At 44.2% G+C, this 72,089-nt stretch overlaps 3 protein-coding genes, 1 long non-coding RNA gene and 2 pseudogenes across 7 annotated transcripts in view; 1 reads left to right on the forward strand and 5 right to left on the reverse strand.

Annotated features, from left to right (window-relative positions):
- Positions 1-19,120: 19,120 nt before the first annotated feature.
- LOC136492387 (E3 ubiquitin-protein ligase RSL1-like) lies at positions 19,121-22,435 on the reverse strand (annotated as a pseudogene).
- Positions 22,436-22,797: 362 nt separating this feature from the next.
- LOC136492388 (protein FAR1-RELATED SEQUENCE 5-like) lies at positions 22,798-25,046 on the reverse strand (annotated as a pseudogene).
- Positions 25,047-36,814: 11,768 nt separating this feature from the next.
- On the reverse strand, positions 36,815-41,229 carry LOC136491513 (uncharacterized). 2 transcript variants are annotated; one of them, XR_010768066.1, is made up of 5 exons: positions 41,017-41,229; positions 39,305-39,599; positions 38,865-39,070; positions 37,526-37,798; positions 37,251-37,364 (listed from the first exon to the last, which is right to left on the reverse strand). It is a non-coding gene; the product is annotated as an uncharacterized lncRNA (long non-coding RNA). The 2 variants fall into 2 exon arrangements; XR_010768065.1 differs by lacking the exon at positions 37,251-37,364 and adding an exon at positions 36,815-37,091 and having other exon boundaries at positions 38,865-39,599.
- Positions 40,938-42,976, forward strand: LOC136491511 (anthocyanidin reductase ((2S)-flavan-3-ol-forming)-like). The gene is made up of 5 exons (XM_066487840.1): positions 40,938-41,216; positions 41,593-41,759; positions 41,959-42,165; positions 42,276-42,435; positions 42,549-42,976. The coding sequence occupies exons 1-5, from the start codon at positions 41,072-41,074 to the stop codon at positions 42,974-42,976; spliced, it is 1,107 nt and encodes a 368-aa protein (XP_066343937.1). The 5' UTR covers positions 40,938-41,071.
- A 13,835-nt stretch (positions 42,977-56,811) lies between these two features.
- On the reverse strand, positions 56,812-57,216 carry LOC136492389 (U-box domain-containing protein 26-like). Its single transcript, XM_066488424.1, has one exon. The coding sequence runs from the start codon at positions 57,214-57,216 to the stop codon at positions 56,812-56,814; it is 405 nt and encodes a 134-aa protein (XP_066344521.1).
- Positions 57,217-68,974: 11,758 nt separating this feature from the next.
- LOC136494811 (uncharacterized) overlaps positions 68,975-72,089 on the reverse strand; it is a 10,548-nt gene continuing 7,433 nt past the window's right edge. The window contains exons 3-7 of one of the 3 annotated variants that reach the window (XR_010768702.1): positions 69,886-69,945; positions 69,727-69,794; positions 69,537-69,647; positions 69,198-69,443; positions 68,985-69,112 (exon numbers count right to left, since the gene is read on the reverse strand). Coding sequence is in view for 2 of the 3 variants with exons in the window: in XM_066490986.1 (XP_066347083.1) it covers positions 69,092-69,112; positions 69,198-69,443; positions 69,537-69,647; positions 69,886-69,945 (438 nt within the window). In the remaining variant the exon portion in view is untranslated. Of the gene's footprint in view, positions 69,113-69,197; positions 69,444-69,536; positions 69,648-69,726; positions 69,795-69,885; positions 69,946-72,089 lie in introns of all 3 variants that reach the window. The other 2 variants (XM_066490987.1, XM_066490986.1) reach the window with 2 other exon arrangements.

The following is a 72,089-nucleotide window of genomic DNA, read 5'->3' on the forward strand; positions in this document are numbered from 1 at the left end:
GGGTCGAACTCCCGCAATTCTGCTACTGACCGGATGCTGAATCGTCCTAACCGGACGCGTCCGGTCATCCCGACCGTTAAGCCGGCAAAACACTGATCGAACACTGGCCAGCGTCCGGTCGCCTGCCACCGGACGCGTCCGGTCGCAGATATGCCGCTCTGGAACCTTTCTGTACTCGATCGGACGCTGCGTTCCTACGTCCGGTCGGTTGTCTACCGAGCCACCGGTCCAGCGTCCGGTCCAGCGTCCGATCGCCTCTGCGAGCTCGTTTCTTCGCGATCTTGCGTACGGCTTGGTTCCAATCTTCATGCTTGGACTTTGCTTGATATCTTGGGTCTTCTTTTGTGATTCTAAGGTCTTTCTTAAGGTGTTGATCATCGGATCACCACGTCATATTCATCCAAGTCACGTCTTGCACCCTATTGAACTACAAAATAAACACTTGCAAATTCATTAGTCCAATTTGGTTGAGTTAGTCATCAAACACCAAAATCCAAAGTAAATGGGCCAAGGGTCCATTTTCCTTACAGCCTCCACCATGTCAGTTCGCCGCGCCGCTCGCGCAATGTTGCGCTAAAAACGTGTGTTGTAAACTTACATTCCAGGTGTTTCAAGATGCTTTAGAGGTATATTGCAAGTGTTTCATATGGATGCCGCACATGTTGCAATGACTATACATGTATGTTTGAAGAGTTTGATCAAAATGTTTTATCTATTTCAAACATATGTTGCAAGTGTTTTATCTAGATGTTGTATATGTTATAAATGGTTATGTTGCAAGTGTATATTCCAGATGTTTCATTTATTTCCGACGTATGTTACAAAAGTAGATCTAGATATAGGTGTGGAGGAAGCCCAAGCCCTCAATGCTCCAGCTACTGCGACTCCCTGGTGTGGCGAAGATGGAGGCTGTGGACATGGGAGCGACGAGAATAGGATATTGTGGCGGATCGGGAGGGGTAGGGAGCAGGATGGGCGTGGGTATGGCGCTCTGGCAGGATGGGCATGGGCGAGGGAGTTGCGTGCGTCGGGCACGGAAGCTCCGTTCGGACGAACACAACCTCTTGAGCGGGATGGGCACGGGGCGAGGGAGCTGCGTGCGTCGGGCACGAAGTTACGTCCGAACGTCCGCGCATTAGCAGTCCTGTTTTTAGTTTCCCCTTTCTTTCGTTCGGTTCTTGTTTCTTTCTTTGTCTCCCGTTTTTCATATAAGTGGAATAAAAACTAAAAAATAATATAGTATCATGAGTTTTGAACTCTTTATCCTTCTCTAATAAATAAAATATTTCCATCGCTACGTTGTTATAATATATTTGATTAGAGTCAAACTAAATACTATTAGAACCTGGTCAGCCGATGATCCAACTAATCAAATTGTGACAGGAAGTTTAAGCAATTTGTCATCCAATCTAATCTATAACTATATATCTATATATACCTCGTATTTGTCTCAAACTTTTTCTTAGGCTTACACGTTGCACGTGTGAAGGAAACACCAAGTTTGGAATTTTTCGGAGATGGTTTACTACTTTCTGAGGTTTAATTGAATTGCCGCGCGACGACACCGATTAGTTATAGGTTGAACTAAGTCTACCCATGAAAAGATCCGGAATAGTACCAAACTTTTACACAGGATCTAATGTGCCCTAGGGATAAGAATTTTGTGGAGGTGGATGAAAAAATCTATTGGGTCCAAGATGAAATTCACCCTCTTTTGTCTCATTCGACACACAGAAAAATATAATAAATAAAAAAACTAATCAGAAAAACCTCAGATCCTGTGTGGGGTCTTAATTTGGGTGTACATGCTTGTCAAAAATCTTCAAGCCATTTCGACATAGGAATACATATGCTTCTATTTATTCAGTATATAAAAGAAATCACTGTCGGTTTCAAAAAAACCGGCATTGATGAGAATAAACCGACAGTGATACTGTTTATCATTGTCGGTTTATTTTGAAAACCGGCAGTGATATATAAAAAATTTAAAAAAATTGTGCCAGCCCTCGGGTTCGAGCGCGGGTCTCGGGCTGCAGATTTCAGAGACTTAACCGTTGCGCTAGTATAGGATGTGTGCTAAGGGTTATTTACTTTTTTTTTACCTCTAAGCCGCTTAAAAAATTATAAAATAGAACAAAAAAAATTTGGGCCGTCTGGGACTCGAACACGGTTCTCGGGGGCTAAGTTGAGGGTCTTAACCGTTGCGTCAGTAGGAGTTTGAAAGAAAATGAAAACATATCCTACTTAACACCTAACTGCTACACCACATCACTATCGGTTTGGGGAATGACCTGGCAGTGATGTACCCCATCACTCAGCCTGTTCGGTTGGCTGGTTCGTATCATTGCTGGTTCGTGAAGAAGTACTCAGCCTGTTCGCTTGTTAGTTTCAGTCAGCCCAAACCAGCCAGCCAACAGTGTTTTTCTCTCACAATAAACCAGCACCAGCCAGCCCAAACCAGCTCAGAAACCAACCAGCGAACAGGCCCACTGCTGGCTGGTTTGTGTGAGAGAAAATTACTGTTCTGGCTAAAAATTTACGATCGTTTACGACAAGCCACAGCCAAACGAACAGGCTGACTGTCGGTTTACAAGCAGAATCGGCAGCGATGCGCTATTTCCCGTAATAAATTAAAAATTTATGAAATAGAACAAAAAAATTTTGACCGCCTGGGACTCAAACACGGGTCTCGGGGGCTAAGTTGAGGGGTCTTAACCGTTGCGCCAGTAGGAGGAGTTCGAAAGAAAACGAAAACTTATCCTACTTAACACCTAACTGCTACACCACATCACTGCCGGTTTGGGGAATGGCCCGGCAGTGATGTACCCCATCACTGTCGGTTTACAAGCAGAACCAGCAGTGATGAGCTACTGGTATAAAAATGACGAGGGTTGAAATTATCCAAATTCATTTCAACCCCGCGCCAACCCCTCCCCCCGCGCCGCCGGAGCACCACCCCACACCGGAGCACCGCCCCACGCCGTCCACCGCCCCATGCCGGAGCACCGCCCCACGTCGGAGTACCACCCCATGCCGGAGCACCGCCCCACGCTGGATCCCACCCCATGCCGGAGCACCGCCCCACGCCATCCACCGCCCCAAGCCAGAGCACCGCGCCGTCCATGCCAAGCCAGAGCACCGCGCCGTCCGGAGCACCACGCCGTCCATCCCACCACCGAGGCCTTTAGGAGCGCGCGAACAGCTGCTTTGCCACCCCCATGATGAGTGCGTGGCTCACTGCCCGCTACGTGTCTGATGAAATGTCCCACAACTGCTTACTTGAATCAGTAGAGGCTTTTCATTTACCAAGTACTACAACTTATTGTTTGATATGATAATTTACTTACCATAATTTATGTTACTGCTACTTTATTGCAATGCTAGCATACAGTTTGATCATGAATGTCTAGTCTGTAGTGCCACCAATGCTCAATGTTTTTGGATGTGAGGATGGAGTATATATATTTTATACCTATAGAACTAATATATGCACATCTTAGCATGGACTAGATAGGTACAAGTACAACTACAACTAATTTCTAAAAGATTTGGGTCTTCTTACTCCTTTCACAAATCTTATTCCTAGAGCTTATTATGAGTCACTTCAAGTTTCAAGCTTGTGCAAAAGCCAAGATAAAGAAAAGTTAATTGGACTAAGGCTAACTACAAGCAAACGAGGGTTGTTCGATCAGTATCAGGCAGGAAGAAACAATCATTATCAAAGAAGATTGGAATTTGGAAAGATGCTTACCTGCACTGATACTTGTGAAAGAACCTCGAGCCGATGGTTGGGGGATTTATAGTGAGACTAAAGACTCTGAGACATCTCTAGGAGTATATCCAAAAGTCTTAAGCTGGCTCTCTAAATCATCATTTGGTTTTTAACGAATAAAAAATATTATTTATATCTTTCCTACATCTAACAACTTTTCTTTATCTTGTATGCATTGTAGAGGGTTCAATGATCTTAGACTAAGGTTATGATGACTTAATATATTAATTGGACTGAGGCTATGGTCATGTGCAATGATGATATAATCATAAGTTGTAGTAACTATTACTGAGGCACGTGAATAGCTGTTTTCCAAACACTCCTATCTATGCAATGGTTGTGTGTTATTCATAAATATATTAAATTTTATAAGAATACATCATGTTTGAATAACAACCTAATTTACTTAAATGTATAGGCAACCATAGCATAGTATGTAGTGCATGTTGGTCACGTGCTTGAAATTTATCGAACCTAGGAAGATTGCTATGCTCAAGTCAATCGCTACCCTAGTAATTTGCACAAAAAATACAACACAGAAGCTGAAGCTTTGAGGGACTACTATAGTCATTTGGCCTACCTTGCAAACCATGGACAACCGGCCTACTATGGTTCAATGAATACAAACCATGTGATGAGTACAGGCCCAATCTTCCGAGAGGTAGCCGGTAAGTTCGATTTGTGGAGATCTCGACGTTGGCGATCCGGCTTCAAATCAGACACGATTTGAACCCTGCAACCGTTACACCACTGCTCCGTTGATTATCAACCAAGCACAACTTGATTGACCTCGCTAAGAAGGCTTTTCCTGCAAGCGAATCGAAGAGCACAAGCAAGAAAGTAAAACACGCAATCTGAAATTGCAAATATGAATGACGCGAATATCAATAGAGGGTTCAAGAACTCGGTTCCAAAGGACTAATCAACACAGTGGAGGAGATCAAGAACGGGGGCCCTAGATCACTGTAAAAGGATTTGTCACCACAGTTACAATGAACGATTCAGTTTCTCGATGGAAAACTAAACTCTAAACAAAACCCAATTGTGTAGCAGCGGTGGTGGCTGTGTTTATAGTCTAAGACTCGACCTAGGGTTGGGGACGGCCAGGGGTTGGGCGCCCACAACTTGGGCTTAAGGCCCGACACGATACATGGCCAAGTTGGCCCAAATAGGTGATGCAACACCTTGCCGTGGTCACACAGAATGATCCACAGACCTTCTGGAGCTGGGACCAGATCCAAAACGACGGCGTCGTTGTCCCCTTTCCAACGCATCCAAGAACGGCCCATTTTGATGTCGTATGAGGAAGTTATGACCGAAACAGTGACGACGTGTCTGCTGAATCCGAGGGCGACGTGGCAGCTGAGTTGGGAACGAATTGGAACTTGGGGAAGACCATGGCGCCGGTGTGTCCAGCGTGGCGATGTCCTCATCATCCTCCCCTTCTCGAATTGGAGTCGTCCTCGACTCCATCTTGGCGATGTCCTCATTATCCCCTCCTTGTAGAATTGGAGTCGTCCTCGACTCCATCCCATCATCAGCGAACTCCTGCAAAAGGTTAGTGACAGCAGGCAATGCACCAGACATAAAAGGTTGACAAAACATAGTATATCATGGTGCATCAGGATTATCACATAACTCAGCAGTAGCAGGAGTTATAGCAAGAAAAGCACCTCCTTTTAACTTAATCCCATTATTTTTAGCAATGTCTGTTGGAGGTTTATTTTTTATCTCATTAGCATGTTTAATAATATCCGTAGGAGACAAAGGCAGCAATGTAATTTTCTTGTCCTTATGTATGATAGTGTATGTATTAGTTCTACCATGGTGTAAAGCATCATTATCAAATTCCCATGGGCGACCTAACAAAATGGAACAAGCTTGCATAGGGACAACATCAAAATCAGCAGTATCATGATAAGAGCCTGTGAAAAAGCTAATGCGTGCTGATTTAGTTACCTTAGTCTTACCACTATTATTGAACCATTGAAGTTTATATGGATACGAATGTTGTCGTGTGGTCAAGCCAAGCTTGTCAACCAAATCTGAACTCACCAAGTTGTTGCAACTCCCGCTATCAATGATAGTGAGAACACGACAACCCTGCACAATGAGATACATGTGGAACAAATTGTGGCGTTGGATCTTCATCTCTTCTTCATGACCCACACGTGTACTTAACACACGCTGCACAAGAAGGCTAGGGTAGTCCGCGGCAGCAGCCACGGAGTCAATGGTGATGGCCTCCTTGTCTTGATCGCCCTCGGTGGGATCTACATCAATGTTAGCAGCAAGGGCTAAATCATCTTCAACATCACTAGCACTTACATATCCATCCTCGGTAGCAATGAAAGCGTGACGACTGGGGCATTCCTTCATGACATGTCCCATGCCTTTGCATCGGTGGCAAATGATTTTAGAGCTGGACGAGGAGGAGCTAGTAGAAGCACCCGGAGTGCCACCTTTCTTCAGCTGTGGAAACTGCACATTAGACAATTTACTTACCCCGGAAGAAAATGGAGGTGTAGATGACTGTGGTGCAACAGGAAGCTTGGGCGTATCCGTCTCGGAACGCTGCTGAAAATTCCTCCCATTGTTAGACCTAAAAGGCGGGTGTTGTTTGCGTCCCTGTACTTCTCGTTCGGCCTTAATAGCAAGATGATACAATTGGGAAAAATTGCGCCATTCTTTGTAATCAAGTATGTTCTATATATCATGGTTTAAACCACCAAAAAATCTAGCACTAGCATCATCATCATCTTCATTTATACCACAACGTGCTAAACCAATAAGCAATTCTTGATAGTATGCTTCTACTCATTTATCACCTTGTTTTAAAGTTTGTAGTTTCAAACGTAAATCACGTTGGTAATAAGGAGGAACAAAACGAGATTTCATACGTTGCTTTAAAACATTCCAAGTTTGAGGCACAGCAGCAGCATTATTGGCATTGCAAAGATCACTCCACCAGAACAAAGCAAAATTAGTAAACTCACTTGTAGCAAGTCTAACTTTATGCTCAGCAGGAACATTATGAGAATCAAATTTTTGTTGAACAGCAAGCTCCCAATCTAAATATGCCTCTGGATCAACATTACCAGCAAAAGGTGGTAGACTAAATTTAATTTTAGCAAAAGGATCATTATTACCATGATTATTACCTGCCATACCGCGACGATTGAAGTTGAGGCGGCGACGGGCACCACCGTCAGCATACGCATCCTCATCACCAAAAGCATCCGCATCTTCATCATCAGCACGATAAGGTGGAGGGCGTTGCTCAAGCTGTTCAATGCGGGTGACCAGATTGTTCACGTTGCGCGTCAGCTCGGTCATAAGATTGTGTTGTTCAGTCATGAACGTTGCAAGCTCGCCCTTGGACACGCACTCATTGAAGTCCGTCGGAGTTCCTGCCATGGTTAGAAGATAGAAAAAGACAACACCAAAGTATTATACCTATCAACTAAAAGGAAACAAGTGGTGGTGATGGTGGTGAAAGTGGAATGCAAAATCACAAGCGGCTTACCACCGTCTTGCCTGTATTCTTACCAACGCCAAACAGGAGTAAAACTAAAGTGGCGAAGCAATCTGTTGTTGAGCGTGGGTAACAGTTGCAAGATGAACCTGTGCTGACAGAAGAATATATGGAGCTATGGGTAGGCACACAATATAACAGCAAGGATTAGCAATTAACGAGTGCAGAGTAGCGATTGTTCAATCTGGATCCAAAGTACAAATCACAGGTGCTGGCTAAGACGTGTCGAGACGTAGCGCAACAAGGTGAAAACAAAGGACGATCGAAAGAACTCACAGAACAAGCAAATAGTCCAGATATCTCCTTTTTCCTGAAGTTTTCCCGGATTTTTCCAAAAGGCACTAGTAGGAAACAAACTTTTTTTTACTATTTTTTTATACTTTTCTCTGAACAAGGATCACAAAAGATGCAACCACAAAAATTGGCACCTACAACTGAGGTAGGATGTGGTCTACAGAAATTCAGCACATTCTCTGAAAAGCGTGCAAAAACTTTGACAATTTTTTTCTATATTTTCCCGATTTTTTTGGCAATTCTGATGAAACCAAACAGGGCGAAGCCGAGTTTGGGTCGGGTCCAAATGGTGTCAAGAAGCTGCACAAAAAATTTTAGATTTTTCTAATAAACGAGCGAAAAATTATGCCTGTTTTACCGAAGGTATCTCAAGGTATGTTTTTCGGGAGGCACAACACGGCGGCGGCAGTTAGGGCAAAGCGTCCCTAAACTCTAACACCGATCACAGCAGTAGGTATTCGCCTGATGATGTAAGGAGGGCTGCGATGTAGGCAAAATAAGAGCGGCTGGCAACCTATCTAGGGTTTGTGCGGCGGCGAGAAGTTACACAAGGCGGCTAGCGGGGCAAGTCGAGTAATATGGTGGCTTCGATTTGTTGTTTGGGAACGGTGGATGGGATAGCGGCGGAAAACAAAATCACAGCAACGGGCGATTGAACTACGACCACGAACACAATCCTAAACCAGCAACAAGACTCGACCACGGACACAAACTCAACAACACGAATCTGAAACGAAATTGCAAAGGCACAAAGGGCGATAGGACAGCGGAAATTGAAATATTTTTGGGCTTTTTGTGGACTCTAGGTAATGAACAAATATGAATCTAAGGCAAACGAGATTATACCTCGCGGTAAACCTGAAATATCTGATACCAATTGATGAGTACAGGGCCGATCTTCCGAGAGGTAGCCGGTAAGTTTGATTTGTGGAGATCTCGACGTTGACGATCCGGCTTCAAATTAGATACGATTCGAACCCTACAACCGTTACACCACTGCTCCGTTGGTTATCAACCAAGCACAACTTGATTGACCTCGCCAAGAAGGCTTTTCCTGCAAGCGAATCGAAGAGCACAAGCAAGAAAGTAAAACACGCAATCTGAAATTGCAAATATGAATAACGCGAATATCAATAGAGGGTTCAAGAACTTGGTTCCAAAGGACTAATCGACACAGTGGAGGAGATCAAGAACGGGGGCCCTGGATCACTGTAAAAGGATTTGTCACCACAGTTACAATGAACGATTCAGTTTCTCAATGGAAAACTAAACTCTAAACAAAACCCAATTGTGTAGCAGTGGCGGCGGCTGTGTTTATAGTCTAAGACTCGACCTAGGGTTGGGGACGGCCAGGGGTTGGGCGCCCACAACTTGGGCTTAAGGCCCGACACGATACATGGCCAAGTTGGCCCAAATAGGTGATGCAACACCTTGCCGTGGTCACACAGAATGATCCACGGACCTTCTGGAGCTAGGACCAGATCCAAAACGACGGCGTCGTCGTCCCCTTTCCAACGCATCCAAGAACGGCCCATTTCGATGTCGTATGTGGAAGTTATGACCGAAACAGTAACGACGTGTCTGCTGAATCCGAGGGCGACGTGGCAGCTGAGTTGGGAACGAATTGGAACTTGGGGAAGACCATGGCGCCGGTGTGTCCAGCGTGGCGATGTCCTCATCACCATGGCCATCCGCTGGCACTAGAGATTGAAGAGAAGCCACCCGCCAGAGATGTGAAGATTAGGAGAATTGCTCCTTGGTCTTGAAAAGATGTCATGCTTTTATTTATAGCTATGGTCATTGATTTTCTTATTTGAAAGTTGATGTAGGCTTAGTTTCGTAGAATAGTAGGTGGACTTTGTTGTATGTGGTCAATCAAACAATGAATTTGTTCTAGGTGAACATATGCTATTATTTGACTTTGTTATATATGGACTTATTATTAGACTTTGCTTTAAACATATTAATATATATATATATATATGAACATATGCTATTAGTAGTTGTCCGCAGCCAAAACTAACCACGATCGTGTCACAGCCATGACTCATCATCGCCGAAGAACAGATCGGCAACAAGAAGCGGCTGATATCGCTGGGACGGGAGAGCCGCATGATCTGACAAACGGTGATGGTGTCAATCAGGATGGTGAGAACGAGCAGCCATGGACCCTGTCCGGCCTACTCGATTTGGGTCAAAATGACCAAGATGGCCAGGTAACTTTGGTATCATATGACTATGTAGCCACACACACTAATCAATTGAGAGGGTCATAGCTTACTTGGTGTCTCTAGCAAGAGCCTCCGCCAGCCGAGGAGCCAGAGGGTTCGGGTAGCAGGAAGGCCAGATCCAAGCGAGGCGTGTCAAAGATTCCTGTTGGTAGGAATGCACACTAGCACATTACTGAGTTCGATGAATTCGGGGATCCACTCTCACCGCCTATAGCTTTGACCAAATACAAGACTATCATCGGGTTACTTGTTAGGGACTTCATCCCGATTAGGTACAGGAAGTGGATTGGGAAAGATGATGACCCATGGAGGGTTCTCGAAAGTGAGAAGGATTACATATGGGATGTCAAGATCCCAGAGTATTTCACTTTCCCAACCGAGTATAACAGGGAGTTAGTCAAGAAAAAAGCAAAAGAAATCATGGGGACATGCTTCAAGAATTTCAAGGGGACATTGTACAAGAATTTTGTCCTCCAAAATAAAGAGCCAGATTTCGATGGTGGACAGTTTAGCAAGCAGAAGGACTTCTGGCAGGATTTCAAGAAATATAGGTTATCCGAGGAGTACTTAGCACTGAGCAGGAAGAATAAGAAGAACTCACAGAAAGTGACGAATCATCATCATCTCGGCTCTCATGGCTACGCCAAAAAGATGCCAAAATTTAAAGCAGAACTTCAAAAGATAGATCGCCTTACTGAGGAAGGCGTTCAGGTTGAGACCATCGATTGGGAGGCCAGATCGGTATTATACTATATGGGGAGGAATGTACGGCACGCCGAGGATGGGAGCTTTAGCTCCACAAATCAACCCATGAGTGAATTCATACAGAGGATCTCCTAGGTAACTGAGGAGGTGAGGCAAGGGACTCACACTTCTAATAGAGAGAAAGACGTGCTCAACCAAGCACTCAGAACCAAGGAGCACCCTAGTCGCACTAGAGGAACCGATGTTGTTCCTTAGAAACTAGCATTCCCCCAAGAATCTAACACTTACCGTAGTCGCTCGAGGGGTAGAGCGGAACATAAGGCAGAGTATTTGAGGCGACTAAAAGAGATGGAAGACAGAATGGAAGCACGGATTAAGGCGACTGTTGAAGCGCGAGTCGAGCAAATTTTGTTGTCCAAGGGGTTAGGAGTACCATAAAACCCTACTCCTACTGCCTTTAGCCCACAGTTTAGGGGTCGTAGCAGCTACGGATCGACCCTGCTTGATGAAGAAGAGGCGAATGTGCCTCATCCAGTGGACGGCATCACTGAACCCATCAATGTCAAGTTGTACATCTGTTAGGAATGGACAAAGGACAAGGTGGCACTCGGCCAGGCTTGGCATGCGGGAGATGGGACAATTAATGGTCGTCCAATTCCATAGGGGTACGCTCGCGTCATCATTGACAGAATACTTGATAAGAAGTATAACAAGATACCCATTGAGTACCCCGTAGCGGAAGACATGCCGAAACTTGGTCAAAACAAGGGCTCTCAAGTGGCCGATGCAAGCGCTTCATTAAGCTTGACCATCAATTGTCCTCTGATGATGAGGACGACTGTGAGTCTTCGCCCACCTGCGATGATCACTCATCATCTCCCAACAGAGATCACTCCCCTCCTCATCTGAAGCCATCACCCCTAAGAAGACAGAGGTCTCCTTCTATTCCTCCTCGTCCGACTCTATCTTCATCAGCCCTGAGAAAAGAGACTCCTCCTCCTTCATCTTCATCAGCGTCAAGAAAATAGAATTCTCGTCGTCATCCTCCTCCTCCTCCTCCTCCACCTCAGCCCAAAATAAGATCAAGGACATCCTCACAGTTGTAGAAAAGGTCCTTAGATTCGGTCGCTAATGCTCCCAAAGTGGACCAATAGAAAAGAAAAAGGTCGTTCAGTGGCAGCGTTACCACCTTGATGAAAGAAAAATTTATAGCACACATCTCGAAGGAAGATTGTGTTAGTTTCTTCAATCTCTGTGCCTCACTGCCTTCATTTTTGTTGAAGTCCGAATTCGAAATGCAAACACAGAATAAATATGCTACAACAAGAGACGAAGAAATACACAATAAAGATTTAAGAAATATACAGAAGTACGTCGAAGACAACCCAGGATTAACTATGGAAGAGGTCGTGAACATCTATTATGATGTACAAGGGACGGGAACACCGGCAATGAAGTATAAAAGGGGCAATCTTTTGGTTCCCGATCATGAGTATAAAAATCTAACAACAAATATGCGTCAGTTATATGAATATTACATGGCTCAAGCAACAGAGACGGACGACTTTGGTTTTGAGGTTATTATCCGTTCGCCACATGTTTTTCATTATCCTGAAGAAGAGAAGTTTGATGTCAAGTGGGAGTGCTTGTTCCAGCTATATTAGAAACGCTCTCTCAAAGTTCAAATGTTGACGCTGTGGACTATATAAGTACCCTACACGCACGATATTACAATTAACTACTCTCTCGAGACACAAATTGTTAACTTTTGAGCACTTCCCATGATTTTATGTAGGTGTATAGCAAAATTTTGCATTCTAAAAAGCAAATAGGATTACATAGGCTTCTTGGACCCCTTGCGAGTCAATAAGAGGACATGTCTAGGCCTCCATGGATGTGACGTGGAAGACCTGAAACAGAGAATGATTGTTGTTTTCGACGAATTCACGATGAAGAAGAAAACCCACATACTTCTAGCCTATAACTGCGAGTATGTGTTCTTGGCTTTTAATTTTATGCTTCTTTTTTCATTAAGATTATTCAATAATTAGGATTATGTGATTGTAGCAACTATTTTGTCTTCATTTGTGTCAATCTTGCCAAAAATCTGATCGAGGTGTGGGACTCGAAGAAAAAACCATTTCATCATCTGGATGCACTGGTGGCAGTGCTGAATTAGTAAGCGATCCTAATAACATATTATTTTCTAATCACACATACCGCTTTCTAATGTTTCTCCCTTTAATGTTGCTCAGTGTTCGAAGAAGACATATCGGTGGGACGCCGGTCCCATTCAAGGTTATCGAAATGGAGGGAAAGTACCTATCACAGCCAGCGGAAAACAATGAATGCGGGTTTTATGTAATATGGGCAATGCTTCACTACCTCAGTGGGAAATCAGAAGAAGCCGATAAGTTGGTGTGTATAATCCCCATTTCATTTATGTCTATTAATAATTCAATAAAATGATTTACTGTTCCTCTTTGGATATCATGTTTTTTAAACGACAGCGCAAGAAATATAACCATCAAAGGCTGTTAGACATGGAGATCGTCACACTGCAATCGGAGCTTGCAAAATTCATCTTAGCCGAGGTATTGGAAAAAGATGGAGTATTTTCCATTGCACAATCCATGAAGTACAAGGACCGGTATGGCCCAGAGCGGCTCGTTAGATTATTGTAAGAAGTCCGAGAAGCATTGCACAATCTGTGAAGTCCGAGAACACTTTTTTTATTTTGAGGGATCGAGATTTTGATAAGAACATTTGAACTATAACCGTAATATTTGTAATGTTTAATATTGATAGACCTGTCGTCTACATAGCGTATATAAAGCGAAACCCGATTCCACGAAAAAATATAAATTAAAATCAATTATAAAATAATAAAATGTGAACGGGCCATCACTGCCAGTGAGCAACGAACCGGCAGTGTTGTCGTAACCATCACTGCCGGTTATCAACAAACCAACAGTGTTGTCTTGCTCAACACTGCCGGCTTGAGCCATGAACCGACAGTGTTGGCTTGCTCAACACTGCCGGCTTGAGCCATGAACCGACAGTGTAGGCTTGCTCAATACTGTTGGCTTGAGTCAAGAACTGACACTCTTGAAGCAACCATCACTATCGGTTGGGACTATAAACCGGCAGTGTTGTTCAACTAGACACTGTCGGGTGGAGGCGCCAAGAACCGACACTGTTGCCTGTAGATCAGTGTCGGTTTTTAAGAACCGACAGTGATGTCAACCCCCCATCACTGTCGGTATACCACTATCGGTTCAAAATCCGGCAGTGAAGGGGGTTTTTGAACCGACAATGATGTCCAAATCTGAGGTAGTGTTATCCTACGTGCCACCTGCATAGTCATCTAGGGTCAATGTTTTGCCATGTTTTGTCTGCTTCGTAACAACAAAAATCGAGCGTTGTAAATCAATGACACAAGTATGAACGTCGTAAAAATTACGACGATAATATTACTTTTGTCGCAGAACACCTTTAGCTACATGGAATAGGTGACGAATGCATTTTCGTCGTGCGTGCATCACAAATTGTGCAATACGACAAATTTTTCACTTTCTACGACATAAATGCAACGTCATAGAAGGTCATGTCTCTTGTAGATCTATCTAAAACTGTGGTAAGGCTTTGTGCTATTGATCTAAGCAGTTTGATTGATTACACTTTATTAGATTTTGTTTAATCTTGAAGTTAAGGTTTAATCAATTCTCGTCACCATCAGACGCAGCATGATTGTTATTTTTATATCTCTAGTTCTAGACCTCGATTGACATGATTCCAGTTGGGTCAGTTCAATAATTTCATCTACTTTGATCTGTAAAATGTTGAGGTCAATATGGTGTTTTGTCGAGATTATTTTTAGTAAGGGTGTAGTGTTCTGCACAGAACTTTAAAATAAGGTGTAATTTGGTTTTGTGTTTAGGGTGAAGTTTTAGAATTAGTTTTTGGTTTCCGCAATCATTCACCCCCTTTGATTAGTGTGAATTGATCCTACGCATATCGATGTTGAAACTAATGCGAGCCACCGGGCCTTAGCTTCCTTTCTGAAACATGGCAGCGAAGATGCTATGTGCTTGAAGTGCTGTCCTCAACTTCCCCAAGTGTAGGGTTGAAGATGTTGTGTCTTGTGTGCTTGGAGGATTCTTGAGTATATCGGTTGCATGCTGGAAGTCCAAAATGTAGCAGCTGAGTTTGGTAGCGGTGGTCAGTGGTGGATGTTCACTTCAGCCGAAGGTATTGGTAGGTTTGAAACCTTCGTAGACAGATTTGAGATTAGAGCCCATGGGATGAAATGAAAACCAGAAGCAAGGCCTTTGGAGTATCGGTAATGCTGTGTCTCGAGTGTCCGAACAGACACCTGAGACCAGACGCCTCTACGACGCCCCCCCCCTGCGCTCCCACGCCCTCCTCCCCGACACGGCTCCTCCCTCCCTCCCTCCCTTCATCCATCCATCCCTCCGCGAGCTCCCCGGCGACCCCGCGCCCGCTCCCGAAGACAATGACGACGGTGAAGACGAAGATGACAGCGGCGGCGGCGGCTCCAATGAGGTAGACTGGTTCCTCCTCCTGGATCTGAGCCCACTGGAGATGAAGACGACGACGGTGGTGGCTAGTGTTTCGGCAAGCCTCTACTCCTCTTTCTTCTCCAACTCCAACTACTGTAGAAGGGGTTGGTCGGGGGAAGGCAAGCAGGCCAAGCGGTGAGGATGGTGGCCGGGCGGTTTAGGGGCCCTGGCGGCGGTAGCGCGGCGGCCGAGCCTAGTCGGGGCGGGGGAGTTTCGCCGGAGTTAGAGAAGATGATGGCGGCCGAGCTCACCGGAGTTGGAGAAGAACATGTAATAGGGTTGCTGATGGTTTAGCCTCCCATGGAGCGTGTGTTTTAGCCCCTCTATGTTTTTTAGTCAAGCTCCTGATTTTGTAAGTAACTTGGTATCTGGCGATTTGCCTGGACATGTTTGTTAGTGGAATCGAGGATTCCCATCAAAAAATAAACTCTAAGTTTTATCCCTATGTTGTGGTTGGTGACAAGTTTATTTAGGTTTTCTCAGGTACTTTAGAATGAGCCCTTTTACGATGGTTGAAAATGCTTCCTAACGCTTGTTGACGCTTTCTGATGCCTAACAAAAATAGCTATTTTTATTGTTTTTATTCGTTCAAGGGCATTATGGTCATTTCGCAAAGACAACTCACCGCCCACGCCGGCCCACCTCCGAGCCCACCCACGCACCAACGCGAAGGGAAACGTCGTCGGCCTGCCCGACATCCGCCTCCCCACAGCACCGGCGCCCATCCCCGCCCCCGCCCCCGCCCTCGCCCCCAAGACCACACGCCGAACTCGCCGGTCTCCCCCAATCGCACGCACCTCGCTCGCGTGCTCGCCTTAGCCGCCGCCCTGCTCTCTCCCTCGCTATAGCCGCCGCCGCCGCCCTCGCACTGCGTCGTGCCGGCAGCCCTGCCCTCTCACTCGCTGGCCGTTGTGCCCTCGGCCCCGCTGCCAGACGCCGACGCCCTGCCCCTGTGACGCTGCCCTCCGTGCCGGCGCCCCTTAGCAGGAAGCACCACCGTCTGCCGTTGCTGCAGGCGCTGTCGGCGCCCACGTCGCCTAGATCTTGCAGCAGGAGGCATCGCTTCTCCCATTCAAGGTCTGCGCTGCTCTGCTATTCTGTTTCGTTGCATTTTTGTAGCATTGTAGCATTGGATGTTCCTTTACGTGGCACCTGGGTTGCTGAGACTGTGTTGGTCGAACTAGCTGTTCTTCTGTATCTGTATGAGATTAACTGAAAGCTGGTGTCCATCATTTGCAAATTTTGTAGATCAGAAGCATGCATATACATGAGAACATGTTGCCTTTTTCTCTATCTAGATGCCAACAAAGAAATTGACAAGAAATTCATGTATTCCAAACGTGGCCAGAGTGGGTAGAAACTACCAGAATCTTGTTTACACAATTGTATCTTGTGGTAGAATACCACAACGAAATGATCTACAACTCACTATTATCTAGCTCTATGTTCCAAAATTCCAAAATGATCTACAACTTCAGAATCAACTCCCATCGTTTTCAGCTGCCTAATAAAAGATTTTCACCGGACAAGTGCCCATCCAGCGTCCAATCGAATCCAATTGATTAATTAAATCTTGAAGCAATTACATTTGTGACTTCTTCAAAGTTTTGTTTGCTAGCATAAAAACACAGTGAGGAAAGTGGTGGAGACTTAGGGAAATGCAATTCCTGTAAAACAATTCACCTATGTGTTCAATTCCTTACAAACAATTCATTATGGCCTGTTCATTCCTGTAAAAGAATTCATTTATGATCTGTTGTGATGTCCAGATGCCACATCCATTTAATCCAAAAGGATATAAAGAGGCCACTACAGCTAATGTTATTGAAGGTTCTAACTTTGAATCTTGAATTTGGTGAGATTAAAATTGTGCATGGTTTTCTTATTTGGATCTTGTTCCAAGTGGGGGTTTTTTATGCTAGGTTGTAAGCTCTGTTGTTTCAAACCTGCCTTTTCCTTACCTTGCAAGGAATGGCAGATCAGACCACAGGAAAAAGAATATTCTTTGGAAAAATATCATCAGTCATTTTCTGTTACTTCTGATATGAACTTCTTAGCTACCTTGGGATCTCCATGATCTTTGAGAGGTTTTCTATGGAGTATGAGATATTTTACAATTTGTGCTACTTGAGTGTCAGTATGTTGAGCTATTTGCTAAAGCTGCTTCAATGGATTACCTCCATTTTCAGTAATGAGAAGCTTTACGAACATTGTACACAATCCATCGGCTTGTTGTAAATGTTGAGGATTGAAGAATTTCAGATTGAGCTAGAAACTCAATGTGATTATGTACTTAGTGGATGCTAAAGACTACACCATCAAGTTTTCAAGTGTGACCCATCAATGCTATAAATAAATGATTTTCCCAAATGCAATCACTATAAATAAATGCTTTGCCTAAATGCAATCGTCAACAATTCTAAATGTGATTTAGTCATTGTAGTTTATTTTTGATACATTTCACTGCAAAGCAGCATGTTAAATGTGTGATTGCCTTAACTTTTGTAGCTGGTGGCCATTTATCTTGAGCTAGGATTGTTTGCATGCAATTCAATGTGATTATACCATTAGCCGTAGGTGGATGAATGAATTATATATACAGGGACACTATTTACTTGCTGCTTGTATATCATTTAAGTGAAAATGAACTGATTATTGGCTGGTTGTATTTTGCAGATGTGGTTGCTATTGTTGAGAGGTTGGCTACTGTGAAGCACAAATTATTAGTTTTGTCTGGAAAGGGAGGTGTTGGAAAGAGCACATTCTCAGTCCAACTCTCTGCAAGAAGGTTGGTGTCCCTGTCCTAGGTGTTGTGGAGAACATGAGTGGGCTGAGGCAGCCGCTTTCAGATCTCAGATTCGTCAAGTCAGATGAGGCGGGCGAGACAGATGCGATAGAGTGGGCCCTGAACTACGTCAAGGAGAAAGGCATCTGTACATAGTGAACGGAGTTGGATTTTATGATGAGGACGGCCGTCCATGGCAGCCTGATGACGAAGGCCATCCATGGCAGCCTTATGAGGAGGACCATCTATCGGGCAGCGCTGATGAGGAAGCTGAACAAGACGACACATCTCGTGTGATGAAGAAACGACGCGCTGATGAGGAAGCTGAACAAGACGACATGTCTCATGCGATGAACAAACATGCTTCTTAGCTATTGGATAGTTGGAGTTTGGTCTTTTACTTGGTCACTTGTTTTATTTTTCTGAAAACTGAATGCACTTGGTCTATTAGTGTTGCAAGCTGCTACTTTTCTGAAAACTGAATGCATGTTACTGTGATTGTGCAAGCTGATATTTTTTTTCTGAAAACTAAATTGCAGTGGCTTGTCCTTTGTCTATTTTACTTCTAATTAGAATGTTGATAAAGGCAGCGCGCTCAGGGAATGCCCATTAGATGGCCTGGGCTCTACTAACTACAATGGTAGAAACAGGTGCTGCAATGTCCATTAGACAATTCATGAGAGTGCCTTCTTATCCTAGAACAAGCTTGCTGTGGTCACTCCTCCACATCAAGGGCATGGAGTCAATACAATGTGCAAAACTGTCTAGATTAATCAGCCTAAACAGTTCAGCTTATTCTAATTAATCCATGTAGTTCTTTTGCTTCAAGTACAATTTGACTGCAGTACTGTACTATTGACACGCCATGCAAGCTAACTGTAGTGAAAAATCACCTTTAAGTTTGAGTGGACAGGAGATCAATTTTGATCAATAACTGGTTGGATCCTAGAAAGTTTGTATGGATAATGGAGGCACCACAGCCTTTTCTTTATTTTGTCTTCTTATTTCTGAAGATTGCATGCATCTTTGCGAATAGACCAGTTGCTCGGAGCTATCTGACGTTGAAAACTGTGGCGCCCAGCAAACCAAAATATTGTATGTTATTCACGAACATAAAACCTTCGTCAACAGAACATAATGATGCCACTTATGTGAATGAACAACAGGTATCATATAGGCAGTTGCTCATGCTGCAGATCGATTCAAAACGAGTGATTTCAGAAAGCTCAAAGATATATATTACTCACTTGAAAGAAATAGACAGTCATATAACCGAGACTGTAAATGGAGAACTCTTTTGCTGATGCACTAACACCAAAGGTTACCATACAATGGGGAAACAACACCAGTGTATTTATGACGAAAGCATATCAGGCATGGAAACATATTATTATTTTGAACGGAGAACTCAGTATGTGCCATTTCTTTACTGCTATCTATAACTGTCTCTCTTCACTCATTGGATGTAGTCATCGTTGTAGGTGTCGCTGATCACCGACACGAACCGCTCGAGCCACGGGAGCTGGTGGAGGTCCTTCATGGTGTCGACGATGTACGAGTCGGCGCAGCGCGGCGGCGACTGGCAGGGGTTGGGGTTGTGGTTGTCGCCCAGGCTAAAACCCCCAGCGAGGAACCTCTGGATGAGCGCCAGCTGTGCCCTTTCCTGCTCCGAGTACCCTTCCACGGCGGTCGGCATGCAGTCAAATGTGTCCCATGCCCAGATCTCAGATGCTGCTTGGGTGGATCGCTCAGCGGAGGAGGCCTCCATGGCTTCATCGTCCCAGAACACGCATTGGCATGTTTGTACACCACTAGCGTAGTCAGCACCGCACGAGTAGCAGAACTCGTGCCCACACCTGCACAAGTGACGTTTAGCACCAAGATAAAGAGTAGCACATGTATTTATGAATGAACAATCTTTAGTACATGCGTTTTAATGGCAATGGCCATCTGTGTGACGGCAACACAAAACACGCTTTGCTACTTAAAAAGAAGTACCGTGGCTGAATCCCGATATGCCCAATACAAACAGAATATTAGTGTAGAGAAACATGAACATGGTCCTATACTCAATCAGCTACAAGATTTGTTGCTTCTTATATCATGCAACAAATTGCAGTGTAGTTTTTGGGAACCAGAATTATGGAGACCAACTGCACAATCTGAACTGAATATGAACATTTTCATGCAAGCAACCATACCTTTCACAGAGATGTGAGAATATGGCGGACTGACACAATATAACTACCTAACACATTTCCATTGATTTTGGACAACTATCAATATTGGATTAGTAGTCAAAGCAAATCATGAATGTTTACTGTACTTTTAAAAGATAATCATCTTTTCTGCTGGGTCACTAATCACTAGCATTTGGATTACCTCAGTTCAGGAATTGGATACTTTAGATTTAGACAACAGGACAGCTCACTTCTATGCATAAATTGACTAGTTTTCTTTAGACAGTACATGCATCAGAGGATGTAGATATACACACAGAGCATACCAGCAAGTCATATGGAGGCAGCCCTGTGTTAGTTCAATCATACGTCGGCATCTTTGGCAACGCCTCCACCTATTGTTTTGTGCAAGCTGATGCAAAGATAAGTCTCCAGCATCTCTTTCCTCAGCAGGCAAGCTCTGGTACTCATCACAGCCCATCATGATGTGCCATGGCACTCCACAGTTGATACATATATCTCTATGGCATTCCGGGCACTCGATACAACTGAGTTCTGACTGGCTTGATGAACTTGCCCTAGAGAAGTGCTGACTAAGGTCTAACAGCACTGAACAATTTGGAAAGGGACAATAAAATCTTTCCATTTCTGAGGTGCCAGCTTCTGCAAATGCTCTCTCCAGGGAATCATAGCTGCTAACTGGAAGGAATGATTTACACTCACTAGCGGAAATAAGATATTTACACCTTAATTGTGGGCACCTTATGGGAAGCTTTGAGGTCAGCAGCTTCTCTTCAACATACCCAGTCAGGCAATTATAGCAATATGTGTGCGAACAACCTGCCTTGATCATCTAAGAACCTAGTTTCTCCTCACGGCAAATCGGGCAGGTAGCAACCTCATAGGGAGATAGATATCTGATGCCTATAGCTTCTTTGGCCAACTGCAAGGGCCTCTCAAGTTCAAAGCTAGGAAGCAATATCAAATCAAAGTCTTCCAACTTATCCACTAGTTCAAGAATCCTATGTCCTAAAGCTACCAAAAGCTGCTATCTGTCAGCACCAAAGAAAAAAAGACAAGAAAAAGGACATGTTGAGTTATCAAAGGATGAACAGATTTCATTTTGATACATATACACAACAGGAAGAAAATGAGGCAGTTGAACCAAAATAGCATGATTGTCAGCGAGCAATCTATGCTTTATGACCAAAAGTTTTAATAGCATATAAAACTGCAGAAAACATATACAGCAATATATGGAGTGTGTACAGCTGCAAGTCCCTGCATATTCTCCGCTATTCGAGCATTTGACTGTCTCATTTCATTTCAGTTTGTTTTCCAGTGTAAAGACTCAACATACAATGTTGAACCAGCAACATGCAATATGTGTACATATAACCAATTAGATATTGAACATGCCAGCTGGGGGTAGTTATCTGCTATGCCTACTTGAATGGTTAATTGACCAATATGGATTCACTCAGAGGTGAAAAAATCAAAATACAACTACTATAGGCAAGAATTCAACCACCTTAAGAGTAATGTTTCTATTCGCTGCCAAAAAAAAGAGATTATAAAAATGGTATGCACAGTTGAAAGCTGAATGAGGCATTGAGGCCTTGGTTCACAGCCACTCTCCACTACAATATGGAATCAAGATTTTCTAAAGGGCATATTTTCAGTCATTTAGAGTTACAATTGAGCCTACGAAATCTGCAGATATGAAGTGCATGATTTTGTTGATATGCTTGAAGAACAACAAGGCGATATAAATTTTAATATGTATAAAAAAAAGTGTTGCTACAAACATTGTGCTGACTGAAACCAGATGCATTAGCTTCACCAATTTCTTACCTGAAAGTAGAGCTTCTCTGAATTGGTGAAGGCAAAGATCTTCCTGATCCCATTCTGTAGGGCGACTAGCAGCCCATCCATGAGCGCCAGGTGCTCAGCCACCAGCTCCTCGACATAGAAATCCAGTTTCTTCTGCACCTTGAGAACAGGCACACCAGGGGACCTCTCCATCACGACCCCGATCCCAGACAGCTTCTTCCCCTCCGCCTCGGGGCTCGACACGCCCTTGAAGAAGAGGCGCACCGAAGCCTCGTCGAGCTCCCCCTTTGCGATGCCGGCCGTGAACGACTCCTCGGTGTCCTCCCACTCTTCCTCGTCCCCGCAGCAGCTCCTGAAGTCGTCCTCACCCCTCGCGCCTGCCTCAGACAATACCCTCTCCTCCATCCTCAACCAATGGACACTGGAACCCCCCTCGAACAATTCTATCAGAACGTCCTTCCAACCCCAATTCCAGCAATCCCCATCACCGAGTGAGGACCACCGAAGCAGGCAGCGAGTAGGCTTTTCAGCTTGGTCTTTCTGGTTCACTGAATCGATTGCCCTTCAGTGCCTCCTAGCATTTGGGAAAAACAAAGTATAGGGAATGGTCACATCTACTGATTGTGTACAGATTGCTTATTTACCTACTAAGCAAAATCACACTACAAAATGATAATGCACTAATTACAGTAAGTAGTTTAGATAGATAATAATTTTAGGGTCAGATTGGCCTGGATCAGCAACACATCAACACGAACACAAAGCCAACGATATGAACAAACCAAGCAGCATGATTCCATGATGTATTTGCAATTTCTGACGAATACATTTATAGACAAATCGTACCTATTGTGCAACAGCAAGCGGATCCTTGGCAAATCATATATCCAGCACATCTTCAGGGAGCTTTGTTTCCTACAAATGAAGAGTAACATTAGCCATAACTACACAATCCTCACAGACAGGCAGTTGTTAGCTTTGATGAACATTACTCTTAACTACCTCTTCTCTCATGGAGCATGTTCGCCGATTGTGACCCTCACCCTTACACAGGGTACATTTCACCTTAGATCTCTTCTTATTTGAAACTGACTTCAACTTTTTCTTCGGGGCCCCTCTGCCAGGAACATGCAGGGGATCCAAGACATTTCTAGACTCTGCAGAATCAACATCCATGCATTGCGGCAGCACCGGAGCATACCTCTTGTCTCTGTTCTCTCCTCCGTTTGGCAGGATCATAGCAGCTTCCTCATGCAGAACATGTTTCAGCCGCTCATATGCTTCAGGTGAACGAGATGCTAAAAAGGATGCAGTGTGGCTGATATTGCGTAGCTCATGGTATCTCTGTAGGCTATCGGAATAGTCATACATGGTGCTCTTCCTTATAGGAGGAAATGCACTCTTGGCCCCCCTTGTCCACCTTTTCTAAACACAACAGCCTGGAAGCTCACGTTCTTTGCGATATCCCAATACAAAGAAGATGTGTGAGCAGGGGGTTCCAAGGGACTGCAACTTAAGACAAGAACAAGAAATTCCCTTCAGATTGCCTCCATCAACACATATCTCACATTCCACATGGTATTCTCTGTCTCCTTTATCCTCCCTACCAACAATATACTTAATCGCATCATAGTCATCTAGAATCTCTCTCGCAAAACACTTTTTGGCTGCTTTTATGCTGAACTGCACCTTGGCAAAAATTCTTGGTGTGAACGATTTCGCAGCCTCTTTCTCAATAATTGAAGCATCTGGTTCTAAGCATGGCAAAGAATTCGATGCTTCAAAGTCCAGATTCGCTTCATTACTACGCAGCCGCGAAAGGCAGTGGTCAAAGTGCTCAACCAGCTTGAACAATGTCATTTTACGATCTAGATTTACCTGAAGCCTAGAGTTTAGGCTCTCACTCCGCTGGTTGCTCCTCAGTCCTAAATAGCACTTATTAGCATGGTACGCAGCACACCAGATTTTCCTCCTCTCATACATCTGATACAGCCAGGACTCCTTATCTGTAACGTTATGCTTATCCAAGAATTCTAGCCATTTCCTCTCAATCTCTTCTATGGAGCAACAATCATAAAGGAAATACCTGAAATCATCCTTCACACCATCATCGTGAAGATTACGCACAATGTTCTGCTCAATATGCCATATGCATAGCCTATGCGATGAATTCGGCCACACCAGCCCGATTGCTCTCTGCATAGCAAGGTCTCCATCAGTGATCACGGAAACAGGATGCTTCTGAACCATGGCATCAGAGAATGTCCTAAGAATCCACACATATGACTCAATTGTCTCCTGGGAAAGAATTCCACATGCAAAAAGAACAGTGCTGCCATGGTGATTCACCCCAACAAAAGGAACAAGGGGCAGGTTGTACCGATTCGTTTTGACGTGCTATCAAATACGATGACATCACCAAATGCTGCATAATCAAGGCGACATTGACTATCACACCAGAGCAGTCCTTTCAGGTGCCCTTTCTCATTAGTCTTGTAGTCAAAGAAGAAATCAGGATCCCTATGTCTGCACTCTGTTAGGTAACTGATGACTGTTTGAGCATCACCAGCAGCAACTGTCTCCACCTTATTACGATGACAGAAATTATACAAGTCCCTTGTTGCAAATCCAACCTTATCATACCCACCATACTGCATTTCCATAATATTCATTATCTGGTGTTTGCGGATCCCAGAAATCTGCATCGCCACAATATCAGCTTTTTGCTCATCACTGATTCTTCTATGTGAACGCAGAAGACAAGCAAGGTCTCGTTCCGCCATTGGATGGTTGTGTTCATAGATGAAATCCTTCACATACCACTGCCCTGTGTTCTGATCCCAAGCAATCACAAATTTAGCCGGGCAACCAACACGAGTTATATTCCGTGGCTTCCGCTTCTTAATCTCCCTCTTCAGCTCCTTCTCTTCGCGGAAACCTTCACAACTGCAAACAAACTTCCGAAGGGTCCTCTCATTGTGGCCGTTGCCCCACTCACAATAACTTTTCCTAACACTAAATCCTTTCCCCTTAGCGTATTTGTTATAAAACAGATATCCTTCTGTTTCACTACCAAATTTCTTCCTAACAATTTCATTGTACTCCAGCAAAGAATCAAGATCCGGCATTTCCTCCTGCATCAATCAGCGACATTTGAGAAAAGTCTGAAGGAATAGTTCTGTAAAGGCACGATTTCATGCTACATTTTCACATACAAGTCACTCGGTTGCTCTACCTAGTAGCGCTGATGGTGAAGTGCCTGAACATAGGAAACAAAGTACAGGAAAAATAATTATAACTAGCAGCAGCAAACATCCGTACGGCAATGTCAACAAATATTCAGGAATACAGTATGACAACACTTGTTTTCCTTTCCCATTCCCACATATTACTATATTATTATGGCATCAACAGCGTTCATGTTCATAGATATCTTTTTTTTCCACAATGAAAGCGAACGGAGGAGCCTTCCAGTGCCAAGGCCAGGGATTGAACCCGGGATGCTGGTTTGAGGGCTGGCTCAAGGAACCACCCGGAATAACAGCCCTACTGTTCGTACATTATCCACTAGGCTAAAAAAGGGTTTAGCCGCTGTAAAGGATATGCGGACATTTTTAATCGTTCTCCAAGGACCAGAGTATCAGACTTTGTTGCAATAAGTGTGGCCATCTACCAATACAAGATAAAATTTGGAATTAAAGGGAACAAAAATCCCTTTGATATGACCACAAGTATTCATGGTAAAGGAAATCTCATAGTAACACTCAACATGTAGGTATTTGCTAATGCAGCTGCTGCTATAAAAAATTGGTCCGCACCCACACCTCAAGTAGCCAACAGTTGCAGCTCAACTGAAGAATCAATACATCTATGAGTATGATATGTATAGCATCATTATTGCTTTGGAGCCGAACTGAAGAAGCAACATAGCAGAGCAGGGTGGTACTTTATCTGTATGGTACAGCAACATAGCCTATTACTTTTTTTTGACAAAATTTAGATGTTATTATACAATGTTCTTTTCTCTGAAGTATGGTATGTGTTTATCTGAAATGAGTTTAGGTTTGCTCCTGCCTCTGCAGTGTATGGAATTCTGAATACTTAAATTGAAAGCAAAAGTGAAGAACATGTCAACTCACATGTTTCAAATTAGAGACATACTAGGCTAAGAACAAATGCATTTGCAACTGAAAACCTTGTCGATTTCCATCAACCAAACCAACAATTCGTACATAAGAGAGACACGAATGGCACCGACGGATTGCTCACCTCGCTACGAAGGTCGTTGAGGCTTCTAGACGCCGGTGACGCGGTGAAGGTGGAGATCAACGGCGGCGGCGGGTAGAGATCCGGGCGGCGGCTATGGCGGTGCGTGGGCTAGGGATAGGGCTCGGGGCGGCTCCTGTAGGGTTCAAAGGGGGCGGCGCGGTGCTCTGGGCCTAATCTTCATATGCACGAGCGCGGGGAACCTTGGGGGGCGCGTGCGCGGGAATCGGGCGGCGGTGGATTCCCGGTCGATGCGGCGCAGTGGGGAAGGGACCGGGTCGCTGACGCGTGCGCCCGGCCGCGGTTGCTGGGCCTATCGGCCTGCGCGCGCACGTGATGAATCAAGGAGGGGGAGCGGGCGGTGGCTGGGCCTGCCCATCACGTGGTCGTGGCCCAACTAAGCCACGTCAATACGGCCGTCGGCCATCTGCAACCGGTTTAGTCCCACCTCGCTCGCTGAGCAGCTAAGAGCGCAGCATAAAAGAACTGGAGAAGAACCAGGGATCGAACTCCTAAACTATACAATGCCTACTCTCACTACTCATTTGGGCGAAACGGGCTGCCGCGGCCTGGTTGGGCTCCCCCCGTGGTCGAGCCCTACCTAGCTGATGCTGGCCTGTGGCAACAAATTTTTTTTGCCACCATTTATTTTAATATTTTTTATATCTTCCGCTAGGGAGGCTGTCACCATTCACATCCAATTTTTATGTAGCTAATTTTTTGAGTTAAACTACTAATTGATAGTAAAAAGCTAGAACTTAAAATAAAGAAAAACTCGCGATCACACTTTTAAAAACACGTGGCTACAGTCATTGGTTCAAATTACTATCATGTTGGCCTATTGGTCCACTCGGACGACACATGACAGTGGCGGGTTAGTTCCTATCATGTTATGCCTAGTGCTTCATCACTCTAGCAAGAGATGAGAATGACCGGTTCACTTCCTATCATGTTAGGTCTATTAGTACACTTGGAGTACATGTAAGAGTGATCGGTTCGCTTCCTTTCAGGTTGGGCCTATGAGTCCACTTGGACTAGCCCCGGAGAGTGTAGGTTGAGTTGCTATCGTGCAAGATTAGGAGTCCACTCAGACAAAGGATGAGAGTGATCGCTTGTGTTTTCTTATCGTGCTAGCCTATTGGTCCACTCGGATGGCACATGAGAGTGGCGGGTTAGTTCCTATCATGTTATGCCTAGTGCTTCATCACTCTGGCAAGAGATGAGAATGACCGGTTCACTTCATATCATGTCAAGCTGCGAGCAACGCAGAATGCGGAGAATCGTTGTGAATCGCTCGCGCCGTCTACCAGCCATCCGATGCCATTGAGCTATTCTCCCTTGCCATTGATGCATTCAAGATCCGCTTCACCCAAGTTCCTAATGCTCGAGACCCATGAAAAGGTGACGGAAGCAGCAAAACGTTGTCCTCTAGACCAAGCATCGGGGATGTAGCTCTAACAACGACCAGCGGTGGCAACAAACTACTACTCCTTATTAGTGCTAAAGAAAAAAAAATGACACGTTGACGCGGCGGCGTGCTCGGTTCAGAAATGCCGGTGATCGATGAGGACTCGCTAGGCACCACGTTCACGCGGCGGCGGGCTCGGCCACCACCACATGCACGCCGCCCATGGGCCGCTCGGCTTGGGCCTCCTGACTCCCCTTACATGGGCCACGCGGCTTAGCGGTAGGGTGCTCTTGTTTGGAAACTCTCCACTGGAGAACGTGGCCTCCGTAATTGTAGGATCACAGTTGCTCTTTCCTGTAGGTTCGCAGTTGCTCATTCCTGATCGTATCAACCCTACAACATCCTTCACAAACCACATCCTCTCTCTACTTTCTCATCTCTTTTTTATTGTTTCATCTCGCCGGCAATGGGTACGGCAGAAGATAGAGGCCAGCCGAGTAATCCATCGTCTGGAATTGGCACTATGGATACAGCGGCAGATGGAGGACAGCCTCGTACTCCGACTGCAATCGCCAACTGGGTTCAAAATGAGGCAAAGATTACAAGTAAGTTTGCCCTGTTTTTTTCCAACCAATCACTATTGTGCTACATATGAAATCATTCCAGTGTAAATAGACATTTATTATCTGTTGATACAGCATACATGTACCATATACAACAAACTCGAAATATTAAGTCAACTCTAGAACAAAATTCAGTCGGCTAGATGACTGAGATACTTACTCCAAGACTAGAGCTAGGTGATGGGTGGAATCTATTTGGTCCCACGAGGAGACTATTCAACAGAAACATTTCATAGCCCCTTCTCTTTTCTGGTTCACTTAACGTATTCTTCTGGAAGTTAGAAATTAACATGCAGAACCTAGCTTCATTTTTCCACTAATCCTTGAGAATAGATTCAACCTGAACAAATTGAGTAATAAAATGCTTAGTGATCTGCTTCCAAATCTTGCATTTCCCTTTTGAACTCAAGAAGCCACAAAACATACCTCTGTACGCAATAGATGCTTCTTTCCTGATGATGCTACCATCCCTTTAATTGCATCATCAGAAAGGCGTCTACCTTCATTGATTGATCCTTTCGACACCAAACCAGGTCAAGTTGGCTCTTCGTCAAGACCAGAAACCCCCATTTCCCCTGAGTTGTGACCATCACCATCTCCCTGGAGTTTAAAATCACCAATTGCATTTGCTCTTACAGCAGAAGCGCTTGTGTCCTACAAATCAGAAGATGCAATCACATGCAATCTCGATATCTATTGGTATTTTGTTTGCTTATTAGGAAGAATATATAAGATCTCTATTGGGTGACAACTCTTGCAAGAAAAACTTGATGCTATCCTACCCAATTTACAAAGCTAGCACACCTTACTGAAACTTATTTTTATTGATCTGTCATTGGAGTTTATAAACTCAAATGAAATTTGGTAATCAGATTAAACAATGCATCCTGTACAGTACAATGAACCACCAGACTCCTAATCTTTGTCAAAGCCACAGTACATGGACACTAAATTGCAAGAGGTAGATGGCACACTCACCACGGTGTGTATTGCTTTGTTACAGTAAATTACCACCAAATCAACTGCTGATAATAGTGAAACTGCTACTGCTCGGCTGCTGTTCCTTGGCTGCTAATGCTACTGCTCGGCTGCTGTTGCATTGCTGCTATCCTTGAAAATAAAAACACAGGATCAGTGACAATCTATCACCAGATTACAATTGCAGCATTCATTGTTAATCAGCAAAGTAAAAACTACTTCTCTCACCAACTTTAACATTTCTTATTCACATAATTTGATGCAGATGCCAATGGTACCACGGGTAGTACTACAAAAGAGCGAGGTGACAACAACGATCAGGTAATCTCCATATCCAGTTCCAGTTTTTGTGTAAGTTGCCTCTACATTTTTAGCAACTTATCAAAGAGCAACTGGTTGCTGCAGACTGCGTCTTTTCATTTAACACACTCACCTACAAGATTTGAAAAAGTCGTACGTGGTTTATCGGAAGAACACAAGGCTGCTGTTAAGGATATGGGATTTGGGGGGCTGCTTCGTATGCCAAAGATGAGTATCAGGAAAATAATGATAAAGGACGTTGCACAAACATACCAAGTCAACAACCAATGTTTCAAAATATGTGATCAAGATATTACTATTTATCCAGAGGATGTGAGAGACATAATGGGACTGGGAATTGAAGGCGCAGATGTAGACGAATATGTAGAGCAAACAAAGACCAGTGAAGAGAAAACTGTGGAAAATGAATTGTTTAAGAGGTATGCCGATGCAAACCACAAGCTCGAGTTAAGGAATCTGGAAAGCATGATTCGTGACTCAAAAACTCCGGATGATGACTTCAAAAGAGCATTTGTCTTGTTCACAATTGGTGTCATTCTAGCACCAAATACACAGCCCCATGTCAGTTATAGTTATATACAAGCTGTTGAACATGTATCACTCATTCGGAAATTTAATTGGGGACAATTCACTCTGACCCATTTATTAAACTCATGCCATACTTACAACACACAAAAAGAAGCCACCCTAAAGGGCAATTTGGCTCTGCTACAGGTGAGTTCTATATGGTACAACCAACACCTATAAACAGTGTTTATTTTTTATCTTACGTGTTTTCTTCATTTTGTTCACAGTGTTGGTACCGGGAGCGTGTCATTATTGAGGACAGCACTTACGGGGTCAAGTACGACCAGACAATCCAACCACGGATGGTGATGTGGAATGACACCAATGCTAATGCTCGAACGAAGGCTTTTATGAAGAAGGGGATAAATGGAGGAACTGTAAGTTTCCAAACATAGCATCAATATGATGCTGTTGTCATGCGTACAATCTAACTTTCTTAATTGTTTGCAGCTTATTTTGCCCCGTGTTTGTCACTCCAGCCATCAAAAAAATGAACCAACAGAAGAATCAATGTCACAAGCGCGACAATCAAAATATGCACATGAGGGGTACATGATAAATTCACCAGTACGCGAGGAGGGTCTAAGCAACCAAAAAGTAAGTATGGCCTCTACTTATGTACCCAAGCTCTGTGTGCCTAATTCATTATATCCTAATTATGTAGATGAAAAGCCTTGAAGAATGGAAAAACGACACCGAAACTCACCTTGGACTGCAAGTGGAAAAAAAAACTATTGAGATGGAATACAAACTTGGTACTAAAATACTATCACAAAATGAGGAGTTTGCTAGGTTTAAAAAAGAAATGAGACTGGAAGCTTCCAGGGTGAGTAAGATTGAAACTGAAAATGCACAAATCAAAATGGAAATCAAGGTAACCAGCATGAGAATACTTATTTTAGCTACCCATCCATGCTTCATTATCTAACAATGTGTCAAAAAACAGGAACTCCGACAGCTAGTGCGGCTTCTTATTCAGCCTACTCCTACAACTGCACATGTTCAGCCACTTAAGCCTACATGTGCAAAAGTTCAGCCACCTTTGCCTACATCTGCAAAAGTTCAGCCACCTATGCCTACATCTGCAAAAGTTCAGCCACCTATGCCTACATCTACAAATGCCTACTTCAAACATACATTTGCGCTTTGCGCCTAGACCTTGAGGAAGACAAACTCTTCAATTGCTGGAATCTCCCCGATCTTTGTCAGTGTGCCCTTGCTTGGTTCCTCATCAACACCAATCGCCATGACAGCATGCTTGCGAGGAGCAATTCTTCCAACACTCATGAAACTGACATTGACGTTCTCTTCACCCAAGACACTTCCCACTGACCCAATCATACCTGGTTGATCAACCTGCCTGCAAAGGATCAGGCTTCCTTCCAAGCTCACATCCACCTACAAGCACAATAAAAGGTGCAAGCTCTGACAACACCTGCATGAACCGAATAGATGTAGCATATTAAATGTCATGAGGAATTAGTTGGGGTAAGCAGATAACGAAAGATTCATACCTCACCAGGAACCATTGGTGCGTTGACTGCAGAAGCTGCAAGCTCCCCTTTGAGAGCTCCAATGACAGCTTCAGCTATCTCAGCGTTCTAAGCAACAAAAAGTCAATTCAGCGACAAAAAGTCAATTCAGAAAAAATAGACAAGCTGGTGTTACTGTACTAATAGACCAAGTGTCCAAATATCGGCTTGCACAATCACAGTAACATGCATTCGGTTTTCAGAAAAGTAGCAGCTTGCAACACTAATAGACCAAGTGTCCAAATAAAAGACCAAGAACAAGTGCATTCAGTTTTTAGAAAAGTAGAACAAGTGACCAAGTAAAAGACCAAACTCCAACTATCCAATTGCTAAGAAGCATGTTTGTTCATCGCATGAGACATGTCGTCTTGTTCAGCTTCCTCATCAGCGCGTCGTTTCTTCATCACAGGAGACATGTCGTCTTGTTCAGCTTCCTCATCAGCGCTGCCCGATAGACGGTCCTCCTCATAAGGCTGCCATGGATGGCCTTCGTCATCAGGCTGCCATGGACGGCCGTCCTCATCATAAAATCCAACTCCGTTCACTATGTACAGATGACAAATCTTTGTCCTTTCATGAGCATGTGCATCCACCATTTTGTCTACATCTTCTTGTCTGTCAATCTTTACCAATGCAGTTGATGGCTCACTCCCAGGAACAGGATTCAGGTAGTACAACTGTGCATCTCCTTTGTATCCAAAATAAGCTGTCAAATGCTGTGACAGAATGTAATACTCAATGGTGGCTGGCTCTGTAATTGCAAACTCGGCCAATTCTTCTCGACTGTCGTAGTACTTCTGTAGATCTGAATAAATTTCCTTCACGGAGTGAATCTTAAAGCGCATTACCACATGCTGCATGTATAGATTAGACTAATAAGAAACATTTCAGATCAACGAGTAACCAAAATAATATGAAAAAATCATATACCGGGCCACACTCGTTATTAGTTATTACAAACATGTATCTCCGTGGTATATATATCATATCTTCTACCTGAAAGTGCAAACAAGTGGGGCATTCAGATGGTTATATATATAATATAAATTAAAAGAGTACCGTAGTTACCTCTATATTCATGTTGGCACGGACCTTCTCTCGTTGGATGAAGGACTCAATGAGGGTCTTCATCTTTAAGCGCTCATTCTCCAACGTTGCCAATTGTGCCCTTGCCTGCTCAATCATCGACTCATAGCGTTGTTTCTCGTTCTTTATATTGGCATCATTTTCTTCATGGGCCTTTTGTAAGAAACACGAATAAGTGGCATGCTACATTCAAACCCTTTTAAAACTACATCCAGTAGACTAAAAAGTATGCTACATCAAAGTACGAAATCATGTTATGCTTGTACAAGTGTTGTATTAATAATTATACAAGATTACAAGATTGATAAAGATTTGGGTACAGACCTAATAATAAGAAAAATCCAACTTCCAAAAGCTGAACAAAGAGAGGTACTCTACCAAACCAAGATAAAAGAAAAATGCTATTGTACATATTAACATGAAAAAAAGAAAATGGATAGTGATTAATGCTACTCTACCTATTAACCAAGATAAAAGAATAATGCAGAACAGTGAACACACTTAAACATTACCTTTTGTAAGGCATCATTTGAGAGATCACGCTCCTGCTCTATCTTCAGGGCATAGGTGGCATGCTGATCAGTTAATGCTTTGTTCAGCAGGGATATCTGATCTGTCCGCACTCTTTTGGCCAATTCAGAATGCTTAGTCTCTACCGCTTTGTCCAGCTCGGCACGCTGAAGTGATATGTAGTTGTCATATTTACATCGTTGTTCTCTCCTCCTGATTTCAGCTTGGACACGTTCAAGCTGTATATCTAAATCCATATCGTGCCAGTCCGCCTTCTGTTTGCTAACCATCTCCTCCCCCTCTTGTAGGGACCTCCGAACTCGTTGCATGTTGTTGCTACGATCCATGACACCTAGGAATTGAAAAACAAGAATAAGTGGCATGCTACATTGAAACCCTTTTAAAACTACATCCAGTAGACTAAAAATCCATTGGAAGTTCTAATTTTCTATTGGTAAGGATGCAAGTGGGGCGGCGGTCCAGACACCTCTAAATTATTTATAAAATCCATTGCAAGTAGACTTTGGATTAGAGCAGTATGGTATGTGTTTATCTGAAATGAGTTTAGGTTTGCTGCTGCCTCTGCAGTGTATGGAATTCTGAATACTTAAATTGAAAGCAACAGTGAAGAACAACTGCATTTGCAACTGAAAACCTTATCGATTTCCATCAACCAAACCAACAATACCTATATAAGAAATACACGAATGGCACCGACAAATTCCTCACCTCGCTGCGAAGGTCGTGGAGGGTTATAGATGCCGGTGACGCAGTGAAGGCGGAGATCAGTCGCGGCGGCGGGTAGAGCTCCAGGCGGCGGCTTTAGCGGTGCGCGGGCTAGGGCTAGGGCTCGGGGCGGCTCCTGTAGGGTTCAAAGGGGGCGGCGCGGTGCTCTGGCCCTACTCTTTATATGCACGGGCGCGGGGAACCTCGGGGGGCGCGTGCGATGGAATCGGGCGGCGGTGGATTCACCCGATCGATGCGGCGCAGCGGGGAAGAAGGGACCGCGTCGGGGGGCGCGGTCGCTCGACCGCGGTTGCTAGGCCTAGCGGCCTGCGCGCACGCGATGAAGCGAGGAGGGGGAGCGGGCGGCGGCTGGGCCTACCCATCACGAGGTCATGGCCCAACAAAGCCATGTGAATACGGCAGTCAGCCATCTGCACCCGGTTTAGTCCCACCTCGCTCGCTCAGCAGCTAAGAACGTAGCTTAAAAGAACAGGAGAAGTATCGTATATTGAACTTCTAAACTATATACTACCTATCTCAATCGTCACCTGGGCCAATCGGGCTGGCGCGGCCTGGTTGGGCTCCCTCCGCGGTTGAGCCCGACCTAGCTGGTGCTAGCCCGAGGCAGCAAATTTTTTTGCCACCATTTATTTTAAAATTTATTTTTTTTATTATCTGCCGCTAGGGAGGCTATCCAAATTCATATCCAAATTCTTTTTATTGTATTTATTTTTCACCCTCCAAATGCTAAGAGTGATCGGTTCGGTCCACTCGGACTAGCCCCGGAGAGTGTAGGTTGAGTTGCTATCATGCAAGATTAGGAGTCCACTCAGACAAAGCATGAGAGTGATCGCATGTGTTTTCTTATCGTGCTAGCCTATTGGTCCACTCGGACCACACATGAGAGTGGTGGGTTAGTTCTTATCATGTTATGCCTAGTGGTTCATCAGTCTGGCAAGAGATGAGAATATGACCGGTTCACTTCATATCATGTTAGGTCTATTAGTACACTTGGAGTACATGTAAGAATTATCGGTTCGCTTCCTTTCAGGTTGGGGCTATTGGTCCACTCGGACTAGCCTCGGAGATTGTAGGTTGAGTTGGTATCGTGCAAGATTAGGAGTCCACTCAGACAAAGCATGAGAGTGATCGCATGTGTTTTCTTATCGTGCTAGCCTATTGGTCCACTCGGACCACACATGAGAGTGCCGGGTTAGTTCCTATCATGTTATGCCTAGTGGTTCATCAGTCTGGCAAGAGATGAGAATGACCGGTTCACTTCATATCATGTTAGGTCTATTAGTACACTTGGAGTACATATAAGAGTGATCGGTTCGCTTCCTTTCAGGTTGGGGCTATTGGTCCAACCGGACTAGCCTCGGAGATTGTAGGTTGAGTAGCTATCGTGTAAGATTAGGAGTCCACTCAGACAAAGCATGAGAGTTATCGTGCTAGCCGAGAGTGGTGGGTTAATTCCTATCATGTTACGGCTAGTGGTTCATCACTCTGGCGAGGCATGAGAGTGATCGGTTCACTTCCTACCATGTTAGCTAGACGGTCAGCGTCGATCACGTATCATGAAGCTGCGAGCAACGCAGAACGTGGAGAATCGTTGTGAATCGCTCGCGTCGTCTACCAGCCATCCGATGCCATTGAGCTATTCTCCCTTGCCGTTGATGCATTCAAGATCCGCTTCACCCAAGCTCCGAATGCTCGAGACCCATGAAAAGGTGACGAAAGCAGTGAAGCGTTGTCCTCCAGACCATGCATCGGTGATGTAAGCTCCAGCAACGACCAGCGGTGGCAACAAACTACTACTCCTTGTTAGTGCTAAAGAAAAAAAATGACGCGTTGACACAGCGGCGGGCTAGGTTCAGAAATGCCAGTGATCGATGAGGACTCGCCAGGCACCGCATTGACGCGGCGGCGGGCTCGGCCACCACCACATGCACGATGCTCATGGGCCGCTCATCTTGGGCCTCCTGTCTCCCCTTGCGGGCTTACATGGGCCACGAGGCTTAGCAGTTGCTCTTTCCTGTAGGATCGTAGTTGCTCATTCCTGATCGCAGCAACCCTACAGCATCCTTCACAAACCGCATCCTCTCTCTACTTTCTCATCTCTTTTTTATTGTTTCATCTCGCCGGCAATGGTTACCGCAGAAGATAGAGGCCAGCCGATAGAGGCCAGCCGGCAATCGTTTCATCTCTTTGGCCCGTGGCAACAATTTTTTTGCCCCCATTTATTTTAAAATAAAAAAATGATTATATATCTGCACTTTCCTTTTCCATTGCTGAAACTTCTGTGTAATCTGCCACTTAGATATCATCTAACTCTCAGACCACTTACAGATATCAGAAAAAGGAGGAAATGATCCAGTAATTCACCAAAAGGTCATGCAGGATAACTGCCCTATTGGGAAGGAAATTGACACCTAATGGTGTTTTGGTAGTCAAAAAGGGTGCATAGGTTTGATAGATACAAAAGACCCAATAACTAATAACTTTTACTTAGTAGCAAACCACAGTTAAATTACAGAGCACCTTCACAAAACATGGTGCTGCGGCAGCAACTATAGCAAGACCCTTACAAGCCCTAGAATTGCTGGCATAACTTTACTGACTAAGTGCCTCTAGGTTCTTGTATGCTTTGAGCTGATTCAAAGCACTATCCAGCAAAACCTTCTTACTGCCATTGATCACTCTCATTGACTGTTTGAGCTCACTCTTGGCTACAATCAGCTCGTTTTGTAGTTTCTTGATCTTCAGCTCATCCCTGATGTTCTCGAGGTCCCTGATCTTCTCCTCAATGAAATGTAGGCTCTCATGGTCTGGTTGAAATCCTGATGGTACCAAAGCCCAGGGCATGTCATCTCGTAAAGGTGGAGCAGAGGGTGTAGGGTGCCCACCTTGTGAACTGCTTCCTAGAACCAATATCATTTTCTGCAAACAAGTACAGGTGTTAGTTTCTATAGCTTTTAGACATCAGAAACGCCGGATCGTTCTTTCACATATGCTTCTCCTTGCAGATTCCCAAGCACATGGCTCTTCAGATATTATGATCAAACTATTGCTGAAAATTGAGCTGCTGCCCTGTCTAGAAGTGGCCTACCATACTCTTGGTTCTTCTTCCAAATTACTGCTGCCAAGAGCTTGTGCCTTCAAATGAAAGCAGTTACATATCAAGAGTGAGCATTTCAGTACAACCCAGTGATAAGAGAACAACAGTATATTTGTCAAAAGAAAATGCATATTGCTAATTGAAACTGATGACATTGATAACGCCTCCCTCCTCTCCCTCCTCCCCCACCCCCTCCTGACGCCACATCCTCCGACCCGACCCTGAACAACGGCTGATGACAACGACGGCGGCACACAGACGGAGACAGCGGCTAATGAACCCTAACTGCCGGAGACAGCGGCGAATGAACCCTAACGACACGAAAATATCCTTTAGTCATTAGCAAGTCAAATTTTCATGTGTGATAACAAATAGAATTCTTGTTGGTTGGTCTGCAGTGAATAAACTATCCCACTGGATCCATCAATGAATGAAGAAAAGGCAGTATATTTATTGAGAACAGAATAGAAACCTCCATGCTAAGTATAGTCAGTTGTTGTCCACCACCGATACTATGACTGAGACGAGTCCTTCTCATTTCCAGCTGATATCTGGGAAAAATCATGCCATCCGTCCAAATGTTTGCTTTCTTTGTTAGATAGAGCCGATTCCATAACATCTCCGTGCACAACAATTTTTTTTGTAGAATTCTCCTTAGTAAATCTGGTAGGAGAATTCCGTGATAAAGTACAACTGTGTGCCTCTTCCTTATCAGCTGGGACTCCCTCATCATAGTTGATATAACCTGAAACATATACAGAAACATAGGGCTGATCCATCATTTTGGAAATGAGTTGGGACACCCAATACACCCACTGTAAAGTCATTGCTTTCCATATGTTGAAATGATTCATTTTGCTTATTCTCCTCCATATTCTGATTGAAAAATGGAAGGAGATCAGCTACTCCAAATTTTTCAGCTGAAAAAAAAGAACAAAATGTATATAAATTTATGGTGTGCCTTACGACATTATAGTACGAGGGATACTAGCATTCCAAGAGAGATTATGCTGTGGTAGAACAAGGCTCTGGTGATGTAATAGATTGATAAACAGGAGCACAGGGCACAACTACAAGTTCATATGTGCTAATATGAAATGCGAGTCCCATTGGATTTGGCTGACAGTCCAAGCTGTTCCCAAGGGGAAACAATAATTAGTTATCAAGATGTCCACAGACCTAAAGCCATAGGACTTCTACCTGCAATGAAACAATGAGGATGTTGCATAACAGTGGTACCATAGGCATTACAACCTAATACACTTTTCTCTGCAAATTATATGGAGCTTTTCTGAAGCACTAATAGTTTTTTTCCTTAGTCACTTGTCCATATGTCCTTGTCAGAGGTCGAACATCTTTCAGGTTCAAACCATTAACAGGTTAGTTTCTTTTAAAATGATATTCTTTCTTATGATCAGGTATGAGCTGATGCCTTTTCCTCCAAGATATTAACGGCTAGCATTAACAGACTAATTTCAAATCTATAGCAATAATAGCACAGCTTTACCTGACACTGACAAGTATCAATTTACAGTTTTTTTCTACATTAGATCAATGCTTAAGCTTTTTGGGCATACAGTTGACAATAGATTGTGGTTCAGTTTTCATATAGCTGTGGACATTTAGAACGAGGAAGCAAACCAAGGCACTAACTAATTTATGATGACATAGGGTTAGACACTGCATTAAGCTTTCCATGTCACTGAAGAAAACCAACATGGAGGTACACAGTGATTGCAGAATCTTCACAAGAACAGTGGCATTATATGTAACAAAAAAATTCAACTTATAATCAAGTAGTAGCAGGATACCTGGGTGTGGGTTTGGCACCGTCGTCCTAAAGCATGAACAGGGTGATGGCCACCCAGCTTTCGCGTTCGCGTCGCCGTGCTGCTGCTGCAGACGCTCCACTTCGCGGACCAGAGGAAGACGGAGGCCGCCGTGACGGAGCTGCTCGTTGGCTTCAACTACACGTGGAGACATGGGACTGACCTCGAAGCGAAGGTCAGATTGGAGTCTGCGGTGGGTCGGCGGCGACAACGATGATGATTGGGCAGGGTGTGTTGGTGACATGCATGTGTCAGTATCATATCTGAATTCTGAACTACATGTGGACACATGGGACTGAGCTTGAAGCCAAGCTCAGATTGGAGTCAGCGGCGGGCGGAGACTCGCCCGTGCCGCCGCCCTGCCGCATCGAGAGAGATGGGGAGAGAGATGGAAGGGAAGAGAAGAGACTGTGGAGACTCACCCGCGAGGGGAACGGGGGGAGGGGGCCGCCGGTGCGGACTCACCGGCGCCATGAACGGAGGGGGAGGGGGCCGCCAGTGCGGACTCACCGGTGACAGGAACGGAGGGGGAGGGGGCGGCCGGTGCGCCGCTCGGGGGGCGCTGTCGCCTCTCGGGAGACCGAGAGAAAGATAGGATGGGGCGAGTTGGGGAGCTGAGGGCTGGTGAGGAGGGGTCGGGCCCGGATCTCGCCGGAGACGATGCCGGAGCGGCGCAGCGTGTCGAGATGGATGGCGGACGGCGGCGGCGAATGAACCCTAAAGAGACAAAAAAAAATCATCTTTTTTTTAAAAGCAAATATTCATCTATAGTACTTCAATCATACGTCCCAACTATACTACTCACAACATTATTTTTATATTTATAAATTTACCGTTTTACCCTTGATTAAAAAAAACTACGAAAAAGAAATTATCACTCTTTTATTTAAAGTCCTAGTCCTCTCAACTTTGGAGGCGTTACGGCGCATATGGGCCCACCGACCATAAACATATCTAACGCCTCCCGACGCCTCCCTCATTGACGCCTCTCAACGCCTTCCCTCTTATGGGCCCACCAATCATAGACACAGCTAACGCTTCCTGACGCCTCCTCAACCATAGTAAAAAAGTTCCTTTAGAATACATGTTTACATGTTGCTAATCATGCTTATATATGAGAAACATAAGGGTGCAATTAGTTTTTTAATTAATGCAATTAATTAGTTAGTTCATTTAGGTACTTCGTCTATTAACTATAGTTTTTTGTAACATAGTAAATATTTTTCATTCACTTAGCAGACATTGGCAGTTTTTAATTTCCAGATCGCTGGTCATGCATGACTGCTGGCGCGACCAGGTGTGCCAGAGATGGTACTGTCCTTCAGCGTGTTTTTTCTGGAGACCAGCCGAACAGAGCCTAGGGCCTTGCACCTCCAAATTTGAAGTTTTTTTCAATCTCTCTTCATCATATTAATTTTTAGACGCATGTATAGAGTATTAAATGTAGGTAAAAAAATAACTAATTATACAGTTTAGTTGTAAATCACGAGACGAATCTTTTAAGCCGAGTTAGTGCATGATCGGATAAAGTTTGTCAAATACAAATGAAACGTGCTACAGTGTCCAGATTGAAAAAATTTGCAATCTAAACAAGGCCTAGGCCTGGTTTAGATTGCAAGTTTTTTCACTCTCTCTCCATCACATCAAATCTTTGGACACATAGTTGGAGTATTAAATATAGATAAAAAAAAATAACTAATTACATAGTTTGATTGTAAATTACGAGACGGATCTTTTGAGCCTAGTTAGGCCATGATTGGACAATAATTATCAAATACAAACGAAAATGCTACAATACCAAATACTGATTCCTAACCTCAATCTAAACAAGGCCCGGTCTTTCAACGTGTTTTTTCTGGAGAGGTGACATAAAAGTCGACGACGTGCTACATAGGTTGTTAGACCGTTCGATGCAAAGTATGTGCATCATATCAAAGTGGACGACGTGCTATGGACCGTTCGATCCAAAGTACTCACCGATCGACAGCCTTTTCGTCGATCAGGCTGATCAAAGTTACCAGTCCTCTCAAATCTCGCCCCAGACTATATAAAATCTCGCCCGAAACTATATATATATATATAGCTACTAGTCCTAGCAAACTAATTTCATCAATCATCAGGCTGCTGTACTGACCGACAGTCACCGGCAAGCAGCATCGACAACTCGACGACGAGGGAGCGTTGCGTTGATGGCCGGCGATATGTCGTCGTCCGCAGGCGACAACAACAAGAAGACGGCGTGCGTGACTGGAGGGAGCGGGTACATCGGCTCCGCACTCATCAAGTTGCTGCTGGAGGAGGGCTATGCCGTGAAGACGACGGTCAGGAACCCCGGTTCGATTCTCCCCTCTTTTCGGTTCAGTGTTTCGTGGTTGTTGCTATTCCGGGCTGTGCAGGTAACGGCACGGCACCTTTATTGGAACTTCGGAGTGCGTAAAAATAGCACAAGGATTTCAACGGTTTTACTACCGAATTCTGATTGGGTGGCTTCTGATTTTTTTTTTTTAACGAGGTTTCTGATTTTATGGTTCAACAGCAATAAAGAAATCCTAGAATATGGTATTTGAGGCTTTTGAGCTAGGCGCACAAATGCTTTTACTGTTGCAGATAGATGGTGATGGTTGTGATGTAATTGTGAATCCCACCACGGCCCTACCCATGCTTAGAATTGACCTTGATTTGGTTTGTTTTTTATTCCCTGAAACCCCAGATGACATGCAGAAGAACTCCCACCTCAAGGGCTTGCAGCAGCTTGGACCGCTGACGGTCTTCCGCGCCGACATGGACGAAGAAGACAGCTTCGACGACGCCGTCGCCGGCTGCGATTACGTCTTCCTCGTCGCCGCCCCGCTGAACTTCTCAGCACAGGATCCAGAGGTGCGCAAACATCGTCACCACGCTCACCACACCACGAGTCGTCGTTGTCACATAACCGGCACTCACTCTGACTCTGTGCTACATACGACAACATCCCCTGTGTCGATCTCAATCGATACCTCTTTTTCACTCCAATCATCAGTAGGGTGGTTTCAGAAAGAACTGACTTTTTGGCCTGCTTGCCGATGCCCGATGGCAGAAAGAGCAGATCGAGCCGGCCGTCCGAGGAACGCTGAACGCAATGAGGTCGTGCGTGAAGGCCGGGACGGTGCGGCGCGTGATCCTGACCTCGTCGGTGGCCGCAGTCATCAGGCCGGACCTGCAAGGCGACGGGCATGGGCATGTGCTGGACGAGGACTCATGGTCCGACGTCGAGTACCTCAGAGCCAACAAGCCACCAACCTGGGTCCGCCGTCCGATGATTCTGCACCCATTCTCCATCGATGCTACTACCTATTTTCGTGTGTCGGCCACTGCTAGGTCAGTTTGATGGTGACCTGTATTGCTTGCTTGCAGGCACACTGCGTGTCCAAGGTGCTCCTGGAGAAGGAAGCGTGCAGGTTCGCGGAGGAGCACGGCATCAGCCTGGTCACCGTCTGCCCCGTCATCGTCGTGGGCGCGGCGCCGGCACCCAAGGCCCGCTCGAGCATCGTCGACTGCCTCTCCTTGCTGTCCGGTGAGTCAGTCAAGATCCTGCGGCCGCCAAACTAATTCTTCGCTTTTTAATAATTAAAAAGAAAAAAAAACAATAGAGTTCGCGTGGATGATCGATCGATTGCTGATCTTCAGGCGACGAGGCAGGGCTCGCCATGCTCAAAGGCATCCAGAAGTCCTCCGGCGAGGTGCAGCTGGTCCACGTCGACGACCTCTGCCGCGCCGAGCTGTTCCTCGCAGAGGCGGCGGCGGCCAATGGGAGGTACATTTGCAGCAGCCTCAACCCGGCCCTCGTCGAGCTCGCGCGTGAAAACAAATTTGTAGGCAACGGCAACGGCCGGCCTCAATTCCGCGCTGTGGATATATTATATATGTTTGCAGGGGTTTCCAGCTCTGATTTTTTACACTTTATTTGCAGCGACGACGACGAGGAGAGGCCGAGAGTGAGCGTGTCGTCGGAGAAGCTGGTCCGGGAAGGGTTTCAGTACAGGCACAACACCCTGGATGAGATATACGACAACGTGGTCGAGTACGGCAAGGCATTAGGAATTCTGCCCTACTGATGATATATATATATAGATGCCCGAGCTTAAATAAAATAAATGGGCAGTGTGTTATGTAGCAGTCGGGCAAGTACTTTAAATAAGTTATATGGACATTTTCTATTGGGAAAAAAATGTTCAAGGAACGCTGAACGTAATGAGATACCTGCACCTAATAAAAAAATTGCTTATATATACCTTTGCGTTCTCGCTATTCATTTTTCAACACAATATCTACCCACGATAGAATGTGATGTCTGTTTGGTTGTGATCGATTTATCATTACTCTATATTTTTCATCTCTATCTATACTTTTTTCTCGCTTTCATGGCACCTCTCCTTATCTTGAATATATGTTTAGTTGAAATTTTAGCTTAAGTTATATTAACACTTGGCAAGTGTGTCGTGTTATTATGAATCTAGATTTTTGGCTTTCAAATTTGTATCTTATCTTTCAAAAAAATTTGTATCTTATTAGTGCCTACAATTTTTACTTATACTTTAAGTTGAAAACACTGGTGTTTATTGTAACTTTTTAATCAAAACTTTTCTTTTGTATTATATTAAAATCGATTCTAGGTTCCCAATGCACCTTTTGTTACTACAGTGCCATAAACAATAGTTTTGAATTTTCTCCACTAAAGATCTTTTTGTGTATTATTATTATTCTAATAAAAACACAATTCTTACAATTAAATTACATGTAGTACGTTGCAATGTTTCAACACAAAATGTAAAAATTACCTTAAATAATATAACAACTTACATAATGTCTTGTCATACAGTATGCTACTATTAGTAATTAGAGGCTCCATCTAAGAGGCGCGCTAGAAAAGATAAATCGCTATTGATAATAACAGCTACTTGATTTATTCTATTTTTATGTAAATAATTTACCCAAATTTGCCATTATGAAAATATAAATTAATCCCAAAATATGCATCTAAATTACCTACCATTGCCATTAAAAACACAATCAAAAGTAACACCTAAATTTTGATTTAAATTAGCATCGCAATTATGATAGATAATCTAAGTAACTCGTCAAATTATAATAAAAATTACACACTTCTATCATCACTAAAAATAAGCTAACATGTTTGTTCAAACGTCCCTGAAGTCTCTATAACGGCCCAGATCCACTCTATACGCTAAGCAAACCACACCTACTACCATCACACTTATGCTTTTATCATCGCGTCACGTAAAAGGGTTAACAGGATGGTGGGATGGACTCTAGAAGCCTTATATATTAGTCTAACCCACTATAAACAACCAAGGAGGGACTAGCCTCCCAATATCTCATTAACATGCACATGGGCCACTACAGGCCAAATTCCAAATTGGGCCCGATGTGACAGTCTCCAACTGAAATATGAATATTATGTATAAATAACCATAAATTACATATATACTTGTTTCTAAACTACCCACTTATATCTGTATTAGTATATACAAAACCAATAATATAAACCATAATTGAGCTTGTTTCTAACTACTCACTTATTGCATATGCATAGTTGATGCTTCTATATATATATGGTTTCTAAACCCTATATTATTAGTCACATCTATCTATAGTTTTTGCTAATAAAAAAATATTATTAGTCACATTGCAATTATGGTTTATGTTTTTGCTAATGAATGCATATATATACTTAATATGCATATATATAAATCAAAATAACCCTAAATTATTTTTGCTAATGAATGAATAATATACTTGATATGCATATATATCTCTATTTATAGGGTTACTTTAGATCACCTTTCATAATTGCACATGTGGCTAATTTAGATGTAGAATTATAAATTATTTTACATTATTTTTATAATAGCAAATTTGAGTAGTTTTATTAGAAAATACAATATATTAAATGGCCATTACTTAGTTATGCATATTCGATGTGAGCAATTTTATGGCGAGCAAAGATCTATCTGTCAAAATCATAGAAAACCAATTGGCAACCATACATCTCGTCTACTCCCTCCGTTCCAAAAAATGACATTGCGGTTGCATATCGGTCAAACTTTTTTTAAGTTTGATTGGATTTGTCGAAAATGCTAGCACCATTTGTATCTCTAAACAAATTTATTATTAAAATATATTCGATAATTTTATCTAATGCTACTAATTATGCACTATAAATATTCATATTTTTTATATATTTGGTTAAAGATGTAAATGTTTGACTTCTCTGTAGGCAAGTGAGGTGAGAATGACATTTTTTATGAGATAGTAAGTATTTCTTAGGTGACGGCACGCGCCACTAGCTATAGTAGTACTAGTTATCACTGCCACCATTAAATCGATCAATACTAGCTACACCTGCTTACCACATCAGGCCCTGTTCGGCTGGTATATAAGCCGGCTGGTTTCGGTTGATTCAATAGTGTTCTGTGGGGGAGAATAAGCTAAAATAGGTTGACTCGACTGAAAAGTAGTTCAAGCGAACAGGGCCACATGTTTTCTCGAAGTAGCCCAAATTAGTTTTTATTTTTTACCATACAATTTTATCCTCTTAGCATCGCTACCAACTTTGTAAAAATATCATGCTTCTGTTAGTCGTCGGCAGCACCGTCGAGGTGTCAGGTGAGCGGTGAAGTCGTCGGTTGGTGACAAGAAGAAATGGCGAGCACAATAATGGATGTGCATCTATAGATGCACTGTCACCAATTCACCAATAAGTACATCTATAGATGCATTGTTACAAATTCAGCAATAAGTACATCTATATAGATGCATTATGGATATATATTATTTTTAAATTTTAAAAATAGTAAAAATACGTTGTCAGTCTCTAAACTTAGGAGGGGTGTCGGTCTCTAAACTTAGTAAGTACTTCCAATTTTTTATTTGTGGGTCTCTAGACTTGTCCTATGCTTCAACAAAAGTCCAAACGGGTTTCGACCCACTCCATACGCTCATGTGGATCTGACATGTTTAAGTTAGTATCTTAACTTATACGATAGTGTCATCTAGGTCCCAAACTTACAACATTGTATATCTAGGTTTTCAAGCTTGCTAAACGGGCCACAAGAGCTACCTAAACTTGCATGACAGTGCCTTAAGTCCACAACTTCCAAAACTATAGATTTATATCTCTGAACCTGCTAATTGGGCCACATGAGGTGTAAACTTGCTTGTAAGTTGTCTTTGCCCACTACTTTCCGATTTACCCATTTTATCGTGTAATTATTCATGATGTAAACCTGATCATCCACAAAGAGTAATATTTGACCTTTGTTAATATAGTTAGTCACTATGCCAGATTTTCACATTAGCGACTCGTCTATATAGTCATTAGTGACGCAAAAAACACTTCACTTATATTACGTCTCTGATGTGAAAACATTAGTGACACATAAAAACGTGTCACTGATGACCCTGTACCGGCGACGGGTACAAGGAAAACGCATCACTGATGACCCTGTACCAGCGACGGGTACAGGTAAAAGTGTCACTGATGAGGTCCCACTAGAGACCCATTTTTGCTATACGCTTCTCTAATGACAATTTACATAAACAAAAAAAAAAGAAAAATCTCCACGGTCTTTATATACAGCAGACCCTGTCCAACAGCAAAATAACAAACAAGCCCACACGTCTATAGGCTCAACAATAATGATCACAGACCAAGTTAAAGGTTACATTAAGACCAAACTTAAACAACAACTCAATTCAATAGTTCACAGATAACAAGCTAAGACCACAAGAACATAATATTGGCTCCAACCGTTGACTAAAGGTGATGAATACACCTTTGATTGATCGTATGTTACAATCTCCTGCCCTCTTGATTGACAACTTCAAGAATAACCAGTCTGAGTAACTTGCAGACAGCGGCGGATCCAGGAAATATTTTAGGGGGGACTGAACAACACTGATGCTCGATCTTAAGTCTCAGCCCCCCCTATACTATAGAACTTTGCCTAAAAATTCATAGGGGCTCTACAGTAATTTGCACTGATTCGGTTTGGGTAGGGGGGGCTTGAGCCCCCCCCCCCCCCGCCCCACCGCTAGATCCGCCCCTGCTTGCAGACCATCCTTTTGTACATGAAACTTTGAAAGATGACAAGGAACAATATCCCATACACCTGATCAGTAAGAGAACAGTTGAAAATTCAATAAATACATGAAAACTTGAAGGCATATCCTCTAGATAGAAAACCAAGATAGTGCACTAGGCCAAAGCAATGATAACTGCATGATCAGCAGGAACATACATGAACAAAAGCTGAAAATCCTGTTTTCCTAAAGCAGAAATCAGTACCTTGCCTAATGGACGGTTTCACAACCATTCATGATTGGCTGGTACACATGCTGCCACAAAATCCTCATGTCAGCTCAGCTGCAGTATATTGGCAAGCATGATCACACAAATCAAAAGCTCAAAAGGTGCATCTGCAATTAGAAATATGCCTAACAGGAAGCAAGGAAGCCTAAGGGGTGGAGTTTAGAACAGACTTTTGACAGTCTAAAATAAATATATTACTAGAAGATAGATTAATGGAGTTCTGCAAATCCACTTTCAAATGGAACAAAGAGTGAATACTAGCATTTCTTAAGAATAGAAGAACTGTATCTGATCAAGAATATATATTCAGTTTCTATCACATAACTTGTTTATTTACTAGTGAGAAACAAGAGAAAAGGATACTGCAACGACATGGAGATGGATCAACCTATTTACACATACTACATACACATGGGAGCAAAAATGGCTGGTGTATGTTCAGAGCTATTATTATTATTTCATCAGTGAACAACTTATGTCCTGATCATAACACACTCAATATCTAAAAGGATGAATAGTATGTTCAGAGTTCAGAGAAAAAAGTATGTTCAGAATTCAGAAATGCAGATAGCTTACACTCCAGTAGTGCTTGTCAGTGCTGAAGTATGCTACTTACCTGTAAGAAAATAAAAATGGACAGTGAATAATGCTACTTTACCTATTAACCAAGATAAAAGAATAATACAGAACAGTTAACAGTTATACAACAAATAAAAATGGCTTTAAGTTTTGAGCAGTGAATCATTGACAGTAGTAGAGAATAAAAATAATATTATATTTCTATAAACAAGCAGCGAACATGTCATTGTTAACGCCTGACAGCTCAACAGACCTTTAAGTTGAAAATATGCAAGCACAGGAGTTGTTAATTATTACTTCAATTTCAGATATATTGAACTTATGATTCAGATTGGTTGCTGCACTGCAGGGAGTGCCAAGACACAATGCGAACACATAAACACAGGACTGCACAGATAGATAATTTTTATATGGGCTGAGCAGTTCATTTTCATATGACTTGAACATATATGATTTTTTTTTAAAGCACTAGCCTGTTCGCTTGCTCGTAAACGATCGTAAATTTCCAGCCGAGAACAGTGTTTTTCTCTCACACCAAACCAGCCAGCAGTAAATAATCCACGATCGTTTACGGCCTCCCGAACAGGCTGATGATTGGCTCCATGTGAATGCATGGCATGTATGTGTACTCGTAAAATAGGAAATAAATTGAATAGACATCTGTACTACTGCCTATTGGCATCTATCAGCCAAAATTAAATGAAGGCACATATAAGAATGTGCTACAAAGAGACTAGGTCATAAGTATGTGACAGTCTGACTGAAACAAAACTTATCACCCTAACATGTTTCAATTGGCTCATCCTTCAGATCAATAGATAAGACAATCCCCCTCGTCGAGATGATCTGCTGTGAAGAGAAGAGAAGAAAAAAAAAATGTTGTGTATTCAACTAATGTGACAATAGAAGTTCAGTTATCTTTTACGGAAAATTAGAACAACATCCAAAAAAGACAGATCAGGCATGCAGATTCAGGAAGCAATCTGCATGGGCTATTATTGCCATGAGTCTGGGTGCTAATAATATCCCTAAATCTATGGAACAATGCTGGGCCTGGTGTGAGACTTGGCTACCCAATGGCAAAAAATTTCACACCTTTGGAATTGCTGCTATATGTTGGGCTATTTGGAAAAGCCGTAATAAAGCTTGTTTCGAAGGAAAATGCATCCAAGATCCTACTTCTATTGTCTGTTATGCATGTATGCACATGTGTTATTGGGCAGGCCTTTATATGGGGGGATTTTTAACTTTTTGCCATCCTTACGGATGGCACTCCTTCGTTTGCCAGCTTGGTACGCGCTCCTACACAATTGCCATCGCAACTAGTGAACCTCTTACGTTTTTGCCATTTTCACTTATGTGGCACGCCAGGTGGGCACACCAGCGTGGCAGCTAGCCTGAGAGCCCTAACTTGGCATGGGAAAAGACCTCTTTACCCTGCTCTACCTCTCCCTCCACTCCCTGATGCGTTGGCCCCACATGTCAGTTTCTTCTCCAACGTCCCGTCTCTTTTCTTTCTCCACGAAGAACTCGTCGACCTGGGTGCCGAACCAGACGGCGAGCATCACCTCCGTGTGGCCTCAGACACCATGGGCACGCCACGGTAGTTGCCGAGCTTGACCTCCGTGCGGCCTCGGCCACCATGGGCACGCCGCGCCGCGCACGTAGAGGTACTCCACCTGCTCCACCATGTCGTAGGTCGCGCTCGCCTTGTCGGCGACGACACCGGTGCTGACGCAGAGCCGTGTCTCCTTCAACAAGAAGTCTCGGGGCCAGAGAACATGGGCGAGACCCGATGAAAGCTCTAGTTTGGTTTTGATGAATTGATGAAATCCTAAGTGCTAACCTAGTTTATCAAAGCAATCATGAGATAGGTAGCACATTCCAAGTGGTGAAGAAAATGAAGATCATGACATGATGATGGCGATGCCATGGTGATGATTAAGTGTTTGGACTTGAAAAGAAGAAACAGAAAAATAAAAGGCTCAAGGCAAAGGTATAAATGGTAGGAGCTATTTTGTTTTGGTGATCGAGACACTTAGTGAGTGTGATCACATTTAGTATCGATAGCCGTACTATTAAGAGGGGTGAAACTCGTATCGAAATGCGGTTATCAAAGTGCCACTAGATGCTCTAACTCATTGCATATGCATTTAGGATCTAGTGGAGTGCTAACACTCTTGAAAACATTTTATGAAAATATGCTAACACATGTGCACAAGGTGATACACTTGGTGGTTGGCACATTTGAGCGGGGGTTAGAAAGTTCATCGGTGGAGTGTCCGCCCGTATAGTGTGAACAGTTCGACGGTGCCACCGGCGCCCTATACAGAAAAGACAGGGTTTCACAGAGTACACCGGACGTTGGTCTCAACTAGACCGGAGCGTCCGGTCAATGGAAGCTGTGAAGATGCTGGCGTCGATCTTCGACCAGATGCTAGGTCACTTTGTGACCGGACACTGGCAGGGTGCGTCCAGTCCTGCTGACGTGGCAGCGCATAGAGGAGACAGTGAGTGACCGGACGCTGGGTGAGTCCGGTCGAGCATGACCGGACGCGTCCGGTTGTGAGTGGAGGCTTACTGGAAATGACCGGACGCTGGGGTCCTGCGTCCGGTCATGATCTAACTGATGTGTTTGGTCGCAGTTGGAACCTTACTGGAAGTGACCAGACACTGGGGTCCTACATCTGGTCATGGCACTGTGCTGCGTCCGGTCATCACTTGGCCGTTGGGATCAGGCGCTCAGTATTTGAAGAGAGGGATGACGTGGCAGCCATCCGTTGACCGGACGCTGGCAGGGTGCGTCCGGTCGATCTGATCGGAGCATCCGATCATCTCGAGTTGTGCCCAGTGAAGGGGTACAACGGCTCTATTTCGTGTGGGCTTCTATTTAAGCCCCATGGTCGGCTCTAGCTCACTCGCTTGATCATTTTGCATTGACATAGCAACCTTGTTAGCTTAGCCAAAGTCCTCTCACTCATCTCCATCATAGATTCATCATCTTTGTGAGATTGGAAGAGAATCCAAGTGCATTGCTTCAGTGTTTGCATCTAGAGGCATTTGGTGTTCGTGTTTCGGTACGGGATTCGCTTGTTACTCTTGGTGGTTGCCACCACCTAGATGGCTTGGAGCAGCGAGGATCATCGAGCGGAGGTTGGTGATTGTCTCCGGTTCCGATCGTGGTGATTGTGAGGGGTTCTTGACCTTTCCCCGACGGAGAGCCAAAAGGTACTCTAGTGAATTGTTCATGGCTTGTGTGATCCTCATCTTGTGTTGGTTGTGCGGCACCCTATTGAGAGTTTGGCGTGTGATACCAATTAGCGCGTGAACCTCCAAGTGAGTGAATCTCCACAACGAGGAGTAGCTTCTCGGCAAGCAAGTGAACCTCAGTAAAAAATCATTGTGTTCATCATTTGATTCCGAGGTGATTGGTCTTTATTGGTATTCATTCTTGTGATTGTTTCGTTCATGCCTCGACACGACGGTATAAACAAATTGATCACTCTTTTTACATTGCCGCAAACTAGTTGTCAAGCTCTTTAAAGTAGCTAGTTGTGAGAGCTTGTTAGTTTGGTTAGTGTGGCTCTTTAGTTAGCTTTTAAGAGCACACTAACTTAGTATAGTGACATAGCTATTGTGTGGATAGAAACTATATAAACTAGAATTGTGGTAGGTGGCTTGCAATTTTAGTAGGCTGACGCAACACTTGCTTCGCCTTATAATTGTTTAACCGGTTTGTTAAGTGTTGTTGTAGAATTTTTAATAGGCTATTCACCGCCCCCTCTAGCCGTTAGGACCTTTCAGATGGCCAGAGGTTTGCTTCCATTGGCCGTGGCGCCAGCACTGCCAAGGGCTACTACATCAAATAGAGGCACGTCGCCCTACACAAGCGCATGAGATTGGCACACAAACACCACCAACTGCAGAGGATATTGGCCAAGCTGGGAGTGATGGAGGGGAACTTGGATAAGGTGGAAGTGCCACTAGGAGTGGGAGCCGAGATGGAGGGGAACTAGACAATGTATCATTTTTAATAGGCTATTCACCCCCTCTAGCCATTAGGACCTTTCACCTGGTACCGGCGCCGGAGAACATAGAGCTGCGTTCCCACTCGCCGGTGACCGGCATCACACACCGCCGCACGCGCCGCGCACCCTGACGGCAGTTGCGAGGGCCCAGCGAGCAGGGAGGCAGCCTCGTCCCCAATGGCGGCAGCGAGGGCCAGGAGGCGGCGCTCGGCCTCCATCCAAGCAGTGAGGGCTCGTGCCAATGGACGCGAAGCAACGCCTGTTCCGCTCGTTGTCCCTAGCGAGGGCCTTTATCTTGGCGACCACCTCAACGCACCGCGTGTAACACCCTATTGCTAAGCTTGCATTCTTGCACTTGCATTGCATGAGCATAAGCATCATTCATACATTTGCATTCATGTGCATGAAATGATACATTGTCTAGTTGTGATTATTTTCATAAAGTGTTTAAATTGCCTTGTGAATGTTTAGTGATCATGCTTGGTAATGCAAGTGGGTGTTGTTTAGTCACAAAAACAACTTAGACACACTTAGGATGAAAAATGGAACCAAGTTTATATTGGTGATCCAGTCCAAAAATGCTTCTAAGTGATGGTATGACTAGAAATACCCTTTATCATGTTAGTTGTTTGACCTATCTTGACTAATTACTTAGAGAGTTTGCATGATAGTGGACCCTAAATAAAAGTTGTAGTTTAGCTCATGTAGAACAAACTTTATTTAAAAGTCAAGAGCTGAATCAGTGCCTAAGTTAGTCAAATAGAGCTCACAAAAATCAACTTGATGCTGTTTTTTAAACCAAGAAAATGGCTAAGTCCTGAGCTGACTTTTAGTTTCCATGTACCCACCTTTGGTGAATCTTAGTCTGCAAACCATTTTAAATTTGGCCAAACTTCTTTAAGCAAAGTTGGAGTACTCATGTAGCTCTACAAAATGGTTAAATTGGTTTATCAAAACACTGCATGGATTGGGATATTTGGAGGGGAGAAAATTGGGTTTCAGTCGGCCTGAATCGGCCCTTGCTGGTTCGAACACCACGGGCAGTGGCCAACCGGGGTCAGGCCGCACGTGCCACATGGTGGCCGTACGCCGGTGTCGGCCCATGCTATTGAACCAGAAGGGGGAGAATGTGGGCGCCCACCCTCTCATGCGCTCACTCACTTTCTCGCTCTCCCTCTCTCTCGCCATCACAAAACAAAGGCGGAGACCACCGTGCCGCACCGCTGTCGTGCTCTTGCTGGCCGAGCTAGCCACCCACACTGCACCACCGCTCGATTTGTCTCACCCACAGCTTTGCTACGTCACGCTCCACCGCACCGACCTGCTAGCGTCGCCTTTTGAGCCAAGGTGAGGCCTAATGGGCCATCACCACGGTCGCCATGGCCACATTGCGCCACCGAGCTTGAGCTTGCCATGGCCGAGCCACCTCGCGCCTGCACCACTCTCTCTCCCTAGTTTTGTAGTCGCTAGGGCTTGCACATGTTGTAGCCGCTAGCCTTTGGCCAATGCCGGCCTTTTCGGAGGTAGAACGTGCACCGCACCGCCGTCATGCACGTCACCGTGGCCATGCTCACCCCATCTTCTTCCTTTCTCGCTTTAAGGTGTTAGAGCATTGCCTTAGGACGGTGAAGCTCAAACAGAAGATGGTTGCACAAAGCCGTCACCCGGCTCACCGAAACACCACAATGCCGCCGTCATGCTCGCACTGCCGTGCCACCATGCACGTGCCCATGCTTCACCAGTGTCTCCATGAGCCAAAACCTTAATCCTAGATCTCTGTTAGGTCACCCTAGAGTTGTAACCGAGCTCGCCCGAGCTCACTGTGGCCGATGATGGTCGGAGCACCACCGCGTGCCTCCGCCATCCACCATGAATGTCGCTGCCATGCCTAACCGCCATAATAGCTCCAACCACCTAGCTCTTTGAGTGAGGAATGACTAGGGGAAGCGGATGGTGGTGGCCGTGTCGCCAGAGACCTCGCCGTCAGTGAGCTTTGCGCCGGTCAACCGCGCCTATGCTCGGGTGGGGATGACAAGTGGGGTCGAGTTGACCGCGGGGCCTGGGTGTCAGCACCTTTGGGGTGTACTGCACCGGGTGCATTTAGTATTTACTAGGGTTTTGCTGTTTTTCTTTTATTCTTTTACAAAATTTGATGCAAACTTGTAAAATTCATATCTTGAGCTAGGAGTGTCCAAATTGAGTGAACCAAATTTTGTTGGCTTCATCTTGATGAGTACTATCGGTTAAAAATATGAAACTTGGTATGTGCCACAGTTTTATACCTTGTTTAAATTATCTTGTTTATTCCTATTTAATCTTGTAAAATGCATAACTTGAGTTTAGGAGATGCTAAAAATGTGATTCTAATTTTGTTGGTCTTGTTTTGACATGTTGTAGCTAAAAAAATATTAAACCTATAGTAGGCATGCGTTGAGTATGACTTTGTAATTTAGCTTGATTAAATGCTAGTTTCTTGTGAAATTAATTGTGGTAGATCTATGTAACTTATGGGCATGAAATTATTTTCACAGTATTCTTGCATTATGAGGAATGTAATAAAAATAGTAAATTTGTTGCTTGACACTTTTTACTATGCTAAACCTATTTAAGTTGTTACAAGCCTATGAAACTTGTTATTTTTGTAGAGGTTGTTGTACTTGTTCAAATGGCATGAAAGTTTAATAGTAGGCTCTTGGAAGTATGTATGGGCTGCTGTAATGTTTCCAGAATTTATTGAGCACAGAAAGTAGCAGTTCCAATTTTCATCTAAATTAATTGATAAATTAATAAAGGCTTATATAAAATTGATTTGGGTCCAACCATTATACTTTTTAACACGTTGGTGACATATATAACGTGCTGGTATAGTTGGTTATGCCTAGTTTTGATTGGTTGTATGCACTTAGTTATTTATTGCTCTATAATTTACTTGTATCTAGTTTCTTGACTTGATTGCTTTGTGTGAGCTTGGTGCTTATTATTTAGATGCTTAGGCTAATTAAGATAAGTTGTTAGCTGCAGGTTTTATGCCTTTTACTGATGATGAACAACTTTACCTTAGGTTGCTAGAAAGTGGTGAGTGTATGTTTCTTGTACTAGAGAAGAGATATGCATTTACTCAGTAAAGTTAAGTTAATCATATTATCACCTTATCATCATGTTGTTAAGAATGTGTGTGTGTGTGTGTGTGTGTGTGTGTGTGTGTGTGTGTGTGTGTGTGTGTGTGTGTGTGTGTGTGTGTATCATTCATATCATCCCTTGTGCATTCTATATATTTATCTATGTGCTCATACATATAGGATCGATAGAGGGAGTGACCCTGCTGGAGTTCGAGCTCGAATGAGAGGAGTCCCCGTAGGAAATCCCGCAGCGGGAGGTTCCTGAAGGAGAAGGACGGGATTAAGAGGAGTTGCCCGAGTACCCTGATCACCGACCCTCAGCCTACTTGAAAGGGAAATCCCGAAGCATTTTAAGCCTCCTATATTTTATAAATATCCACTTGAGTCCTTTATGTTTGATGCATTAGGTTGTAGGAGTTATTTGGAAATACTTGATGCATACAATCTCCTTATCTAGAAATATATACCTTGAACCCTGTGTAGGTACAGGATCGAATATATGCTTAGCCATGCTTAGCTCGGTAGAAGTCGGGTGATTTCCTATCACCTGCGAGATATAGGTGGATACCGGATCACGGTTGACTCTATTTGCTATCGTAGAAAAGAACCATGTGATGATGTAAATGGAGGCCGGACGGAGTCTATATGGTAGGTTGATTCATGTGATTCCGTCTATGCCAATTAAGGACCGCATCATTGGAGGCTCTCTTGTCATTTTGAACGTAGCCTCTCTTAGCTAGTCGGATAACTCGTTCCAACCACGAAGCCGAGTGACTCAACTCAGACCGGGAGTCATTCTATCTAAGTGCGCATACTAAAGGTACTAAGGATGTGTGGGGAGCCAGATATGAGCCCAAGGGCAGGCTGGGCCTGAGCATCCTGGCAGTTGGTCAGTCCCTGAGGGTGCGGCCCTGATCGAACCCGCGAAGTTGAGTCTTGAGTTGTACCAAAGGTGACCGACGCGACCCCGACGGAAAAAGTGTAGGTTTGTGTTAGGATTTTTGCTTAGCTGGTTGCAATCGATTCGAATCGCCGTCTCTCCCGGATAATGAGAAACTTGACTGAGCTTCTTCATCATAGTAACTTGATGAATGGTGATGGTTATGATTAATATGAAAATACTATACCAGATATGGTTACTATTATTTGCTTTAGCTTAAATCAAGTGATTGCTCTAGTATAGGTGCCAACCTAGACATGCTTAATTTTAATAGGTATAACTTGTTGCTATAATAACTGATCAGATCAAGACATGTATTACTTCCGCTTTTATGCAAAATATCATCAAGCCAGCTCTACCTTTCACAGCCTTGCATAATCCTTGGTGTCTCTTTATTTTTGGTTTATGATAGGTAAGTCTAGTTGAGTATATTCTAGCACTCAGGGTTTATTCCTACTTATTGCAGATGGTACCATGTATCATGTTTATTGCAAGAATTGTTTCTCTTCCACCGTGGACAAGGAATGAGGCCGACGGGCAAGGCTTTTTCTAGTAGCTTCTATATGTGCTTTTGTTAGAAATGATCATGAAACTGGTATTTATCTGAACCGTGTGTATGATGGTTTCAAAACTATGTTGCTTTCGCTACTAAATTTGAACTTTGGATTGTAATAACTTTATTCGTACTCTGATGTATGTTGAACTACCTGTGTACTTTATGTAACATGTGACATGTATGTTGAATCATGTACGATCTTAGTTTGTATGTTGGTTATGATTCGAGGTCCTTCGTGACACTCGACGGACTACCAGGTTTATATGGGCTCAAGTATGACAGTGCGACCGCCCTGGTGGTTGCTATTGTACTTGTGATCTTATAAATTGGTCGGTTCTATGACATCGTGTCACGGTGGCGCGTGAACCCAGCGAGGTCGAAGAGGAGCTTGGAGGCCTGGACGGGCGTGACAGGGATCTTGGGCGTGGGGATGCGCTCGACATCGCGGGAGCGGTTGGTGACGCACCAGTCCTGGATGATGCTACGGATGGCGTGATTGGGGACGAGGTCCTCATGGCGGAGCGGTGCGTGGGTGACGGGGCAGGTGGCGCAGCCTATGTCTAGCCATGCCTCGATGCTCTCACGGTCGTACGTGATACCCATTGGCGCAATGACAAGTTCCTGCGTGAGGTCCAGCGAGATCGGGCACCGATAGTGGTAGTGCACCAGGATCATAAGCTCCACGCTGCTACTACTGCCGCCGCCGAGTGACCTACGTGCCTTCCGCACCAGCAGCGCCATCGGAACCAGGCAACCAGCGGAAGGTAGCTATGGCCCCGTTCAGCTTACCTTATAATCCACACTATTCAGCTTGTTTTTTTTTAGCCGGAACAGTTTTTTTTCTCTCACAACAATTCGGCCAGAATAGTATTTTTCAGCCAATTCAGCCAAGTTTCAGCAAGCCGAACGGGGCCTATAAGAGCAGGATTTCGATGATGAGTTATCATAGGCGATGACGGGGAGGCATGCTGGATTGGTCTCTTGGTGGGTGACGTGTGAAGAGTTCAATGCGAAGACTAGGTTGGGGCCAGGAGGAGGGAAGGTTCAAATAGGGAGGGAAGGCTGGAGCTACGTGGTGATGGCGGGAGGTTGAAGAAGGAACTCACATGTGGGGCCCACATGTGAGCGAGTGGAGGGAGAAAAAGAGAAGGGGTAAATAGGTCTTTTCACATGCTAAGTTGGGGCTGGCAGGGTCACTGCCACGCTAGCGTGCCACATCAGCAAAAGTGGCAAAAGTGTAGGAGGTTTACTGTTTACGATGGTAATTGTGTAGGAGCGCACACAAAACTGGCAAATGAAGGAGTGCCATCCGTAAGGATGGCAAAAAGTTAAAAATCCCGAGTAGACAAGGAAGAGTTGATTGAAGGTATCAACACTATGCTGAAGATTGCTGCGAAGCTGGTGAGCAAGAAGAAGACCGATGAGACCAAGCTGCTGGAGGACAACCACAACAACAGTAATGCCAGCTGAGAAGAGACAAGTGAATCTGGAGCTGGGGTCATTATGGATGCTGTAGCAGTTATTTGCATTTGTCTGTAACTGCTTGGAAGTCTCTCTTTTTGCCTGTTTGTTGCTTCTGGATGTCTTGTTTATTGTACTGTCTAAAGCATGTCCAATGAATAATATTTTTCTCTCACAATAAATCAGCCGATAGTACTTTCAGTCATGGCTTATCAGCCAAGCGATACTTTCAGTCATGGCTTATCAGCCAAGCGAACAGGGCATGAGTAGCCTAGTAATGAGGGTAGTATCTCTACTTGCTGCAACTCTCTATGTTCGTCACTCTGATCAACCTCGTGGAACATTGTATTTCCGTTATGTCTTTAATGGAAATGGGGAATCTCCCCCGGTTCAAAAAAAAAGATTCAGGAAGCAATTCATATTAACCTCTCACGAGCACAAAATAATCAAGACCCAATTATAGTGTTTTCAGCAGTTGTCTAAAACAGGGGGCCTACCTCACACTCACAAAGCTGCAAGCTACAAACTGAGATGGAGACACAGACAACACAGAGCAGTCCTTATGAATCTGTATATGGAGCTGTCAAGCATAGCAATATTCTATTCAATAGACTAAATATACTATTACGGTGAAAAAAAAGAGAAATCCAGCATCATGCATACGAACCAGAGTATTAGATATATAGCTCATGACTCTTAAATCCTACACAGTATTTCTGGAACTCCAGTCTCTCAAGCAGAGTTATGACTAGCTGAAACAATGGATAATGAATAATAGAAAGTTTAGTGCAAACATGACAAGTAGCTGAAATAGCAAAAATGGCGGTGGCGAGTGAAGGAGAGGAAGATGAGAGATGGAGGTGGCGAGCAGAGGAAGAGGAGACGAAAGATGGTGGTGGTGAGCGGAGGAAGAGGAGATCAAAGATGGTTGTGGCAGGCAAAGGAGAAGGGGCGGACCGGCGGGTGGCGAGGCGAGATGCCGTGGGGAAAGGAGGCACGAGAGAGAGAGAGAGGATGGGAACGAGTGACGGGTCTGGGGGCACGGTCAGACAGGAGGGTCCGAGTCGGACCAGCGGATTTTGGACTTCACTCCTCAAGTTACCATGTTTGATAATTTTTTCGGGTCCAACATCTTTTAGGAGTGACGCCTTTTGGGCCAACGAGTCTCTCTTAAGAGCTCCTGTTATCAGCGACGCATTTAGTTACAAAGAGTTTGTGATAACTCATCATTAGTGACGCGTTTTGTTTCCGAACCTGGGCGACACCTTACCAGTAACGTGTTTTGTTTACCCACGTCACTAATACTAAATTAGTGGTGTGTTTTAATTCCGTATCACTGATTAAGGTGTCTCCTTTGTGCTGTTTTGGCATAGTGAGTTTCACACTGCCAAGACAGCTCAATTGATTATCCATATAATGTATTGGGTTTTTTCCTTTACATATACAAAATTCATAGTTTCAAAATATTAAGAGGCTTAACTACGCGCTATGGACCTACTCTCTGTCCTGTAATATAATGCATTCTAAAAATTTTAAGACAGATTAAGAGAGAACACAAAAGATGCATGTGCCCTCACTTTATTTCCTAATAAGACGCTATCATCAACACGATTTGTGGTGATTGACTGATAAATAGAAAGTATTTAATGCAAAATGGGTTTTTGCCTTCTAGAATGTATTATATTTGAGGACAAATTTTGAATGTTAGAATATACTATATTACAGGATGGAGGGATCGAGTATCTTGCAACGGTGATGTTTGGATATTCCATTTCTACTGGATGAGTAATATTACATTCTCACCTGCCAAAACAACTTGATTGATACGCCAAACACGAGGGTCTAATCATTTTCTCAAAAAGTCTTTTTATGTCCTTTTACAGGTGTTGTTTCAAGTTCCATATTAAAATTTATTCTTTCCCTCGATGGTTAATATATGGTCTAACATATCCGCAACATGCACTATTACAGAAGTTAACTGTAGGAGTGGCTCTAGAGCCTCTGTAGGGGCGGCTGCGCTAGCCGTCCTTCCCAGGGTGTTCCTACAGAGGGTGTCTCTGTAGGGGGCGGCTGGTGTTTTCAGCCACCCTTACAGTGCCCTCTGTAAAGGCGGCTAGTAATATTAGCTGCCCCTGTAGTAGACTTCTCTAAGGGCGGCTGTATCACCAGCCGCCCCTGCTGTATGTATTTGTAAGGGCGGTTCAATCAAGAACCGCCCCTACAGTGGATTTTCCAGCAAAAATAAATAAATAATTCAAATTCAAATCTGACCACACACACACACATATATATATATATATATAATTCAAATTCGAATCTGACCACCACAAATATACATATATACATCCACAAACACAAGACCATCATCATAAATCATAATTCACAAAAGTCCATCATTACAACATAGTCCATTATGAAGTCTATCATTATAACATAGTCCATTAAGATATCCACAAGTCCACATGCAAAACAAAATGCAAACCGTTCCAAAGTCTGATTCAAATCATATACCACAAGTCCACATTGTCATCAATGGTCTAGGGCTAACCTATCAGTCTCCCAAAGGTGTTGGTACAGAGGATTACTACCTAAGTCGGAAAGAAGATGATGGTAAGTGCCTTTATGATACACAATCTGGTCCATTATAAAGTTGCAAAGGTCGTCGACCATCTCTAAGAGCTCGTCATCCTTGTATGGGTTCCTTCTCGTGTCTTTATCTTTCTTCAACTACAAGAGAACAAGTTTAGGTTTACTATATCACAACATATGTGAACTTTTCATACTATGAGCGAAGAGGTTCAAACTTATCAGATTGGGGTTTCTGTTGTAGCCACCGATGGTACTCATCATAATACATGTGTAGTATCCACAATGTAGACTCCCAGGCTTCTGCTTGGGGCACTGTGTGTTTTGCATATGGAGATGTTAAGTAATGCTATTGACAGACACGTAATATATGGAGTACCAAAGTAAATGACACTTACCGCACATAGAGTTTTGACATACAACTTTTCCTTCCTATTTGGATGATGCCTCCCCTTATGTTCCTGGACATAGTGCCTGAATGCCCTGTTCCAATGGTTTAGCAAATGCAACTTATTAGTATCCCACATTGAACCTTACAAGTATGTATACAAACATAGTAGCTAAAATGAGGATTGTCAATATGTATATGTCTTGACAATCGTTATGAAGTCTTTATATGTCTCGACTGGGAAATCCACTGAATCAAAGACCCATGCCATGCTATGTGAGAGCCAGACGCCTATGCAAATCCAGTGATCGCTGCATGAATTTAGTCATAGAAGGAACACATAAGCTCTTTTGCATCAAACAAAGTAATTTGAACAAAGCTAAGTATACAGTCGAACTTACTTGAAGTGGTATGGTATCCATATATTATCGTGTTGTTGGAGATTTTTAAAACATAGGGCAATGTATGCCGCAACCTTGAGGGACTCTTCCAATATTTTTTTGTTCCTAATGTCCTCTTTCTTCTTAAGTGTCTTTCCAGCTCCTAGTTCTTTGCAATCTAGTTTCCACTCTTTAGGGTAATTAAAATTTGTTGATGCTATAGGTGAAGGGTCTATATACCCGTGTTTCAGAGCTGGCCTCTTTTTCACAAAGTCCGCTTGCATTCTATAAATCACGGCGCGGGTTAGTTACAACAAAATTAAAAGATTACATTCATATCATATCGAGAGGGCAAGGACTTACAGGCACCATATGCGAATCGGATTCATTTCCATTCGTCTGAGGTGGAAGCATGCCTGGATATCCTTAAACTTAACGGCAATTTGCCCACCTGGGGCTCCAAATGTGCTGGCAGGGATCCATGCTTGTAAGATTTCTAGTTCTGTTATCTAAGCACGCAAGTACCAATCGTGGAACTTTCTCATTCCACGTGGCAAGCACTGTATGATTCGGTTTGGTAGGAAGTTCTTGCCTTTTTCATATTTATTCGGGCAATCATTTGACCATTTGAGGTTATCAACAGCTGGATACTTGTTAAACCCTTTGTGCAGTTTGCTAGTGGTGCCCTCCTCAGAAGCTGGAGCTCTGAATTCTTTTACTTGGTTCTTAGGCTTGAACTGGTCATGAGCCATCCACTTGTGCACCGACGAGACGTCATTAATGCCCACATACGATGGCCTTATCTTGATTGGGATTTTGTTTCGAGCTTCCCATTCGGGCACGTCCTTGTCAACTTGTGCATCACCTGCTCTAGGGGCCACTTGTTCTTCATGTATCGGCTATTCATGAGGCAATTGTTGTTTATGAGACACTTGTTGTTCATGTATCGGCTGTGCTTGTTGATAAGGATGTTGCATCTCATCATGCCTTTGCTCGGTACGAGCCGGAGAAGGACGTGGCATGTCATCATGCCCATGCTCGATACGAGGTGGAGAAGGATGTGGCATGTCATCATGCCCTTGCTCGGTACGAGGTGGAGAAGTCTCTAGCGTGTGGTGGTCATGGTCATGGGCCGGTGAGTATACCTCCCAGTCCTCGACGGGTCGCTCTAGAGGATGAACTTCAGTCGGAGTTGGCGAAGACTCGATCAATATAATGTCACGTCTGTGCCAGAGGATGAACTGGTTCATGACGTCTCCGAGTAACATGAGCCCCTCGGGAGTAGGGTGTTCTATCTTCCAAGTCATGAACTCGGGCTTCACGGTATGCACCTCGACCCGAGTGTAGTCCTGCGGGATGTCCCTATTGTGCCACGTGCCGCCCAGAGGATGTGCCACGCCCGTTGCCACCTCAATGATCATGTTTTGCCTGCCCATCGGAACCACCAATTTGCAACTGGTTGGCGCCCGTATACGATCGACGGGGGTTCCAGTTGCATTGGAACCTTGACTTCTGGGAATATCTAGAGGGCTGCCAACTACCGCCAGTTCTCTGAGCGGCCCCATTGGTGTCTATGGCTCCATCGTAGACAGTCCTTTCTCCACCAACATCTTTTCAACTAGAGCCTTCACTTAGCGCTCAAGATTAGACTCTCGGTCTCTGCCATGTTTCTTGTACATGTGCCTCTCCTCTACGAATCCGTGCTTCTAGGACATCCTCTTCCCTAGCCCCCTGGTGCGTCCTGTGTGCTCGGGGTTTCCCAAGGCAACGGTAAGCTCGTCCCTCTCTCTGGAAGGGTTGAATGCGCCCTTCTCCTTGTCTTCAGCAAGTTTTAGTATTTTTGATACTACCTCTCCGGTCTCTGGCTTAGCAAACTTGAGGCTACTACCGGATGAATCGACACTCCTCGTGTATATCCACTATTTAAGGCATGGCTTCAACTTCAGCACTTCCATATTCCCTGCAGCTTCGGCCTCTGCGTCCATCTTGACCTCTTGCTTGCCAGCGTAGCCACCGGGGCCTAGACGAGGGTAGTGTTGGTTCTTCTTCGCCTGCTCACTGTTACGGGCACTGAGGGACAATGATGCCTCTGAAGTCTTCTCAGCCACGAGCTCCTCCCATTGACTAGGAGTTATGTTGCCATATTCATGGAAAGGAGTTAACTTCTGTTGGATAAAGTTCTTGTTCAGATCTAACTGCCAACGTCGGAAGCTCTGCCCCATTATCTTAAAAGCATTTTGTTGTACCAACTCGTGTGTTCCCTCTAAAAACCTAAAGTTCTGCTTCAGCTTCTCCCATAGGTCTACCTTTTGGCTCATAGGTACAAGATTCCAGCTACAGATAGTTGTGTTCAACTTATCTCTAACTACAAACCCGATGTGATTATGGAATTTCGCCCTATATGTATATGGCTCAAGGATCTACCCGTCTGGTCCGACCTCCGTTATCACATAGCATGCCTTGTCGTGATATTGGTTTGACTTTCTAATCCCCCTCGTTTCCTCTTTGGCTGGGCAGTCTCAGTCATGGTTATGTCCTGAGGTTGTGGAGCGGAGGCCTCATTGTGAGTACCTATGGCTCCTTCCTCTGATCTCCTTTGCCCCGCTACGTATTGTCCGGCAAGACGAGCTGGAGGCAGACGTCGTCTTTTCAGAGGTTGAGTAGGGACGACCTGTGTATCCGGCAGGTCAAAAGTGTTAGCAGAGGTAACATATAGCCATAGCATTAGCCAAATTTACAAGCTACTAAGGCTTTATCCGTACCTCGTCGTTCGGATCAAAATCCTTGTCCAACTCATCCTCCATTGGCCTCCATCTGGGTTCTTGTGGGAAAGGATCCTCGGGACTTACATATCCCCTTGATGAGGTGTCGTCATCATCATCCCCTTCTTCGCCTTGGGCATCCTCTTCGCCTTCTCTTCCCTGGGCTCCCCCCACTGGATCCTCATCATCGACAAGGTCCTCCTGAGTAAGCATCACTTCTAGATCCTTTTCTAACTCGTTATCGAACTGCTCCTGAGTAAGCTGGTCATCTAGTTCTTGCTCTCCATGGGATGGCTGCTCATCATTCACGGGGCATCGGGATGCACTCTTTGATGTTCGTGACATTTCGTGCCTTGTTCTAAGAGATGCAAGAAAAAAAGTAGTATAAGTAGTAGAAGTAGTAGTACTAGTGGTAGAAGTAGTAGTACAAGTAGTAGTACTAGTACTAGTAGTAGTAGTAGTAGTACTTGTAGTAGTACTACTACTACTAGTAGTAGTAGTAGTACTAGTGGTACTAGTAGCGGCCCAGAGAATGATATCTCTGTAGTCTCCAATCACCATGTAAACCCAGGCTTTGCATTGCAGGAAACACAGCCTGAGCAGTTTGAGCACAATAACAGGACAGAATATCTGAAACGATACTGACCGTTCTTGTGTTGAAAGTTTCTTGCAGCCACAATTCAATTTTAAATCTAAAATTCTATCACCAGATACTCTATCTTGCCACATGCACCAGATGCCATATAAACCAACAAGAAAGCTATACAAACAAAGCTTATGGCAAGATGGACTAACACATTGTGGGACCCATATATTATATATAAGCAACAGACTTGGTCACTGCCTCCTTCATCATGCCTGAAGCTATGGCATACAAGATCATTTTTTATATCAGGAGGGTAGGGTACCTCTTGATATTGGCAGGAATGACTACACAAAGGCATTTGCATACTCAAGTTCAAACAGCCCGCAAAATGAAAGTTTAGCCAATAACGTTTAGATCTGAAGTCTGTCATTCAATATGCACCCTCTGTAATTGATTATATTCAAATTTGCATGGCCATGCTTCTGTAGATCACGGAAGAGAATCATAGTTTTTATAATATGATTAGGAAAGAATGAATGGTCCAACTCCATCTTTTGACTACAGATCATCTGCTGGGTTTGTTTTACGAGCTGCAGACGTAGTATTTAGACTGCTGTGTTGTTGGGACCAGTTAAAGTTAATGAATATCTTTGTAACTGCTTTTTATCCGAGAATTTAATACATAGTCCTGAAATTATTAACATAGCCGAAAGGTTAAAAGGTACATATGAATGCTATGACGAAATTCTTCTTTATATAGCTTTCTTGTTGGTTGATTCCTCCCATGCGGCATGCTTCCACTGCAGTTGATTATAGTCATCCAAATAGTACAGTCAAACTTGTGGAAAATTTGTCAAGCCCAAATGCTTGAACTTTGTAGGATTATTGCAAAGCACTGCAGTGCAGCACAGCCAAACTTGATCCACTTTAGTCCATTCTAAAATGTTCTTGCAAAGACAGGATGAAGCTAGGTAATATTTATTTTAATTTGATTTCTAACAGCTGTTCCATGATTTCCCTTATGATCTTTATTTAGTGCAGTAAATGACCACTATCATATAGAGAACTGATCAGACCATTTGAAAAATATAAAAATAACATTTTCTATGCAGTCGTCCAGGCTCTAGATATTTTAAGTTTTCATGCCTTACATGTTGTAAAATTACATCTTGTTGATATATTAAAATTGATTGAAACATTCTAGATGGGTATAATCTGTGACAAGTTGAATTGGTCTTCTGAAAATACTTCTATTTTCTGTGACATTTGTCTCGAGGAACAGAGGGCAGGCAGTCATAGAAATGGATTCCTTACTAACAGGCGCTTATGTGAATATGGATAAGAATTCTAGACAATGGGATGCAAACATGTCCTAAGTCAGCGTGTACATTGGGCCCTAAGCAGACTATACTTCTTGCTTTTTGGAAAGCTAACCAAAAGCAGCAGGCTAATAATCATAGAAAAAGCTCAAAGTAAGGCTGCCTGCTAGCTAATCACTCCTCTGATCAGATATAGATGAAGAAAAGCACACACGGTATCTTTCCGCAAAGTTAAAGCTGCAGCTTCAAAAAAAATGCATGATTGCATTCTATATAGCTTGCACATATAAACCCAGCTTTTTGCGCGTATTCGGTGAGTTGGATCAGTCAGAGTAACGCGGCTAAGTAGTATACTCTGCGGCCAGCTGTGTCGGAGAGTGAGGCCAAACAAAGGGCTCAACTACATCGTGCCCCATGAATTCAACAATAATAAATGCTGGAGAATATAACATGCTAATAGATAGGCATCATCCAGAAAGCCCTCAAGCATTTTCGATATCTTCAGTTGATTAGGCTAATCGGCCTAAACTTTTTAAGATCCTTTGCATCTTGTTCTTTTGGGATCAGAGTAATCATAGCATAGTTAATTCTATCTAGATTCAGGTTATCAGCTTCAAAGCGTCTAACAAGGTTCATAAAATCATCATTAATATCCTCCCAGAAGGTTTGATAGAAAAGAAAAGGGAACCCATAAGGTCTAGGTGCACCTTCAGCATATGAGCCCAAGACTGCCACTCTAATTTCTTCTTCAGAGAAAGGACACTCTAACATCTCATTTTCTGATATAGTAACTAAATCCTCTGCTTCCTAGAAGGACTCATCCAAGCTAACACCCAAATCCTCTTCCTCTGCAAAGAGGATTTTATAAAACTCCACAGCATGATTTAGCATCAGCTGGGTGTCTTTCTATTTCTTTGATTAGCTACTGGCTGAAAATAGGCTGCGTTTCTGTAACCTGCTTAATCATTCTATCTCTAGATCTTTGTCTAGCCTTAGTTTCCTCTGTGCTCCAAATACTTTCTAACTGCTCAACAATAATCTCCATCCTTTCCTTATCTCCTTGTAACAGGTGACATGATTCTTGTCTAAGGACTAAGCTCTCATACTCCTTAAAGAGATCTTGCTTAAGCCTTCTCGGCTCAGCATTAATATTCCTAGCCCCGCCTCTTAGCTGCTTCGTAACTAAGGAGTCTAATTTTAAATTGCCAAATCTCCATAGGGTCTGTGTAAACACAGGAAGTCTTCCAAATCTTTGTTACAATCTCCCTAAAATCTGGTTGGTCTAACCACCACTTCTCAAATCGAAAAATAGCAGGTTTCTTAGAGGTATTAATACCACAGTTCAAGATGAGAGGAACATGATCACTACTAGCTCTAGATTTGGCAGTAACAAAAGCTAAGGGGAAATTCCTCTCAAAATCAGTATTACAAAAGAATTTATGTACATTGTGGATACTACACATGTAATGATGATATACAGCAGTGAACTCTCCATCATATAGAATCGAACTGACTATCTCTGAAGGGAAATGCAGCAAACAGAACAACTGAAATACAGAAACAGATATTCCACTATGAATTAATTGCTTTCCAGGATGAAAGGACCATGCTTTTGTAAAAAAAGAAGAAGCAAAAACATGTTCTTTTGGGGGAATAGATTGATCAAATCAAACCAAATCAAATGAAATCAGTGGAACAGACCAAAACAATATGAAAAAAAAACTCACTGGAGGACACAAAAAGGAAGCTTGCTATCAGACTTGATTATAGTCAAATGATAGTGAGCCTAAACTACCAAACAGCCAACTTTTACAGTAGCTTTTCATCCTGTGCGTAATTGAGTGTCTTTCTTTTGCATCTAATGGCCTAGTGTCGATTCAAAACCTCAATCTACAGAATCTAAACACCCAGGCCAAAATAGCATGGCTTGAGTTAGGCTCTTCACCACAAGTACAAATCAATGTGACAGTTGCGCTAAGCACCGAACATTGCTGACACTTGGTCTTTCTTTTGCATCTAATGGCCTAGTGTCCATTCAAAACCTGAATCTACAGAATCTAAATACCCAGGCCAAAATATCTATGTCAGTCTCAGTGACAGATGTACACATATAAGATATTTGTTCTACTCACAGGAATTCTAGAGGTACTATAAAGTAAAAAAAAATCCAGATAGCAATTATACGATACTCTTACCTTCTTGCTGCCTTTTTTCCAGCCTCGCCTTTCACGGTCGTCAACAACGGCGGCGGCGGCCTGGCCCCCTGGGTGCGGCGGCGGCCTGCCCCCCAAGCGCGCAGACCCTAGGTGCGACGGCGCCGCCCAGCCTGGGAGCAGCGGTGGTCGCCAGGTGGAGCCGAGTCGAGTTGCCGGCGGTCCACGAGGGGGGGATAGAAGGGAGGAGGCCGAGGCCACGCCTACTACAGCGCAGGGATATAGTAACACCAACTTGTGTTACAATAGGTTGGAAAAAGTGTTATTAGCTCTTTTAGTAACACATTTTTGTGTGTGTTCCAATTGGCCATGTTACTATAGACTGGTTTATTGTAACACATCTACTTGTCTATAGGAACATTTGTCTAGTGTTACAATGATTTTTGTTATAACACATTTTTTTTCTCTAGTAACAGTTCACATTATGGTGGAATACATAGTTTGTAACACATTTATTTATCTATGGGAACATTTGCCTAGTGTTATAGTGATTGTCTATTGTAACATTTTTTTTAGTTCTAGTAACACTTCTACATTATAGTAGAGCACAGTATGGAACAAAGGAACACATGGTTTGTAACACTTGTTTATATCTATTGTAACATATTTTGATTAGAAAAATATTTATTTCGCCTATATATGTGGTACACGGATTATTATAGAATCATACAACCATGACACATTGTAAAATCACATAAAACCACAAATTTCAATAATCATAACAAGATCCACATATAGTACGAGATGATTTCAAACATAGTGCTTGTTCAAATTAAATCATAGTATTTGTACATAACGATATGGCTCTAGAGAGCAAACACACATAGTCCATACTAGAAAGAAAAAATCAAGAACTAGCTAGGATTCATAAAGTCCATTGCTTCTTCTTCAATTATTCTTTGTACACATCGATGTAGGAATTCAATCATTAATCATTTGAACCTGCAAAGAAAATGTAAGTGGTAAGATTACAAATTAGGCCACATATGTACAATGATGTAAGTTAAGAAAGCTAGTTTGAACATACAAACATCGAAGGCCAAGCAATTGAGACTCCTTTGGCTTGAGCATCACCAATATTGTTGCACCCAGGCCTAGGCCTCACTAATGGCTCATCTTTTGCTATAGCATGATCGATACGCACTTTGTAGAATTGATTTCCTGTCTTAACTCCACCAACAATGGCTTCTGGATCAGTGCTCAAGAGAGTTGCATAGGCCACATTAACTTTATTAGGATATTTTGAAGTCATTAGTAGCACCATGGACCCAACCTATATTAATTTGACATAATCTCTTAGTGACCAACAACCCTTAGTTGTACATCAAGATCATGCAATTAGAACAAGTGTATTATGTTCATCTACCTTCATTACAGGAAGTTGTTTAGGTGCTTGACGCTTGTTGCATGTAACCTTGTCATGAGCCACCTCCTGGTGTGCAATGGTCATAGTCTCTCTAGGCCCTCCATGATGACCCTTACACATATAAAATGAAGTATGAAATATTAAGACAAAAATTCCTCTATAAATACAGCAAAGTGTGGTTCATAGATACCTTTTGTTTCTTTGTTGTTTTACTTGTGGTGGATAAAAGCAGACTGTCATCACACATGTTTCTTTATTCTAGTAAAGATAAAAAGACAGTAGCATGAGTTAATATAAAAAAATCCTTTGTGAATAAAATAGTATTAAATTCACAAGAAAGTGACTTTACCAATTCATCCCTGTGTTCAAGGAATCCATCATTCTGGTTGGGTGCAACACAGTGAACTCTCTAAAAATTTGAAACAATATTTGTTAGAATATAATAAGCCCATATTGGGCGTATGGCCCATTGGCCTGTGTACATTGTAACCCTAGCCTATTAGGCTATATAATGAAGGCCACCCCCCCCTGATTAGGGTGTGCGGTGTTATTCTACATGGTATCACGAGTTCTGGGGGCCTGATCCCGGGTCTTCCCTTTCCTTTTCCGCTGCCCCGTGTTCCTTCTCGAGGGGACGCGCAACCGCACCACAGGGCTGCCGCCGCCTCTGCCCCGCGTGCCCCTCCAGTCGCTGCCGGGCTGCCGCCGCCTCTGCCCCGCGCGCCCCTCCAGCCGCTGCCGCGCTAGCCCGCTCCAGCCGCTGCCGCCTCCGCGCGTGATTTACCGCGTCGCTCAGGCCGCGCCGCTCGCTGCTGCCTTCAGCCGCGCGACGCACCTGCAGGCCGCCGCCTCTGCCGCCCGACGCGAGTCGCGCCGCACAGGCCGCTGCCACCCGTGCCCCTGCTTCTAGCGAACAGGCCACGCGCGTCGCCTTCGTCATGACGTCCTCGACGCTCTCCTCTGCTACCTCCGGTGTTCTCGGCTCCGAAACCTCCGGTGCCATGGGGGACGGCATCACCCCTGCCTTCTACGCCGCCTATGCCGCCGTCAACGTCAAGCAGCATGTCCCGATCGCCCTTAGCCTCGAGCGCCCCAATTACTCCAAGTGGAAGGCGTTCTTCACCGCCCTCTACGCCAAGTACGGGCTGCTCGGCCACATCGATGGCACGGAGGCTGCCCGCCCGGCTGATCCCACGTGGTCTCAGCCCGACGCTTGCATCCGTGGCTGGATGTACGGCTCCTGCGATGACACCGTCCTCGACCTCACCATGGAGCCTGATCAAGATGCACGTGCCCTGTACGTCTCCATCGAGGCCTTGTTCCAAGCGAACAAGGAGCCTCGCGCTATCATCCTTGGGCAGGAGTTCCACAGCATGCTACAGGGTGATCTCTCGGTCGATGCCTACGCCCAGCAGATGAAGCATACTGCTGACGCCCTGCGGGAGGTTGGTCACACCATCTCTCCCGCGCAGCTTGTGCTCAACCTCCTGCGCGGCATCAATTCTCGCTTCGCCACCACCGCCGACATCATCGCCAACACGTCGCCGCTCCTGGACTTCAAGGCTGCCACCAACATGCTCTGCGTCAAGGAGCTTCGCCTCGGCTCCGAGGGCAAGGAGGCTTCGGCATCAGCACTCGTCGCCTCCACCACCTCCTCCTGCACTTCGCCATCCTGCCGGCCCACTCCCGCGTCATCCAACCGTGGGGGTGGTGGCAAGGGCAAGGGGGGCAAGGGCAAAGGAGGACGTGGTGGCAACGGCAACAACGGAGGCGGCGGGCGCAACCAGCAGCATGGCGCCAACCAGGGCGCTCCAGGCGGATGTCAGGCTCCTCAGCCGGCCGGTCCTTGGGTCTGCTATAACCCTTGGCCCGTCCAGCAGTGGCCTCCTCAGCAGCAGCAGTGGGGCGCGCCATCCGCGCCTCCTCCACCGCCGCCCCCCCCTCCACAGGCGCACACTGCCTTCGCGTCGGCCCAGTACTCCACCGCGTCGCCAGGGTACGGGTACGGCTCCTGGGACGCGACCAGCCTGATTGCCGCCCTCAATCAGATGGCGGTTCAGGGGTCTTCTCCTTGGGTCATGGACAGCGGAGCGACATCCCACATGTCCTCCAACGACGGTATACTCCTTTCCCGTCTCCCGTCACCACCGTCCTCCATTACGGTTGGTAACAGGCAATCTATTCCTGTCTTTAGTCGTGGCACATCTTCCTTACAAATAGCTGATCGTTCTTTTCATCTTGATAATGTTCTTGTCGCTCCGCACCTCACCCGTAACCTGTTATCTGTTCGACAGCTTACTCGCGACAATAATTGTTCAATTAAGTTTGACGCCTCTGGTTTTTCTGTTAAGGATCTCAAGACCAAGACAGTCCTCCTTCGGTGCAATAGCCATGGGGACCTCTACACCATTCCACATCGCATGCCACCTCGCTGTCACGTCGCTGTCGTCTCCCCGGCGCTGTGGCACTCCCGCCTTGGTCATCCTGCCCCTGCTGTCGTCGCTACTCTAAATAAGCTATCAGCTATCCAGTGTAATAAAGCAGCTCGCCGCA

The sequence above is a fragment of the Miscanthus floridulus genome, chromosome 11 (genome assembly GCF_019320115.1).
Source record: "Miscanthus floridulus cultivar M001 chromosome 11, ASM1932011v1, whole genome shotgun sequence".
Taxonomy (NCBI): domain Eukaryota; kingdom Viridiplantae; phylum Streptophyta; class Magnoliopsida; order Poales; family Poaceae; genus Miscanthus; species Miscanthus floridulus.

Coding starts and splice junctions, on each gene's coding strand:
- LOC136492389 (XM_066488424.1), bottom strand. CDS start 57,216: ATGGCGCTGCTGGTGCGGAAGGCACGTAGGTCACTCGGCGGCGGCAGT.
- LOC136491511 (XM_066487840.1), top strand. CDS start 41,072: ATGGCCGGCGATATGTCGTCGTCCGCAGGCGACAACAACAAGAAGACG. Junction 41,760..41,958: donor TCTCAGCACAGGATCCAGAG/GTGCGCAAACAT, acceptor GCCCGATGGCAG/AAAGAGCAGATCGAGCCGGC. Junction 42,436..42,548: donor CTGCCTCTCCTTGCTGTCCG/GTGAGTCAGTCA, acceptor GCTGATCTTCAG/GCGACGAGGCAGGGCTCGCC.